The sequence below is a fragment of the Lepidochelys olivacea genome (assembly GCF_965140295.1).
Source record: "Lepidochelys olivacea isolate rLepOli2 genome assembly, chromosome: 14".
In the NCBI taxonomy this organism is placed as follows: domain Eukaryota; kingdom Metazoa; phylum Chordata; order Testudines; family Cheloniidae; genus Lepidochelys; species Lepidochelys olivacea.
Genome location: NC_140424.1, coordinates 44,164,722 through 44,232,389, shown reverse-complemented (window position 1 = coordinate 44,232,389; position 67,668 = coordinate 44,164,722). Strand labels below are relative to the sequence as shown.

General features: G+C 61.0%; 4 protein-coding genes and 1 long non-coding RNA gene across 6 annotated transcripts; 2 read left to right on the top strand and 3 right to left on the bottom strand.

Moving 5' to 3' along the window:
• Positions 1-7,718: 7,718 nt before the first annotated feature.
• MDC1 (mediator of DNA damage checkpoint 1) lies at positions 7,719-21,985 on the bottom strand. The gene is made up of 16 exons (XM_084647093.1): positions 21,411-21,985; positions 20,420-20,549; positions 19,625-20,077; positions 18,396-18,474; positions 15,682-17,480; positions 14,882-14,977; positions 14,550-14,618; positions 14,235-14,279; positions 13,385-13,852; positions 13,113-13,213; positions 12,315-12,953; positions 11,831-11,944; positions 10,161-10,343; positions 9,882-10,007; positions 8,437-8,547; positions 7,719-8,048 (listed from the first exon to the last, which is right to left on the bottom strand). The coding sequence occupies exons 1-16, from the start codon at positions 21,537-21,539 to the stop codon at positions 7,794-7,796; spliced, it is 4,797 nt and encodes a 1,598-aa protein (XP_084503219.1). The 5' UTR covers positions 21,540-21,985; the 3' UTR covers positions 7,719-7,793.
• A 135-nt stretch (positions 21,986-22,120) lies between these two features.
• LOC311530460 lies at positions 22,121-27,407 on the top strand. Its single transcript, XR_014713995.1, has 2 exons — positions 22,121-22,207; positions 25,257-27,407. It is a non-coding gene; the product is annotated as an uncharacterized lncRNA (long non-coding RNA).
• A 3,903-nt stretch (positions 27,408-31,310) lies between these two features.
• TUBB (tubulin beta class I) lies at positions 31,311-41,224 on the top strand. Its single transcript, XM_084647094.1, has 4 exons — positions 31,311-31,511; positions 36,581-36,689; positions 37,226-37,336; positions 37,962-41,224. Exons 1-4 carry the CDS (start codon positions 31,455-31,457, stop codon positions 39,017-39,019), a joined length of 1,335 nt encoding a protein of 444 aa, XP_084503220.1. The 5' UTR covers positions 31,311-31,454; the 3' UTR covers positions 39,020-41,224.
• Positions 41,225-42,259: 1,035 nt separating this feature from the next.
• Positions 42,260-52,985, bottom strand: FLOT1 (flotillin 1). Of its 2 annotated transcripts, none has more exons than XM_084648238.1 (13): positions 52,916-52,985; positions 50,803-50,852; positions 49,239-49,314; positions 48,885-48,975; positions 48,145-48,288; positions 47,894-48,013; positions 47,600-47,695; positions 47,226-47,378; positions 46,091-46,272; positions 45,643-45,688; positions 44,933-45,070; positions 44,366-44,530; positions 42,260-44,055 (listed from the first exon to the last, which is right to left on the bottom strand). In XM_084648238.1, the coding sequence occupies exons 2-13, from the start codon at positions 50,843-50,845 to the stop codon at positions 44,035-44,037; spliced, it is 1,275 nt and encodes a 424-aa protein (XP_084504364.1). In that variant the 5' UTR covers positions 50,846-50,852; positions 52,916-52,985; the 3' UTR covers positions 42,260-44,034. The 2 variants fall into 2 exon arrangements, with proteins under 2 accessions (XP_084504364.1, XP_084504363.1); XM_084648237.1 differs by having other exon boundaries at positions 42,260-43,957.
• Positions 52,986-57,251: 4,266 nt separating this feature from the next.
• Positions 57,252-59,771, bottom strand: IER3 (immediate early response 3). The gene is made up of 2 exons (XM_084648549.1): positions 59,528-59,771; positions 57,252-58,674 (listed from the first exon to the last, which is right to left on the bottom strand). The coding sequence occupies exons 1-2, from the start codon at positions 59,729-59,731 to the stop codon at positions 58,366-58,368; spliced, it is 513 nt and encodes a 170-aa protein (XP_084504675.1). The 5' UTR covers positions 59,732-59,771; the 3' UTR covers positions 57,252-58,365.
• Positions 59,772-67,668: the final 7,897 nt, after the last annotated feature.

The following is a 67,668-nucleotide window of genomic DNA, read 5'->3' as shown; positions in this document are numbered from 1 at the left end:
GGAGTGGGACGGTAGGATCCCCTGCATTAGTAAGTTATCAAGGCACAGAAGGGATGGCAGTCGCAGCTAAACCTTCCTCCGTTCCTTTAAGAAAGGAGCGAAACAGACATTGTCCAGAAACATAACACAATCTCTTCTCTTACCAGCCTTCCAGTGACAGCTTAAAGGGCTAATTGACTATGTGGATATATGATTATCCACCAGAGGACAGTCAACATGCAGGTGATTGACTTTAGCAGTGTAGACTGTGTCCAGTTTTTTCACATACTTTCTGTATTTGTATTTCTAAGCCTCTGCTTTATTTTGCCTTCCACTATCAAATGCATGAAACTTTTTAACAACTTATTGAGCATCCTGATTTACACGGATAACGTACTATTTTGTAAACTTAATATTTTTTTGTGACTGCAAGCAAACATTTTAGCATGATTCTACAGGTAACTTCATAAGTATTTATTACTCTGATTTTAACCTGGAAACAGTTGTTGCTTTGACTATTTTTTTGGGGTGATTGGAAAAATATTATGGCAAATTCTAACTTTAAAAAAAACAAAACAAAATGTTGTTTATAATGGTCACTGTATATTACTACGTCAGTGAAAGATTACAGTAAATACTTCAGCCAGTTAGGAACTATAAGCCCAGTAAGCTTGGTTCTCTGTCTTCCTTTTGGCATTCTAATAAAGCCTCATCTTTGGTTGCTTTTCTTGATGGTTTGTATTTAATAAGTTCTACAATTTTCTATAAATAAAAGTAAATGTTAATAGCCTATCTGTGTATTTTCTTGAAAGACCTAAATTAATATTCTCTGCTAGATCCCTGGTCCTTGGCTAGCATCCCTACTGTTTACAAACAGAGCCTACCATGAACATTAACAACAGGATTCACGCTGGTGTTCAAGTGAAGTTGCGCTTTGCATCAGAGATCTCTTCACTTGAACACCAGCGTGAATCCTGTTGTTAATGTATATATTTAAATAGCTCCTGTGCTCTGCTTAGTGTATTCCCATGTTCCTTGAAGTCTTTAAATCATGATTTGAGGACTTCAATAGCTCAGACAGAGGTGAGAAGTTTATTGCAGGGGTGGGTGGGTGAGATTCTGTGGCCTGCGTTGTGCAGGAGGCCAGACTAGATGATCATAATGGTCCCTTCTGACCTTAAAGTCTATGAATCTATGAAACGGGGCCCTGATCTCAGCTGGGGCAGGGACTGTCTCTCGCTGTGTGTCTGGGCAGCGCCTGGCACAAGGGGGCCCTGATCCCCGTTGGGGCCCATAGGTGCTCCTGTAATACAAACAGTTAATAATACTAAGGAATGAATGTGCTGAATGCAGGAGGCAGAAAGGGCTGCACTGAGAACTTGTCCGACTGGATCAGCTCTGGGAATATCATCTGCGTAGCGTCCGGTCTCCTCTCTCTGACAGAGGCCACCGTCACCTGCTTCAGAGGAAGGTGTAAGAACTAGGCAGTAGGAGACGCTGGATAATCTCCCTGCAGGGAACGTTCCCTCCTGACCTGCAGGAGCTGACGGTTGGTTTTCACGCTGAAGCAGGAAGGTTAGAGCCTCGCCAAATCCTGAGGGTTTGTTTCTTAATCCTCACTATTCGAATTCGTGGCTGGACTCCATTGCAAGTGTCCGAGCCTTCTTTTGAATCTTCTGGAGCGGTTGGGCTCTAGCTTGTCTTGTGGCAGGGAGTTCCACCGGACAAGTGTGCCTTGTGTGATCAGTCCATCTGTTGCTGTTCAGTTTTGAATGTACATTTTATGCACTTACCCTCAAGTACACTTGCCTTCTTTTTTCCTTTCTATTTTTTAAACTATTTAGCTTGGTGCTACAGAATCAGTCTTGACATCCCAGGAGTCGTTTTCTCCAGAGACTGATCCACCCCAAGTTTATGATCGGACCAGGACAGGTCCTTCTCCTCACCACACATCATTTACCGCCCTCCACACACACACCAACGCCTGTGTCCTGAGTGTAACCGGTGCAGCGACGCTGCCTAAGTCTGCAGAAAGCCTGAGCCGATGGCTCTGCGAAGGAAGAGCTGCCCCACGCACGTCAATGGGGCGATGACCCCTAAGCCCAAGGTAGAAACCATGATGTATTTCACTGCCCAGTAAAGCCCCGAGACAAGGGGGCCCCAGACTATGACAATCACCACATCTCATTTTGTCAGGACAAGTGGTGGCATCTGGGGGTACCACTGCTCACTGGTCTTATCTCCGTGGGCAGAAGATAATTCGTCCATCCACCTAGTACTGGCTACACGGGGACTTTCGGCGTCACTGCACCGGTGGGGAGGTGGATGTTTTTAGCCCAGACCAGCCCCGGCTCGGTGGTGCTGGAGTCACGGAGCTCCCTGCTACTCTCCATTAAGGAGCAGTTTGGGCCGGGACGCGGGAGAAGCTGGACTACGAAGTGCCCTGCTGGGATCCGGAGAGAGCCGGGTTATTCACCGCCCCGCTGGTCCCGATCCCCGACTGATTTGCCGGGTGAAAATTTCGTTAGGCCAGGGCTTTCTTTGTTTCTTTATAAAAAAAACAACCAACCTCCCCCTCCCCTTCAACCTGCCCACGGGGGCAGAGAAAAGCCTTACCACGAACTGCCTAGCTGCGCCCGCTTGCTTCCTCCTGCCAGAGATGCTGGAACCCAGAGCCCGGCGCTGAGTGTAGACAGCAGTGACTGCGCCAGGCAGCTCCCCGGAGGGTCAATCAGCTCCGGGGAACCTGAGGTTTGTGTGGGATGGGTGAGATATTGCCTTTTAAGGGGCTGGGGAAGTGCAGGGACTGGACCCACTGGCTTTCAGACTCTCATCTCTCCCCGCAGGTTACACTAGCAGGGGGCAGGACGTTACAGCTGCTGAACTCACCGCATCCGCCAGGGCTCCTGGACCCCTCCATGCCCCCCACAACCTCCCTGGGTTCCCCCCATCCCGTACCTTCAGGGAACCCACTCCCCCCATGACAGGGGCTCTGTGCCCCCCACTGTCCCCTCCCTCCCATCAGAATCTCTTGTGCCCCACACTGCCTTTTCCCCCCATGCCGTTTTGCCCTGTCAGGAGCTCTGTACGCCCCCCATCCCATGGCCTGCCCCCTAACCCCCTCTGGTTTCGTTTCTGGCTCTGGCTCAGAGCTCAGTCACTGAGGGCGTCCACACGTTAAACCCAATTGGGATGATGAGCAAACAGCAAGCCCGGCTCTGCTCACCCTGTGAGGTGGCAATTAGGCCATCGACCCATCCTTCGCTCTACAGACCAGAGGGCTCTGCCCCCCCCCCACGCTTCCCCCTTCAGATTGCCCCCCCAAAACCACTAGGCTTCTGCCCAGAGACGCCTCAAATGTTCCCTGAGAGCCTGGAGCCGATGGGCTGTGGTGTTTAAACGTAGCACGGCCAGAGAGAGAATGCTGGTGCTTCCCTAGCCCAGCCAAAACGGGGCAGAGCGGGGCTAGACTGAAGCTCCTTTGGGAAGCACCCTCCTGTATTCGATGATGTGTGGGGCAGCTGGTGCTGCTTAAGATTGGACTGCTAAAATTGTTTGCTTTAAATGCAATGGGGGGTTTCCTGCTCCTGCTGGCAGCCAAGGGGGATCTGTCAGGAAGCCTGAAATCTGAGACAGTCCCCCAAGAGCCAGCCGAGAATCAGGGGAGTTGAGCTGGCCCTTGCCGGCCTGGGGAGCAGTCTGTTTTCTCTCTCCTGGTTTTGCTTCTTGTGTGTTATCGTGCTCGAGTCTAAGCGCTGAAGCCAGGACACATTGCGACCTTCCAGGAAGAGTCTCGATGGGTTTAACCTCACTTGTGTGTGTGCGCACACGCACCAAGAAACATAACACCTCATAAAGAAACTTCTCCCGTGTTTCTCCACTGCATGACAGAGGCTCTCGCCCCCTGGAAATGGGAAAGCTGGGCTTTTTTCAGCTTTGTTTTTAAACCAGCAAGCCCCGAGGAAAGGTTATTTTAAGGGCAGAAGTTTCTGGGGAGTATCACGGATGTGAAAACCACACAGCAGCTAAAGCGTGTGAGTGTGATGAGCAAAGCCTCAAGTCATTTAGCAGAAATTACTTACCACTTATCACCATTCTCAGCACAGTCCTACTCCCTAATCACATTGTCTGGCGCTCATAGGAATGGAAAGTATGATGAAGTTCTTCTTATGATCTGACTATTACATTCATGTTCAGAAACGTCAATACAGAAAATAAAACAAAGCCACCAACCACATCCCACCCCAGGCAGGACCCCATCTGGGGTATCACCAAACAGATACACCGCACAGTCAATGGGGACCCCCATCTTGAAAGAAATCTTCCGCGAACCCCCTCTTCTGGCCTTCAAACAACCCCCAGCCTCACCAAGCTGGTCATCAAAACAAATTCCCCACAGACCAGGACCCACCAGTCCAAAGTGGCCCTGGAACAGATGCAAAACCTACATGGATGGAGAGGGAGTGTACGGGGATGGATGGATGGAGAGAGGTAGGGATGGGGGTGTGTATGGGAAGTGAATGGATGGAGAGCGGGGTGTGAGGGATGGATGGAGGGAGAGAGGGGTGTGGGGGGGATGGATGGAGAGGGATGTATGCAATATATCGAGGAAGGGAGAGGGGGATATGGGAGGATGGATGGATGGGGGTGTATGGGAATTGATGAATGGATGTAAAGAGGTGTGGTGTGGATGGAGGGAGGGATGTGTGTGGGGCTAGATGGATGGATGCAGTGAAGGGTGTGTGGGAATGGAGGGAGGCGTATGGATATAGATGGATGCATGGATTGAGGGGGGGTGTATGAGGATGGATGGAGAGGGGATGAATGAGGATGGAGGGCGGAAGAGGGATGTGTGTGGGGCGATCGATGGATGGAGAGGGGTGTGTGGGAATGGAGGGAGGGATGGGGGTGTGTATGGGAATTGAATGGATGGAGAGGGGGGTGTAATGGAGAGAGGGGAGTGTGGGGATGGATGGAGAGGTTCCATGAATAGAAATGTCCCATGACCACACATTCACCGCATACTTAAAAACCACGTGAATTTAAATAATTTCTTACCATGTTGGCAGCAAAGTAAAATCTTGGGCCTTGTTTAATCCTAACCATCCCTGGCTCTTATCTAGCTCTTTCCCGCTGCAGAGCTCAAAGCGCTTCACAGAGGAGGGGGGTGTCATTATCCATGTTGTACAGATGGGGAAACTGAGGCACAGAGGGGTGCAGTGACTGACCCAAAGTGACCCAGGAGGGACCTGGTAGAGCTGGGAATAGATCCGAGTTCTCTCAGGTCTCAGCCCATTTATTCCTGTTTAGCCCGTCAGTGCCTTGGCCTGGCGGTTAGACAAACACCAGCGCAAAAGTGCCTCGATCCCGTCTGGGGTCTGCGTGTGCCCCCACCCCACACACAGAGCAGAGCAGCTGCCCAGGCCCCCTGCTTGGGGGAGCACACAGGAGCCTCCCCACAGGGCTCTGGCTGGATACCTGGCCATGCTGCTCCCTCCCCTGGGGTGGGGAAGGGGCTGCGTGGGTCACTGGAGAGGGAACAGACGCAAAACCTGCAGCCGTAGCTCCACTGCTACAATGATCAACGCTCCCCCAATGCACCTTCCACGATCCACGGGTCCTACCCCTGCCTCTCACGGCGTAGGTACCTCGCCCAGGGCGCTAAATGCCCCAACGAGCACTAGGCGCTCTCAAATGAACTCACATGGGACAACGATAAAAGACAAAAAACACCTGCTCCCCTGTGGGTGACCCCATCGCATGGCGATCACTCCATATCTGACCTCTCCATACTCGTCCTCCAAGGAAACCAGCACAACGCTTTCCAAAGACGAGCCCAGGAGCTTACATCCCTCACTGCTGGACGCAAACTCCCGGCCCGAACAGAGACGCTGGTTTGCGGTCTCCTTACAACAATCTGGAGCCCGCTACCCCGTTGCCCTAGGGCGGCAGATGGTTGAATTGCCCACTTCATCTTGCAAGGTGTGTTAACTCCTTACGCTAAACGATCTGCTCCCCCTTGGATTTAGCTGTGACGCCCTTTCCCAGCCCCGCAGAGGAGCTTGGTGCAGGTCGAAAGCTTGGCTCGCTCTCCAGCAGCAGTTGGTCCAATAAAAGAGAGATTACTGACATTCTCCACGACACGGATCTGACCCTCGTCTTTCAACCCCGCTCATGCCTGCGCTGTTCCCACGCAAACACCCCTGCGGGAATGTGACCTCACCGCTGGGGCGTCTCCCCGTGGCCAGGCATGGCATGGCAGCACTCTCCTCTCTGGCGCCCCCTCCTGGCCCCCTATGGCATGGTGACTTCCCTCTCTGGCGCCCCCTCCTGGCTAGGCAAGACATAGTGGTTGTCCCCTTTCTGGCGCCCCCTCCTGGCCCCCTGTGGCATGGTGACTTCCCTCTCTGGTGCCCCCTGCTGACAATCACTTTAGTCTCTTCTTGCGACTCAGCCCTGCACCCAGGTCAGGCTTTAGTCCCTCCACAAAACCCAGCGTCTTTCAAGCTGGCCGTCGCCCCATGGTCCTTCCCCCCCCTTGCAGGGCTTTGAACCATCCTTATCCTCCTCTGTCCAGGGGAGCCTCACACCCCCTTCCCGGGTGGCTGGGGGACCCAGGCCCATCCTCTGCCCCAGGCTCCACGGCCTTGGTGTAGTAACGGGGCCGACCCATTTACCCTTCTTGCGAGCTCAGCTGTGAAATGTGAGTGAAAGTCACGAAAACATCCCCAGCCCCCGGCAACTCTGACGGGAAGCAGAGGAAAGGGAAACAGAAAAACGAAAGGAGTCCAAAACGAGCGCGCCTCCAGCCAGAACGCACGGGCCGGGCAGGGATCACGCCTGGCAGCCAAGAGAAACTGAGGACCGAAAATTAATAAACCAAACTTGGCGCGTGGGAAATTAGCCCGAACTGGGAGACTGAGGGAATGAGCTGCTCCGCCCCCCACTCCCTCTTGGGGTCCTTAAAGAAAACGGCTGAGGGGGAAAAACCGGTTTCTGGAGCAAGCGCCACCATGGGGGCTGCTCCCCCCCCACCTCCTGGGACCCTGGGGCCTTCGGCCTCCTGATCCACTTGAGTCATAACTGAGGCCTACAGGGCCAGCGGGGGGCGTGACTGGGCAGGACAGAAGGGGGGGGGGGCGTTAAATCTAGTGCCAGCCTGATTCCCCCCCGCCCGAGACACCCGGGCACCACCCACCACTGGCAGTGCAAGGGGCTGGATGGAACAATCAGTCACAACTGCACCCTGCTTCTGAACACCCGCGGGTGACGTCAATGCAACAGCAGGGGACGGGCCCCTGCCCCATTCCCCGCCCCCCGGAGCCAGCCAGTCCCCACCCTGGGGCCAGATGGGAGCCAGCGCCCTCTAGAGGGGACAGGCCCCGTGCCCCATTCCCCGCCCCCCTGAGCCAGCCAGTCCCCACCCTGGGGCCAGATGGGAGCCGGCACCCCCCCAGAGAGGACGGGCCCCTTGCCCCATTCCCCACCCCCCTGAGCCAGCCAGTCCCCGCCCTGGGCCAGATGGGAGCCAGCACCCCCCAGAGAGGACGGGCCTCTGCCCCATTCCCCGCCCCCCTGAGCCAGCCAGTCCCCGCCCCGGGGCCAGATGGGAGCCGGTGCCCCCTAGAGGGGACAGGCCCCGTGCCCCATTCCCCGCCCCCCTGAGCCAGCCAGTCCCCGCCCTGGGACCGGGTGGGAGCTGACGCCCCCTAGAGGAAAAAGGCCCCATATTAGCCACATTATTTCAAAATGACTTTATTGAGCTAGAAAAGCGGGGTATTTACAGGGTTAAGGCTCATAGGTCCAAGGACCCCTCAGCGCCGCCTCTTGGCAGACCTGGGCGGGGCGGGGGCAGGACCCGCTGCCCCCTTCCTCTTGCTCCCCCGGGTGGCAGGGGTAGCGGCACTGGGCGGGGCAGGCGTGCCGTCCAGGCGGTAGGAGGCCAGGTCGACAGCCTGCTGGAGGATGCCCGTCAGGAGGAACTCGGTGCTGGCGACGGGCAGCCGGGCGCTCAGGGCGGGTCGGCAGCGGGGAAGGTCTTCGGGGCAGGAGATGATGACGCGCTTGTCCTGAAAGGGTTAAATCCTGCTCACTCCCGACCCGCAGCCCCCCCCTTCTGTGCCCCTCAGTCCCGACCCGCAGCCCCCCTCCTCCTGTGCCCCTCACTCCCTCCCCTCCTCCCTGCTGCCCTTCAGCCCCCCTCCCCGTGTCCCCCCCAACCTCCCCTGCCTGTCACTGCCAACCCGCAGCCCCCTCCGTGCCCCTCAGTCCCGACCCACAGCCCGCACTTTCTTCCGTCACTCCTGCCCCACAGCTCCCCTCCTCCTGTGCCCCTAACTCCCTTCCCTCCTCCCTGCACCCCTCATTGCTGCCCTGCAGCTCCCCTCCCCTTCACTTCCCCCCCCCAACCTCCCCTGCCCCTCACTGCCAACCCGCAGCCCCTCACTCCCCCCTCACCTTGTACGTCCGGGGCATATGGGGCAGGAAGACCCCCCCGCTGCACTGGATGATGTCCTTCATGTGCTCGGGCTCCGGCTTGACGTTGGGGGTGACGTGAATCTCGTAGCCCTGCGGGAGGGGGACGCGGCTGTGACTGACCCACCCCCTGCTCCCATGAGGGAAGGGGCGGAGCCTGTGGAAGGGGCGGAGCCAGCGAGGGGCAGGGCCCATGGACCATGTGTCCACAGCTGAGACCTCGAGGGTGAGGAGCTTGTGACAGGGCCAGTTGCAGGCGGCATCCTGCCCAGATGGGTCCACCAGGGTGCTTAGGGCATGAGTGGGGGGGGCCCACAACTGCAGCTCTCCCCCCCCCATGTGGTGTACGGTGGGGAGCAGACTGGGGGGGGGGTGAGCGGGTTCAGAGGGTCTCACCTGCAAGAGGCTAGTGGGGGGTGGATGTTGGGGGGAGCCAGTTGGGTTTAACATGCAGACGGGCCCCCCGAAGTGGGCAGTGTGGGGGGGGAAGGGGTCTCAACGGCAAGGGCCCAGGATGGTGCAGGGGGTGTCAATGGGGTCGGGGGGGGCTCACCTGCAGCAGGGCCCCCCCGCGTGGTGCAGGGGGTGTCAATGGGGTCGGGGGGGGCTCACCTGCAGCAGGGCCCCCCCGCGTGGTGCAGGGGGTGTCAATGGGGTCGGGGGGGGCTCACGTGCAGCAGGGCCCCCCCGCGTGGTGCAGGGGGTGTCAATGGGGTCGGGGGGGCTCACCTGCAGCAGGGCCCCCCCGCGTGGTGCAGGGGGTGTCAATGGGGTCGGGGGGGCTCACCTGCAGCAGGGCCCCCCCGCGTGGTGCAGGGGGTGTCAATGGGGTCGGGGGGGCTCACCTGCAGCAGGGCCCCCCCGCGTGGTGCAGGGGGTGTCAATGGGGTCGGGGGGGCTCACCTGCAGCAGGGCCCCCCCGCGTGGTGCAGGGGGTGTCAATGGGGTCGGGGGGGCTCACCTGCAGCAGGGCCCCCCCGCGTGGTGCAGGGGGTGTCAATGGGGTCGGGGGGGGCTCACCTGCAGCAGGGCCCCCCGCGTGCTGCAGGGGGTGTCAATGGGGACTGGGGGGGCTCACCTGCAGCAGGCCCCCCCGCGTGGTGCAGGGGGTGTCAATGGGGTCGGGGGGGCTCACCTGCAGCAGGGCCCCCCGCGTGGTGCAGGGGGTGTCAATGGGGTCGGGGGGGCTCACCTGCAGCAGGGCCCCCCCGCGTGGTGCAGGGGGTGTCAATGGGGTCGGGGGGGGCTCACCTGCAGCAGGGCCCCCCCGCGTGGTGCAGGGGGTGTCAATGGGGTCGGGGGGGGCTCACCTGCAGCAGGGCCCCCCGCGTGGTGCAGGGGGTGTCAATGGGGACGGGGGGGGCTCACCTGCAGCAGGCCCCCCCGCGTGGTGCAGGGGGTGTCAATGGGGTCGGGGGGGGGCTCACCTGCAGCAGGGCCCCCCCGCGCGCTCGCTGCAGCGACTGGGCCAGGCTGAAGTGGAAGTTTCGCTCTTGCTCGGGGTCCCGCACCAGGAAGCCGCTGGGCGACAGGAAGCAGGTGCTGCGTCCGCTCTGGGGGAGGGGAAGGGGGGCAGGGTCACCTGGGGCAGCCCCCCAATGTTGCTTCCTCTCCCGCCCTCCGGTCCCCAGCCTCGCCCCAATCGTTCCCTCCACCCTGCCCCTCCCCCACAGGGTCCCCCCTCCCACCCTGCCCCCCCGGGGTACCTTGGCCAGCCAGTCCAGCGTGACGATGGGCACCCCCCGGGCCAGGGCGCACAGGAACTTGACGGTGCGGCGCACCCGGTCCGTCACCAGGTGGGTGCAGTCGAAGACCGACTGGGCCAGCGTCCCGCCCAGCGCCGAGACCACCCCCTCGCCCGCCTCGTCAATCACCCCCGTGAACAGCACCTGGGGGCGGGGAGCCCAGTCAGCACGGACCAGCCCGTCCCCCAGACTGCCCCCCTCCCCGCCCCTCGCAAGCGGGGCGGCTTGGTACAGTCCCTTCCCCACCACCCCCAGGGGCAGAGTAACTTGCTAAATCCCCCTCCCCACCACCCAGGGGGCAGGGCTGTTTGGTATGGTCCCCTCACACCCTCCCCCCCCCGGGCAGGGTAACTTGGTACGTCCCCTCCCACCCCAAGGAGGGGGAGCTGTTTGCTACCAGCTCCTCATCCCCTCCCCACAGCAAGGCACCATGGTAAATTCCTCTCCTACCCCACCCTTACGGCTTGGTACGTTCCCATTAGGTCCGTTAAAGGTAGGGGTACAGCCCCCCCCCAACTTGGTACAGCCTGACCACCCACTTCCACTCCAGTGCAGGCCTGCTGGAGCCTGGATTCCAGCCCCCCCCACCCCCCCTCCCGCCTTGCACCCGTGCCAGGGCCCGACGGGCCGTGTCCCGCCCCACACCGGCCCCAGCAGGTCAGCAGGTCTCTGAACAAATGGCCCAACGGAAACCCCGAGTGTGTCTGTGTGGGGGGGGAGAGTGGGGGGGGGGCGGGACTAAAAGTAACGCACGAGGGGAACTGCTGGCCACAGGAACCGCCAACCACCAGGGCGTCATGGCAGCGAACTGACGCAGGAAACAGGTACGCGAGCCGCAGCCAGCGCATCACCGCCATGCGTTAACCTCCTCAGGCCTTCTCACGACATTTCTGGTGGCCTGAGAGCGCGGCCACCAACTCCTGCTGGTGGCCGCTCTGCCAGTTTTCCCTAAAACGCTTCATTAATTTGAGGAAACACAAATAAATGTGCACCTCGACACGTCCCAATCATGGGCATCGATTTACGTAGGAGGGTCTTTTCCTGACTCAGTCGTAGAAGTAACGCAGAGCCGTCTCTGTTCTTTACTGGACCGACAGCACAGAAACACAAATAGGGTGCTTTGCACGTTCCCGTCTCTTTTCGGAGGGGGACGGTTTGGTTGGTTAGCTAGTGGTCTACTGCTGCGAGACGTGACACTTGTCTGTTAACATCGCTTTTCACCGTCTCCCAGCTGGCTGCTAAGTCTGCTGCGAGAAGCGATATGAACAACCGACAGATATCACCTTTCCCAGCCGATTTACTGTGACAAATTAAGCCGTGGAGGCCATGGGAGGGGGGTGGTGAGCTGGGGGGACGGAGCCCAAAGCCCCAGGGCTGAAGTCCGACCCCACCGCCTCTGGGAAGGTGAAGAACTCAGTGTGTGTCTCCCCAGAGGCGGGCAGATTATGTATCATCTACAGATCAGTCTACACAGTCCCTGTCGTCCCCCCCCACTCCCTCCTCTGAGCCAGGATAGAACCCAGAGCTGGGAGATACGTGGGGCGGGGTGGGAGTTGGCACCCCCTAGAGGGGAAGGGCCCCCGTGTCCCAGCCTACTGGCCTCCCTGCCCCGCAGTCCTGGGCTTTCTTACCCTGGGGGAGGTCGTGCCACCGGCTGCCCCCTGGGATCGGCGAGGGGCCCTGAGTCGCAGCCCCTCCACCTTGTTCTCTGTGCTCTGACGGCGCAATGTGGGGACCGGCGCCTCCTGCAGGGGGAATGAGGGGAGTGAGACTCACTCACAGCCCCCCCACCCTGCCCCTTCGGAGTTCTCCCTAGCCACTTAGACCACACCCCCATAGCCCCACCCCCTCGCAGGACAGGCCCTGCACCTCGAGTCCACCCCAGCAATGGATTCCCCCACCACACCGTATCAGGCTCCGCCCCCAGAAAATTATACCCCGTCCATTTTGCAAACAACCGGAGTCAGTCTGTCCACACGATAAATTACACCCTGCTCCCTGGTGCTTAGGCCCCGCCTCCCAGTGGCCAGGCCCTGTCCATAGCAAGTTAGGGGTGGGGCCCGACACCTGCGGTGGGGACTTTCTCCCAGCCCTGCCAGTCCACCTGTTACCCACCTGCCTCTTTCTGGCATTGCTCCCAGCATCCTCTTGGGCCATGGTACTGCCCACTTGTCCCTTGCCCTGCACCTGAGGCGGATCCGGGGTGGCCACCCCTCTCCGCTTGCCTCGGGCCTCCCTGGCTGGCTCTGCAGCACCCCTCCTCCTGGGGGCTGGCTCCAGGGCGGGGACTCTCTGGGACCGCCGGGCTCGGCCCTGCGACGCCTCCGGCTCTGGTCCCCCTGAACCCCTCCTGGGCTTGTTGGCTGGGGCTGGTTCCGTGCCTGCAGCCCCCCGAGATCTCCGGGCCCGGCCTGGAGCCCCCTGGCTCGAGGCCTCTGGCTGCGTGGGGGGGTCCTGGGTCCGCACAGCCCTCCTGGGCCTCTTCACAGGGCCGGGCTGGTCCACCTCCTCGACGCTCCCCGGCTCTGGCGCCTCCATGTACACGGCCGGGCTGCAGAGCTGACGCCGCCCCCTACGCTGGGGGGCGGCCGGGGTGGGCTGGCTGGGGTCTCCAGACCCCACTGGCTTCTCCGCCCCACCCCGCCGGCTCCGCCTCTCTGGAGCAGGGGCTGGTGGTGGGGGAGCGGGAACCGGAGCGGATCGCAGGCTCCGGCGCCTCACGGGTGTGGAAGGACTGGGATGAACCTCTGGGACCTGTGGGGGGGGGGGGGGGGGGAAGAGAGAAAGATTGTGGGGCTGGGATCCAGGACTCCTGGGTTCTGTCCCCAGCTCTGGGAGAACGTGGTGCAGGAGCTCCCCAGTCAGTGTGTGCAGTCTCCATTCCTCCAGGAGAGGGCGCCAGCCCCTGCTCACCTTCCCAGCATCCTCAGGCCGTGCCCCCGGCGGGTGGGCCCCAGCCCCCGTGGCCCCGACAGCCGCTGGGGTCTCCCATCTCTCCGCAGCCTCCGGGCCACCTGGAGAAGAGGATGAATTAATTCCAATCAGCAACTGCAGTTCCCTTCATTGCCACTAGATGTCGCTGCCTGCCAAGGCACATCATGTGACTGCCAGCAACACCCCTGCTCCTTGCACAGGGTGTCTCACACCCCCCCCCACCCCCCATCACTCACCCCCCCATCACTCACCCTGCCGTCTCAGGCGCTGCCCGGAGCGGCTGCCTCCGGGCTCCGCTCCTGCCCACCCACCCTCACCCGGCAGTGCCAGGGCTGGTCTGCGGGGGGCGCTCAGCACGAGGCGCACGGGCTGGGATTCCTCCTCTTCCGGCAGCTCCCCCCCAGCGCCCCCTGCTGGCAGTGCCCGGCCAGGGGGCTCTGACTCCTCCTTGGGGCCGAGGCGAGCAGCAGCAGGGGCCTGGGTGCCGAGGGGCAGCAGCCCCCCAGAGGCCGGGCCGGGTACTGCGGGCTGCGCCGGCTCCTGAGACAGGGCTCCCCCTGGTGGCGGATGGCGGAGCAGCAGCTGGGTGTCCTCCTCAGGGGTGAAGGGCTGGGTGGGCTGGTCCGAGTGGAGCCCGGGGTCCTCACAGAACGACTGAGTCGCCCCCACAACATACAGATCCTCGTCCGAGTCCTCCTCCTTCTCTGAAGAGGCGCAGACTGAGGGTGGGGGGAGGAGGAGGGGGGAAAAGAAGATGAGGATAGAACCCAGGCGTCCTGGCTCCCATCCCACCCCGCTCTAACCACTAGCCCCCACTCCCCTCCCAGAGCTGGGGAGAGAACCCAGGCGTCCTGGCTCCAAGCTCCCTGCTCCAATCACTCCAGTCAGCACTGGGTGGCTCGGCCCAGCCTGGCACAGAGGCGGGGAGACCAGTCAGGGCAGGTCTGTCACAGCAGCAGCTCTCGCGCTTCCCAGAATCCTTAGCAACCTCCTCCTCCTCCTCCCCACCATGAAATCCAAGATGGCGGCTCCAGACGGGTTTCCTCTCTGCCCCCCCCTTACCCTGAGCGCCTTAACCCAGCGTGGGGCCGTTGTGCTCACCTGGAGCGTGCAGGGCTGGGCCAGCAGGGGGCGACATCACGGACCCTGCAAAGGGATGAGAGTGGCAGCAGGAATTGGTGGGGGAGGGGTGACTGCCTGAGGCCCCGCCCCTGGGGTCACTAACTCCACCCCCTGCCTGCGGCCCCGCCCCCAGGGGCATCACTAACTCCGCCCCTCTGGTGACATTGGTGAGTTCTCAGCCCAGCAGGGCCATGGAGACTGAGCTGCCCTGTCTGGCCACCAGATGGAGCCACCCCGGGAGGAGACGCTGATGGGGGCTGGGATCATGGGGGGCTGGATTCCCCCCCAACCCACCTTTTGCAGGTGGGGGCGATCTGAAGACAAACGTCTGGGTGGCTTCCTCCTCTAGGCTGCTCCCAGAATCTGTGGAGAGAGGAATTACCCAGGGTCCTTCACAGCTTTCCCACCACCGATCTCTTCGCTCACGGCCCCACAACCCCACAGATCGCCTGCTCAGAGGGAGGGACGAACGCTAGGTCATGGGGGGAAACTGAGGCACAGAAAGGGGAAGGGACATGCCAGAGGTCACACAGATACAGAACCCAGGAGTCCTGGCTCCGCCCTCCCCCATTAACCACAGATCCCACTCCCCTCCCAGAGCCAGGGATGGAACTCAGGTGTCCCACCTGCCGCCGCGGGGGCTCTGGCGGCCTCGGCCCCCGCGGACGGGGTCTCCTCAGCCAGGTAGCACTGCGTGGCCTGCAGGGCAAAATCAGCGTCGTCTGGGAAGGGGAAGAAGAGCGGAGACTCCAGGTGAAACTGATGCGCCTGATCCCCGCCCAGCATGCAGGGCAGGGCCCTCACCCCTCGGGAGCCGCAGACCGGGGCAGGGAACGGGACCCAGGCGTCCGGGACGGCAGGGCAGGGCCCTCACCCCTCGGGAGCCGCAGACCGGGGCAGGGAACGGGACCCAGGCGTCCGGGACGGCAGGGCAGGGCCCTCACCCCTCGGGAGCCGCAGACCGGGGCAGGGAACGGGACCCAGGCGTCCGGGACGGCAGGGCAGGGCCCTCACCCCTCGGGAGCCGCAGACCGGGGCAGGGAACGGGACCCAGGCGTCCGGGATGGCAGGGGCAGGGCCCTCACCCCTCGGGAGCCGGAGACCGGGGCAGGGAACGGGACCCAGGCGTCTGGGACGGCAGGGGCAGGGCCTCGGGAGCCGGAGACCGGGGCAGGGAACGGGACCCAGGCGTCCGGGACTGCAGGGGCAGGGCCTCGGGAGCCGGAGACCGGGGCAGGGAACGGGACCCAGGCGTCCGGGACGGCAGGGCAGGGCCTCGGGAGCCGGAGACCGGGGCAGGGAACGGGACCCAGGCGACCAGGACGGCAGGGGCAGGGCCTCGGGAGCAGGAGACCGGGGCAGGGAATGGGACCCAGGTGACCGGGACGGCAGGGCAGGGCCTGTGTCTCCCAGCCCCCATATTTACCCTCCACATCTGTCTCGCTGTCGTCTCCGGGCTGGGCTGGGCCCCACGCTGGCTCTTTGTTCCCCTCGGTGTCCATCACCTTGGCCTCTGGGCTGACATGGGACTGGGGGGCCGGTAGCTCCTCCCCACCTGCCTGGGCTGGGCCCCCCACCAGACCTGGTGCCTGGTCGAACTCTGCCCCGGGAGCCCCCTCCACATCTGTGTCGCTGTCTCCACTGGCTGTAGGCTGGTGGAGCGTCTGTTGGCCAACATCTGGATTCTCCTCCACATCTGTATCGCTGTCCTCAGCGGCGACAGGCGGGGGGTCCTTTTGTCTTCCAACATCTGGTTTCCCCTCAGCCTCCTCCACATCTGTATCGCTGTCCTCAGCGGCGACAGGCGGGGGGTCCTTTTGTCTTCCAATATCTGGTTTCCCCTCAGCCTCCTCCACATCTGTATCGTCGCCTGCCTCCACAGTGGGCTGATGGCTCCTCTGTACAACATCTGGATTCCCCACAGACTCCTCCACATCTGTATCACTGCCCACATCAATAGCGGGTAGATGGCTCTTTGCAGTGACATCTGGATTTCCCACAAACTCCTCCACATCTGTATCGCTGTCCTCATTTCCTGCAGGCCGATGGCCCTTAGGATGCACATCTGATTTCCCCACTGTCCCCGTCACATCTGTATCTCTGTCTCCAGGGAGAGCAAGTTGATGGCTCTTTGTTACAACATCTGGATTCTTTGCCTCCTCTTCCTCCACATCTGTATCACTGCCCACATCAACAGCGGGTAGATGGCTCTTTGCAGTGACATCTGGATTTCCCATAAACTCCTCCACATCTGTATCGCTGTCCTCATTTCCTGCAGGCTGATGGCCCTTAGGATGCACATCTGGTTTTCCCACCGCCCGCGCCACATCTGCATCTCCACCCCCTGGGGAAACAAGTTGATGGTTGTTCGGTACAACCACTGGAGTCTCTGCCTTCTCCTCCTCCACATCTGTATCACTGCCCACCTCAACAGCGGGCTGATGGCTCTTCTGTACATCTGGATTCTCTGCAACCTCCTCCACATCTGTATCGCTCTCCCCATCTTTGGCAGAGTGATGGCTCTCGGGATGCGTATCATCTGGATTCTCCACTCCCCCCTCCACATGTGTGTCTCTGCCCCCAGGGAGAGTATGTCGATGGTTCTGCTGCACATCTGGATTCTTCACCGCCGCCTCCTCCACATCTGTATCGCTGTCCACCTCAACTCTGGGCTGATGGCTCTTTGGACCTACAACATCTGGATTCACACCAGCCCCCTCCACATCTGTATCGCTGTCCCCATTTCCGGCAAGCTGATGGCCCTTTGGATGCACATCTGCATTCTCTGCCTCCTCCTCCACATCTGTATCACCACCCAGCTCAACGGCAGGCGGGTGGCTCTTTGGATCCACAACATCTAGATTCTCCACATCTGTATCGCTCTCCCCCAGGACAACAGGTCCATGGCTCTTCTGCACAACATCTGGATGCCATACCTCCTCCTCCACATCTGTAACGCTGCCCACCTCAGCGAGGCAACCGTTCCCCAGGCCCCCGACAGCTGGTGCCTGGCCCGTGCCGACGCCCCTGTGGCCAGGCCCCTTGACCAAGCGGCAGGTGGCCAGCGCAGGCTCTCGGGCCGTCCCAACAACCCCCATGGCCCTGGGCTGCTCGGCACCCAGGGCAGCGACTCCGTTCTCCGGCGGGCCGGGGGGCCTCTCGCCGCCGTAGCTCAGGCGCAGGGAGGGGCAGGGGGCGTCAGGGGTCTCGCCACCTTCCTCATCGCTGGGGGGCAGAGAACAGCAGATCAGAACCCACCGTAACCTACAGAGTCAGCACTACCGAACCGCCCACCCCACAGCACAGCGCCCCCACCGAGCTCCCTCCCGAGCCCCCCGCAGCGCCCTCCACTGAACCCCCGCCCCACAGCACAGCACTCCCTACTGAGCCCCACTGCGCTCCCTCCCGAGCTCCCCACCCCTCAGGACAGCACCCCCCACTGAACCCCCTGCCCCACAGCCCAGCGCCCCCACTGAGCTCCCCACCCCTCAGGACAGCACCCCCCACTGAACCCCCTGCCCCACAGCCCAGCGCCCCCACTGAGCTCCCTCCCGAGCCCCCCGCAGCTCCCTCCACTGAACCCCCACCCCACAGCACAGTGCCCCCTATCAAGCCCCGCTGCGCTCCCTACCAAGCCCCCGCCCCTCAGCATAGCACCCCCCCGAACGTGCCTGTGCTCCCTCCCGAGCCCCCTGCCGCGCAGCACAGCTCCCCCCACTGAACCCCCCAACCCCAGTACCCCCTACTGAGCCCTACAGCAGCCCCCTGCCCCACAGCACAATGCCCCCTACCAAGCCCACCCTGCGGCATGGCTCCCACTACTAAGCCCCCCCAGCAGCCTCTATCAAGCCCGCTCCACGACACAGCTCCCGCTACCAAGTCTCCCACAGCACCCTCTACTGAGCTCCCTGCCCCATAGCACAGCGCCCCCTACTGAGCCCACCCCATGGGGCAGCTCCTGCTACCAAGCCCCCGCAGCACAGTGCCGCACTGGGATCTTGGGGTCAGCACTTACTGCTGGAGGAGAGCGCCCCCTGCTGAGCCCCCTGCCTCGCTCCCTGCAGCAAATCCCCCCCTCGCTCTAACCACTAGACCCCGCTCCCCACCCAGAGCCAGGACAGAACCTATGTCCGTCTCTACCTTTCCGGCACCACAGTTGCGCACGGGGAGGAGAACGCTGCATCGGAACGGACTCCGGTGTCAGAGGAGGAGTCGGAGCCTGGTGGAGAAGACAGACACAGGGTGTCAGCAGGGAATCCGGGGGCCTGTGCGTCTCCCACCTGCAGAAGGTTTGTTACCATAATATCGTAGGATGCCTGAGCGCTGGCGCTGTCAGTAACCAGAGGGGAAGTCCAGACATGGAATTCCCGACCCTCATCCCTCCCACCCCCAATTTGTTATCGTAGGGTCTACTGTAATAGAGAGGGGTACAAACAAAGCCAGGAGTCCCGACTCCCAGCCCCCTCCCCTGCTCCAGTGACTAGCCCTTACGCCACGGGAACAGAACCCAGGAATGCTTGCCCATTAACACTGGTTTGTTATTGTAGGGTCTACAGTAATATCATAAGGTCCCTGTGCATAGGCGGGGTGGGGGCTCAACAGAACCTCCCACTACCCTACTCATGCCCTCACCTAGCTACTTTGTTATTGTAGGGTCTATAGTAATATCACAGGGTACCCTAGTGCCACAATTGTGTGTAACCTTGCAGGAAGAGGGAGTCCATACAGACTCAACCCCCACCCCCCACACTTCTGAATCCCACACTCATGCCATGCCTGGTTTGTTGTTGTAGAGCCTATCATAATATCATACGGAGGGGGTTGCCCTAATGCCAGGACTGTGCCTAATCTGTGTGGAAGTGGGAACCCAGATACAGACTCGCTCTCAGCCCCCCTGCGTGCAGACCGTGGCTAGTTCATTATCGTAGGGCCTACCATAATATTATAGAGTTGCCCAAGTGCGAGGACTGTGTAATCTGTGTGGAAGAGGGAGGAGCCCAGACATAGAATCATGCCCAGTCCCCCACACTCATGCCCTGGCTAGTTTGTTATTGAAGAGTTTATCACAATACCATAGGGTCCCTTCACTCCAGGGCTCTTTATAAACTTGAGGGCAGGAGCCCAGACACAGAATCATTGGCAGTCCTGCCGCACCCCAGCCCGACTTGTGCCACGCCTGGTTTGTTATTGTAGGGCCTACCATAATATCACGGGGTTGCCCTAATAATGCAATAGCTAGATGTAATTTAAGTGGAAGCGGGAGCCCAAACAGAAAAACAAACCAGCAATGGTATGAGCGTGGGGTTGCTGGTTTGTTATTTTAGGGTCTGCAATAACATTACAGACCCATCCCCACAATCCCAACTCACCATTGCTCCCCGGTAGTTGCAGGAGCCTTCCTCCGCCCTGCGACTCCTCCTCATCCTCAGAGTCCCTGGCCAGCAGGGCCCCGTAGCCCATCCTCTTGCTGGGCGCAGGGGTTTCCTCGATGGCCAGGGTGTTGGGGACCCGGGGCTGGGTGGGCGGCACCTCCAGAGAGTCTTCAGGGTCGGCGCCCACCAGGGGCAGCAGGAAGTACTGGCAGCCCAAGTCCCCGAACATGAGGGTGTCGCCATCCCCCAGGCTGTAGCGGACATGGGGCAGCAGCACGGCACGCTGGCGCCGGGTCCGGTTCAGGCTGCCCCGATCATAGAGCAAGTGGGGTCCATCCGGCACCGGGACCTCGATCACCGCATGGGCCTTGGAGACAGAGGGGGCCGGCAGGCAGACCTGGCAGCTCGGCAGCCGCCCCACCACATTCTCCCCGGGGTAGATCCAGAAATCTGGGGGGGAGAAAGAGAACCCCGGAGTCCTGACACCCAGGGTGAGCCAGTAGACCCCATTCCCCTCCCGGAGTAGGGGAGAGAACCCAGGAGTCCTGGCTCCCAGCCCCCCGCCGCTCTAACCACTAGCCCCCACTCCCCTCCCAGAGCTCAGGAGAGAACCCAGGAGTCCTGGCGCCAGGATGCCATCATCAAGGGTCATCAGAGCACCGGTGCCCGCCCACTTCCGGGATCCCAATAGGATCCCCCAAGTGAGCAGGTGAAATCTCCAAGGGGCGGGTGGCTCTGATGGGCGGGGCCGGCCCCAGCCCCCTCCCCCCATCCCCACCCAGCACCACTGACCTTGCTCTGGCCCGTATTTGCTGCTGAGCAGGTGCAGCCGCCCCACGGGCCGGGGGGCTTCCCCGTCGGCCTCTCCCCCAGAGGGGTCCCCGTCCTCCCCCCACTCCAGCAGCTGGGTCTGATCCATGGCCTGCAGGGCAACAGTCACAGGGTGAGTGACGGGCACCCCCCCAGTGCTCCCCTCCCCCCAGTGCCCCCTATCAGCCCCGCCCCCCGTGTCCCTCTCTGCCTCCCCACCCCCCTGGCAGCACCAGCACCCCCCGGTGCCCCTCACTGCCCCCGCCCCCTGTCGGCCCCCCCGCCCCCTTCCCGTGCCCCTCACTGCCCCCCCGCCCCCTGGCAGCCCCAGCACCCCCCCACATACGCCTCACTGCCCCCTCCCAGCCGCCAGTGCCCCCCTCCCGTGCCCCTCACTGCCCCCCCACCCCCGGCACCCCCCGTGCCCCTCACTGCCCCCCCACCCCCTGGCAGCCCCAGCACCCCCCCACATACGCCTCACTGCCCCCTCCCAGCCGCCAGTGCCCCCCTCCCGTGCCCCTCACTGCCCCCCCACCCCCGGCACCCCCCGTGCCCCTCACTGCCCCCCCACCCCCGGCACCCCCCGTGCCCCTCACTGCCCCCCAGTGCCCCCTCTCTGCCCCCCGCCCCCTGGCAGCACCAGCATCCCCCCACATACGCCTCACTGCCCCCTCCCCGCCCCCAGTGCCCCCCTCCCGTGCCCCTCACTGCCCCCCCACCCCCGGCACCCCCCGTGCCCCCTTCCTGCCCCCCCAGTGCCCCCTCTCTGCCCCCCGCCCCCTGGCAGCCCCGGCACCCCGCCCCGCATGCCCCTCCCCGCCCGTGTCAGGCCCCCCCCCGAGCCCCACACTGTCCCGCGCCCCGTCAGCCTCCCCGCCCCCCCAGTGCCCCCCCGTGCCCCTCACTCCCCCCAGTGCCCCCTGTCAGCCCCGCCCCTCTTTGCCCCCCCAGCTCTGCCAGGCCCCCCCCTCACCTCCTGTTCCAACTGCGGCCCCCCAGGTCCCTCTCCGCGCTTCCCAGCGGGGAGGCCCCTGATTGGCCAGCCGGGGCCTTCCGGCATAGCCTTCTCTTGTTCTGATTGGTCAGTGTGGGTGCCCGTCATTGGGATGGGCGGGTCCTACCGCCCTTGTTCCCGCCCCGCTGCTCCCTGGGGCCTCGTCTGGAGGTTGGAGCATCGAGAGGAGGCGGATGTGCGTGTAGAGTGTCGACCCGGAACCATAGAGCAGCACTGGGTTCCTGGCTAGATTGTTCACTACGAGTCCGTCACCCCGCCCTTTTGGCGCCAACGAGCACCATAGAGAGGCCAATGTTCGGGTAGATATTACCCTGGAGACCATAGAGTGATACCGTGCCCTAGGCTAGAGTGTACACGACGGGTCCGCCACAACATGGAGGCGCTGTCACTCCTCCCGACGAGCGCCACCTGGGATCATAGAGAGGAAACGCGTTGCCTAGACGTTACCACTGGACCATCGAGCCGTGGGGGCTTTTGCAGGCTGGACTGGGCAGGCTGGGTCCTCCAAGGCATGGCGGCTGCGGTCCGTGGACAATCTCACCGGAACCATAGAGGGGGGGGCGTGCCCGTAAGAGTAGCTAGAGCGTACGCGCCGAGGTCCTCCCCCACCGCGGGCCCCGCCCTCTTCTCCCCATGACGTCACCTGCGACCATGGAGGTGAATACGCTTGTGCGGAGAACACCGCGCAACCATAGAGCCTTGGTGTGGGAGGCTAGAGCGTACACACCAGTCCTCCAGAAGATCCGGGGCCTGGGGTGATTTGCAGGGAATGGCCGGAGGGGGTGCATGGGGCTGGGTGGCCGGAGAGGGTGCATGGGGCTGGGTGGCTGGAGGGGGTGCATGGGGCTGGATGGATGGACAGATGGCATGTAGAGGGCTGGGTGGCCGGAGGGGGTGCATGGGGCTGGATGGCCGGAGGGGGTGCATGGGGCTGGATGGCCGGAGGGGGTGCATGGGGCTGGATGGCCGGAGGGGGTGCATGGGGCTGGGTGGCCGGAGGGGGTGCATGGGGCTGGATGGATGGACAGATGGCATGTAGAGGGCTGGGTGGCCGGAGGGGGTGCATGGGGCTGGATGGCCGGAGGGGGTGCATGGGGCTGGATGGCCGGAGGGGGTGCATGGGGCTGGATGGCCGGAGGGGGTGCATGGGGCTGGATGGCCGGAGGGGGTGCATGGGGCTGGATGGATGGACAGATGGCATGTAGAGGGCTGGGTGGCTGGAGGGGGTGCATGGGGCTGGATGGCTGGAGGGGGTGCATGGGGCTGGATGGCTGGAGGGGATGCATGGGGCTGGATGGCTGGAGGGGGTGCATGGGGCTGGATGGATGGACAGATGGCATGTAGAGGGCTGGATGGCCGGAGGGGATGCATGGGGCTGGATGGCCGGAGGGGATGCATGGGGCTGGATGGCCGGAGGGGGTGCATGGGGCTGGATGGCCGGAGGGGGTGCATGGGGCTGGATGGCCGGAGGGGGTGCATGGGGCTGGATGGCCGGAGGGGGTGCATGGGGCTGGATGGCCGGAGGGGGTGCATGGGGCTGGATGGATGGCTGGAAGGGCTCGATGGGGCTGGATGGCCGGAGGGGGTGCATGGGGCTGGGTGGCCGGAGGGGGTGCATGGGGCTGGGTGGCCGGAGGGGGTGCATGGGGCTGGGTGGCCGGAGGGGGTGCATGGGGCTGGGTGGCCGGAGGGGGTGCATGGGGCTGGGTGGCCGGAGGGGGTGCATGGGGCTGGGTGGCTGGAGGGGGTGCATGGGGCTGGATGGATGGACAGATGGCATGTAGAGGGCTGGGTGGCCGGAGGGGGTGCATGGGGCTGGATGGCCGGAGGGGGTGCATGGGGCTGGATGGCCGGAGGGGGTGCATGGGGCTGGATGGATGGACAGATGGCATGTAGAGGGCTGGGTGGCTGGAGGGGGTGCATGGGGCTGGATGGCTGGAGGGGGTGCATGGGGCTGGATGGCTGGAGGGGATGCATGGGGCTGGATGGCTGGAGGGGATGCATGGGGCTGGATGGCTGGAGGGGGTGCATGGGGCTGGATGGATGGACAGATGGCATGTAGAGGGCTGGATGGCCGGAGGGGATGCATGGGGCTGGATGGCCGGAGGGGATGCATGGGGCTGGATGGCCGGAGGGGGTGCATGGGGCTGGATGGCCGGAGGGGGTGCATGGGGCTGGATGGCCGGAGGGGGTGCATGGGGCTGGATGGCCGGAGGGGGTGCATGGGGCTGGATGGCCGGAGGGGGTGCATGGGGCTGGATGGATGGCTGGAAGGGCTCGATGGGGCTGGATGGCTGGAGGGGGTGCATGGGGCTGGATGGATGGACAGATGGCATGTAGAGGGCTGGATGGCCGGAGGGGGTGCATGGGGCTGGATGGCTAAAGGGGGTGCATGGGGCTGGATGGATGGACAGATGGTATGTGGATGGCTGGATGGCTGGAAGGGCTCGATGGGGCTGGATGGCCGGAGGGGGTGCATGGGGCTGGATGGCCGGAGGGGGTGCATGGGGCTGGATGGATGGACAGATGGCATGTAGAGGGCTGGATGGCTGGAAGGGGTGGATGGGGATGGCTGGCTGGTGGGGGTGGATGGGGATAGATGGCTAGAGGGGATGCATGGGGCTGGATGGACGGACAGATGGCATGTGGATGGCTGGAAGGGGTGGATGGGGATGGATGGCTAGAGGGGATGCATGGGGCTGGATGGACGGACAGATAGAAGGTGTGTGGATGGCTGGAGTGGGTGTATGGGTGGGGGGAGGGAGGGATAGCAGGTATGTATATGGGTGGATGGAGAGAGGGGATGCATGGGGGTGGATGGATGGGTGGACAGACAGAAGGTACATAAGAATGGCCACACTGGGTCAGACCAAAGGTCCATTTAGCCTAGTATCCAACAGTGGCCAATGCCAGCTGCCCTAGAGGGAATGAACAGAACAGGGAATCATCGAGTGATCCATCCCCTGTCGCCCATTCCCAGCTCCTGGCAAACAGAGGCTAGGGATGCCATCCCTGCCCAACCTGCCTAATAGACCTATCCTCCATGAATTTATCTAAGTCGGTTTTGAACCCTGTTATGGCCTTGGGCTTCACAACATCCTCTGGCAAGGAGTTTCACAGGTTGACTGTGCGTTGTGTGAAGAAATACTTCCTTTTGTTTCAGAGTAACAGCCGTGTTAGTCTGTATTTGCAAAAAGAAAAGGAGGACTTGTGGCACCTTAGAGACTAACCAATTTATTAGAGCATAAGCTTTCGTGAGCTACAGCTCACAGTCTTAAACCTGCTGCCTGTTAATTTCACTGGGTGATCCCTAGTTCTTGTGTTATGAGAAGGAGTAAATAACACTTCATTATTTACTTTCCCCACACCAGTCAGGATTTTATAGACCTCTATCATATCCCCCCTTAGTCATCTCTTTTCCAAGCTGAAAAGTCCCAGTCTTATTAATCTGTCCTGATATGGAAGCTGTTCCATACCCCTACTCACTTTTGTTGCCCTTTTCTGAACCTTTTCCAGTTCTAATATATCTTTTTTGAGATGGGGCGACCACATCTGCACACAGTATTCAAGATGTGGGCATACCATGGATTTCTATAAGTATGTATATGGATGGAGGGGGTGTATGGGGATGGATGGATGGATAGATGGACAGATAGAGAGTGTGTATAGGGATGGATGGATAGAGAGGGTGTATGGGGATGGGTGGATGGATGGATAGAGAGGGTGTATGGGGATGGGTGGAGGGATGGATAGAGGAACCCAGGTGTCCTGATGTTTCCATGCCTGTCGTTACGGCGTTTCCAGCCAGTCGCAGCATCTCCAGGGTGGGAACCCGTTCTGGAAAAACACCCAACACTGTCCCTGCCAAGACGGAAAGGCGCAGACAGGTTGCAGTCCCGCCACCTCACCACTAGATGTCAGGCCCAACCCTGTCTCAGCTGACGCCTGATGCCTGCTCTGAGCTGGATCCAAGCCTGTGCGCAAGCCGATTGCTTCAAGGGATGGGACACGGGACCTTTCCCGTCTAGGGGGCGTTGGTTCTGATCCAGTCCCAGGGCAGGCGATTGGCTGGCTCTGGGGTGACCCGACTCCTGTGACATGCAGAGAGGCCTGTGGGATGCCTAGCTGGGAGCAAGACACACCAGCCAGGCAGTGAGAGAGAGAATTCTTGGGGCCGGCTCAGAGCGCTGGGTCACACCATCCAGTGTCCCGTCTCCAGCCGTGGCTGATCGCTGACGCTTGGGACAGGCCTCGTGGTCTCACCACGTTCAGTGGTGCAGTGAGACGCAGAGGAGGAAGAAAACTCCAAAGAGGATACATCTGGCCAGCTGAGCAACAGGGGAAAACCTATTCCTTCCTGACCCCAAGTGGCGGAAGCCACGAAGCATGAGATTGGATTTTACATGTTGTCTTCATGCAGAGCTGCAAGGGCCAGGCCCATGCTGCGCACAGTACTGGTGATTCTCTTCTCCCCGAGGCCCCTGAAGGATGGGGACAGACAAGGAGATTTGTAGATTCACACCTGCTAGGACCAGAAGGGCCTGCCACAACCATCCTGCTCACTTGCATGCACGCAGGCCAGCGAATTTCTCCCAGCAGCTGTATCTCGGGCAGAGATCTAACCACGTCAGAATGACTCCCAGCCATGGGGCACGCACCACCACCCCGGCACGCTGGTCCAATGTTGCATCGCCCTTCAGAGTTAGGAAAACACCTCTGATTTCAAGGTTGAATTTGTCCAGCCTAAACTTCCAGCTGTCGGATCTTGTGAGGCCTTGGTCAGCGAGGTTGAAAATCTCCCGTCTAGGATCCAGCCGCCTTTGAACTTTATCTTCGTTCAGCTGAATAGACCGAGCTCCTTAAAGCTTCTTACCCTGCCCCTGGCTCATTTCTGGGGCCGTCCTAGGAGCTCGCGCTGGTATTTCCACCTCTCCTTGAACGCTGGACGTCGGAGCAGGACACAGTGTTCTAGCAGCAGTCGCACCAATGCTGTGTAAAGAGTTTCCCATCGGTGGAGCCTGGGCTGCCCCTGGGCCAGTGACTCGGGCAGCTTCTGCCAATCCACACACAGGCCCTGTTCAGTGGGTTAAGATCCTATCACTGCATGTGGTTAGGGGGTGGGGGTGGGGGGAGTCTGGGAGCCAGGACTCCTGGGTTCTCTCCAAAAACAACGAGGAGTCCTTGTGGCACCTTAGAGACTAACACATTTATTTGGGCATAAGCTTTCGTGGGCTAGAACCCACTTCATCAGATGCATGGAGTGGAAAATACAGGAGCAGGTATAAATACATGAAAGGATGGGAGTTGCCAAGTGTGAGGTCAGTCTAAGGAGACCATTCAATTAACAGCAGGATCCCAAGGGAGGGAGAATAACTTTTGAAGTGGTAATGAGAGTGGCCCATTTCAGACAGGTTTCAGAGTAACAGCCGTGTTAGTCTGTATTCGCAAAAAGAAAAGGAGTACTTGTGGCACCTTAGAGACTAACCAATTTATCTGAGCATGAGCTTTCGTGAGCTACAGCTCACTTCATTGGCTGCATACTGTGGAAAGTGTAGAAGATCTTTTTATACACACAAAGCATGAAAAAATACCCCCCCCCACCCCACTCTCCTGCTCTAATAGCTTATCTAAAGTGATCACTCTCCTTACAATGTGTATGATAATCAAGTTGGGCCATTTCCAGTCGACAAGAAGGTGTGAGTAACAGTAGGGGGAAATTAGTATGGGGGAAATTGGGTTTAGGTTTTGTAATGACCCAACCACTCCCAGTCTTTATTCAGGCCTAATCTGATGGTGTCCAGTTTGCAAATTAATCCCAGTTCGGCAGTTTCACGTTGGAGTCTCTTTTTGAAGTTTTTTTGTTGAAGAATTGCCACTTTTAGGTCTGTTATTGAGTGACCAGGGAGATTGAAGTGTTCTCCGACTGGTTTTTGAATGTTATGATTCCTGATGTCAGATTTGTGTCCATTTATTCTTTTGCATAGAGACTGTCCAGTTTGACCAATGTACATGGCAGAGGGGCATTGCTGGCACATGATGGCATATATCACATTGGTAGATGTGCAGGGGAACCAGCCCCTGATGGTGTGGCTGATGTGGTTAGGTCCTGTGATGGTGTCCCTTGAATAGATATGTGGACAGAGTTGGCACCGGGGTTTGTTGCAGAGTTTGGTTCCTGGGTTGGTGTTTTTGCTGTGTGGTGTGTGGTTGCTGGTGAGTATTTGCTTCAGGTTGGGGGGCTGTCTGTAGGCAAGGACTGGCCTGTCTCCCAAGGTCTGTGAGAGTGAGGGATCGTCCTTCAGGGTAGGTTGTAGATCCTTGATGACGCGTTGGAGAGGTTTGAGTTGGGGGCTGTAGTGGGGTTCTGTTACTGAGGACCCTCGCTAGACTGCGTGTCTACGTAGCGCAGATTCGCATTTAGCGCCGTCGCGGCCATGGATCCCAAATTTAACTACTTGAATTGCATTCATTTTAACGCGGTCCCCACTATAACGTGGTTCCCGTGTTAACGCAGTGCCACGCACGGATCCCAAATCCCGCGTTCTAGCGGGGGGTCCGGTGTACTTTCTTTGTTGGGCCTGTCTTGTAGTAGGTGACTTCTGGGTACCCTTCTGGCTCTGTCAATCCGTTTCTTCATTTCCCCAGGTGGGTACTGTAGTTATAAGAACGCTTGATAGAGATCCTGGGTGTTTGTCTCTGTCTGAGGGACTGGAGTAAATGCAGTTGTATCTTAGGGCTTGGCTGCAGACAATGGATCGTGTGGTGTGGTCTGGATGAAAACTGGAGGCATGTAGGTAGGCATAGTGGTGAGTAGGTTTCCGGTATAGGGTGGTGTTTATGTGACCATCGCTTATGAGCACCGTAGTGTCCAGGAAGTGGATCTCTTGTGTGGACTGGTCCAGGCTGAGGTTGGTGGTGGGATGGAAATTGTTGAAATCATGGTGGAATTCCTCAAGGGCTTCTTTTCCATGGGTCCAGATGATGAAGATGTCAGCAGTGTGGCGCAAGTAGAGTAGGGGCGTTAGGGGACGAGAGCTGAGGAAGCGTTGTTCTAAATCAGCCATAAAAATGTTGGCATCCTGTGGGGCCATGCGGGTACCCATAGCAGTGCCGCTGATCTGAAGGTATACATTGTCCCCAAATGTGAAATAGTTCTGGGTAAGGACAAAGTCACAAAGTTCAGCCACCAGGTTTGCCGTGACATTATCGGGGATACTGTTCCTGACGAGAGCCAGGACTCCTGGGTTCTATCCCTGGCTCGGGGAGGGAAGTTGGTGTCTCCTCCATTTCTTTCTCCTCCACTCCCTGCAGCTCCCAGATTCCCAGGGTTTGAACTCTGAGGTCATAGGCCAGTGGGCTGCCCGCTCCCCATGGCCAGGTCCTCCCCTGCGCTTCCCGGCCAGGTAATCCCAGCAGGGATCCTGGCTGGAGCAGAGGTGCCCAGCTGTAGGTGAGGATTTTCTCAGCCCTTCGTCACGGGTTTGGGGCAGGGGGTGAAGAGGGGGAAGAAAGTAGCAGCTCAGCACACTGCTGAGGGAGGGGGCAACGCAGCCACTGCTGGGGGCCTCCGTGTCCTGCTGGGAGCTGGGGCAGGTACACCCTTGACAAGGTTACTGCAGCATTAGGCAGGGTGTTGCCTCTAGGGGGCGCCAGCTCCAGGACAGGGCCTGGCTGGCTCAGGAAATGGGACCTTTCTCCTTTAGGGGGTGCCACTCCTCTCTGGACCCCAGTCCCCTCCCCGAGCTGGGGACAGACCCCAGGAGTCCTGGTTCCCAGCCCCCTGCTCTAACCACTAGCCCGCCCTCCCCTCCCAGAGCTGGGGACAGAACCCAGGAGTCCTGGTTCCCAGCCCCCTGCTCTAACCACTAGCCCGCCCTCCCCTCCCCGAGCTGGGGACAGACCCCAGGAGTCCTGGTTCCCAGCCCCCTGCTCTAACCACTAGCCCGCCCTCCCCTCCCCGAGCTGGGGACAGACCCCAGGAGTCCTGGTTCCCAGCCCCCTGCTCTAACCACTAGCCCGCCCTCCCCTCCCAGAGCTGGGGACAGACCCCAGGAGCAGCCCTGGATTCACCACCCTGCATTCGATGCATTTGCACAGGGCCAGTGTCTCAACGCCACATCAAGGCTGGGGGCATGGGGCGGCCGGTACCCGCCTCCCACTGTACCTGCCGCAGGCTGCTACTCGCTCAAAGCCCCATCCTCGCTCGGCAGGGCTGTGCCCGGAGCAGCCCGCAGCTTTGCCCCAGCTGCGTGGTCGCAGCACCACCCACATCGGGCCCGGCCGCCCCTCTGCCCAGGCAGCATGCAGCAAGTGGTCCCTGGCAGCGCATCTCGGATCTGCCCTGGCCCCCCTCCCGTCTGGACCTGCTGCAAGGGGACCTTGTCCCTGAGTGCGGGGGAGTCCACCAAGAACTTGCCTCCGGGCGACCCCCGCATGAGCTCTGGGTGTGGGAGGGAGAGGGACTGAGGGAGACCCTGGGTCCAGGGAGGGACAAGCAGGGACTGGAAGAGGGTGCCTGCCAGGTGGGGGGCAGGGACTGGAATTTGTCCCTCTGTCCCCGTCCCCTCCCAAGAATTGGTGCAAATGGGGCTGCGTCCTCACCTGAAATGGTGCTGGGGAGCGGGGTGGACCCATCGTCACACAAGGAGGCTGGCCAGCCGGGCAGGGTAAGGTAAGGAGTGGGGTGGGGGAGACGGGATAATAGGGGGCTTGGGGCTCCCGCAAGGGCAGAGGATCCTGGGAAGGGGAGGGGGTAATGGGCTGGGGCGGGGGGGTTGGCAGTGGCACGGGGGGTGTGTGTGTGTCAATTTCCATAGCGCACAGGGCCCAAGAACTGGCCCAGCCCCCCTCCGCTCTAACCACCAGACCCCGCTTCCCTCCCAGAGCTGGGCAGAGAACCCAGGAGTCCTGGCTCCCAGCCCCCCCCCCCACACTACCCCACTAGAGAGGCAAGAACGGTGGTTCCAAGCCCCCCGCCAGGGGATGCGCCCTCAAGGCTGCTCCATGGGGCAGGCAGGATGAGACCAGACGGGCGCCTGCCCAGGACCCTGGCTAAGGCAGCCATGGCCTCCAGCCAGCGAGGAGACAAGGGTGGGCCCCGGGCGGCCGGCTCAGCCAGTCTGTCCCTTTTCCTCCTCCCGCCCCATTCGCTCTCCTCGCGCTCTCCTCTTCATTGTCCTTTTTTTGTCCTCTTTTTTCTTTGCTCAGTCTTTCTTTCTTTCTTTCTTTCTTTCTTTTTGCTTGGTTTTCCCTCCTCTCGTTTTACATTCATTCATTCTTTCCCCCTTTCTTTTTCATCTTTCCGTGTGCTCTCTTTTTCATTCATTCTTTTCCCCCTTTATCTTTCTTTCTTTCTTTCTTTCTTTCTTTCTTTCTTTCTTTCTTTCTTTCTTTCTTTCTTTCTTTCTTTCTTTCTTTCTTATGCATTCAGTCCTTTCCCTTCCTCTCTCTCTTTCCTTCCTTCTTCCCTTTTGCTCCCATTCCTTCTTTCCTTGACCTTTCCCTCTGGTCTCCCCGCCCTCCCTCCCTGTGCGTGCTTTCTCGGGCTTTGCGGGGTACCCCATGCCGTGTAGACGTGGGCGGCGGTGGGGGGAAGACAGCATTAGGCCTGCCTCCCAGCCTGGTTCTCCCTCTTCCCCCGTCACACCCAGTTTAGCCGCAATCCCACTTAAAAACCTGTACAACAAAAGGAGACTACAACTCCCAGCGCCCCTTGCGCCCGGGACGACACCCTGCGGCCCCCCTCCCCCCCACCGCCTCTACGTGTCCGCGGCTCCGCTGTCCAATAGGCTCCGCGCGCGTGATCCCAGCGGGCCAATCAGCGGGCTGGCCGCCCTCCAGCTTATAAAAGCTTTGTCTATATCAGCCCCAGCCCCTCTCGCTCTCGCTTTTTCGGCCGCTTGGAACGTTCGCTCCCGGCGCGTTCGGCGGAGAGAACCTTGAGCTCCCCAGCGTTCTATTCTTCCAAGGGCGCCGGATCAGGCTAGACCAAAGGGAGGCAAGATGAGGGAAATCGTCCACATCCAGGCTGGCCAGTGCGGCAACCAGATCGGTGCCAAGGTGAGTGAGGAGCCTCGTGTGCTTCCAAACGAATGGAGCGTCACGAGCAAAGGGGGGGACGGGACGATCCCAGCATATTGTGTGGGGGGTGTTAAGGAGGAAAAGGGTTTAAAATCCTGGATCTCCTGAAGGAGGAAACAGTGCCTCCACCCCGGATTTTTTGGGGCGGCGGTGGGAGGGGCAGCAGCTATTGCTCTTGCAGGGCGAGTTTGGGGGAGGCGGCTCGATTTTGGCAATTGAAATCGAGGCGGGGTGGTGTGAGCATTTTCGGGGGGGGGGAAGAGGATCGGAGTCGTTTATAAACCGGTCTCGATTTTTTTCCATCCGATTTTTTTTTAATCCGGATTTAAAACCGTTGCGCCGTTTTGAATTTACCCCTCCCCTCCGATTTTTATTTTTTTTTTTTAAACCCGGGACTTTAGACTCCGGATTCCAGCCAGTCCCGGCATTAGAAAGGGGATTTGCAGTTAACGGGATTAGCCGGCGCAGCAGATGACTCAGACCCAGGGGAGCTGGGGGGGGGGGGTTGCAGAGGGGAATGGGGGGGCAGGCAGGAAACTTCCCCCGCCCGCTACGCGCTTTCCAGCGGTTTTAGCGCCAAACCCTACCCGCCTGCTGCTGGGGGGGGGGCGTGTCCGGCGCTGCAAGGATTTGGCTTTGGTCTCGCTCGGGAGCGGGGCCGGATTCCCCTGGCAGAGCCCCCCCCCACCCCGGGTCTGGCTGCGGATTAATCTAGTGTCTCTCCCCCCGCCCGCCTGTCTGCTGCTGGTTAATTTCACGTCCTCTTTCTCTGCTGGTTAGTTTCAACCCCGCCCTTTGATCTCCATTGTCTGCCGCCAGGGGCGAGAGATAGGGAGGGAAATGGCCCCTCTCACCCCAACTGCTATGTTGGGGGGGGGAATATGAACGCCCCCTCCAGCTCTTGAGATAGCGGCAAAATCACCCCCCCCCCCATTTCTCTTCCGTTAATCAGTGGAAGGGGGTATTGTTCTCCGGTGTTAGGGGCGTTGCCTTATATAGGCAATATCTCTCCCCCCCCCCAATTCTTCTCACTTGCTCTCTGGGGTCACCCTACCCTGCCCAGTGTGTAATAACCCCCCGCCCTTGCCCCCCTGCTTGCTAGATCCGGAGTGAGGCCACTTTCCTCTCCTGGACCCCCTTGGAAACCTTCCGTTACAGTGTTGCAGTGGGGGGGGGGGGAGTTACCTTAAAATGTTGCAATGTGTGTGTGTGTGGGGGGGGGAATCTTGTTTCAGTTGCAAATAAAGAATGTTACTTCTGGCGCCAAACCGCCCCTCCCCCCCTCCTTCTCCTCCTTTCCCCTCCCCACCCACCATCTTCCCCACCTCTTTGTCTGCCGGCCCCACATGGCTGACTGCAAGGCTGGCTTGATCCCCCCCCCCCCCCCACCTCCTGGACTAGAGCTGTCCCTGCCCAGGGGTGCCTGATCCCTTCCCGTCGGCCCCCCGCCCCCCCCGGAGGCCAGTGGGATCTCCAGTTTAAGCTGAGACACACGCCACATCCTTTGTGCCCCGTAATGGCCGCCCTTGCACAGCTGGGGGGAGGGAAGGCGGGGGGGGGCGGTTTCCAGGCGGCTGCTAGACACTGAGGGACTTTCTGTGCCTAAAGAAGGGCCTGTTTGCAGTTGGATGGCTGCAAAATCCCCCCCCCCCCCCCGCCCCCAAGCAGTTGGCTGGCTCTGGCCCTGGGTTTCTCCACCTGGTGGGGTGGACAAAGAGACTTTCTTTGAGCCAGTGCAGAACCAGGAGCATCCCTGCTCAATGGACCCACCAGGCCCTGAGTTTTTATTTTTACGGCGGGGGATGTTAACCCCCCTGCATCACGCACCTCATCCGCCGCCCCCCCCCAGCCTCACCTCTGCCTGACCGGGTTTGCCAGGCGGGCTTAATTCTGCGCTAGGCGTGGCTGGCAAATGAGGGGTGCTGACCCCACAGCCAGGCGATATCGCAGGGGTGCGCTGTGGGAGGGCTGCCGATCGATCCCTCTCTGCCTGGATCCCCATAACGGAGATCCAGTCCGTCCCCCCCCCTCGCGCACGCTTTAAAACTGGCCTCTCTGCCAGGCCAGGGTGGGTGCGGCTCTAATAAGAAAGACCCAGCCCAGCAAATTCTTGCAGCGAGACCCAGACCTGGCTGCAAATGGCTGCTCTGTCAGAAGATCATGACCCCCCTCCCAAAAATCTGTGGAGGCCCTGCCGGGCCAGGAATGTTTGGGGGAAATCTAAAGCAGGTTTTTCTGCCCCCCCCCCCCCAAAGAGCCTTCCTGGCTCCTGTTAGAGCCGTTCAGGTTATCCATCTGGAATCACTCTGCATTTGCACCAGGGTCCCTGAAATCAGAATCCAGCCCTGAATCCGCTGACTCAGGGTCTGGCTACACTGATCGTTAAAGCCGGCCTCTGCCGCAGGGCCCAAGCCCCCCTGCTGTCCACACGCAAATCAGCCTGACCCGCGTCAGCAAGCGCTCACAGCCTGGGTCCTAGGACCCCGCTGGGGGCAGCTCAGAGCCCCCGTCCTGCTGTGGCTCTGGTCCAGGTCATGTCTTTTTGCTGTGTGGACGCAGTCCAAGCCACAACCCCGGGTCAGGTTTGTGCAGTGTGGACGCGTTAGCACGCCTATGAGCCCCCAGCCATGGAAAGCCCAGGTTTCCCATGCAGTGAGGTTGCTGAAGCACAACCGAGTCCACAAGCCTGGGGTCCCACAGCCCTGGGTTTACAATGCAGTGTAGACGCAACCTCAGTGACCCTGGTGTAAATCCAGATCCACTCCAGATTGACACCAGAGTTGCTGCGATCAGTGCAATTGGCTGCCACCTTCCTCACTGATCCGGGCTGGGGCTGGGGGTGGATTTCCTGGTGCAGTGACCCGTGCTGCCAGAAATGCCAGGGATGTTGAAGGGGTCGGCTGGGCTGCCCTTGTGTTGGGGGGGGGGGGTGTCCTGGTGGTGGGGGCTGGGGTGGAAACCAGAGATGTGTTCTCCGTGACAGATGCCCTGACACTGCTTTGTCCCAGGCAGGCTTGGAGGTGGGAGCAGGCTTGACTGGGGACAGCAGACAGTGACCCCCCCCCCCCCCACCCCAGTGGATTGATTTCACTGGTAGCCTGTTCAAACAGTCCCTGTCCTTGAGCCCAGGGGGCTGGGTCGGCCCACACCCTGCTGGGGCTGAACACGGCTGGGATGATCTGTTAATGGCCAGCCAGGCCCCACACCCTGGTTTGCAATGTCCAAAGGCTCCTTTCAAAGCAGCCGGCTAAGAGGTGACTTAACTGACCAGCCGGCCTGGCTCCCAGCGCCCCCCCCGGCCCCCACTCCCCTCCCAGAGCCGGGGAGAGAACCCAGGAGTCCTGGCTCCCAGCCCCCGGCGCTCTAACCCGCTAGCCCCCACTCCCCTGTCAGAGCCGGGGAGAGAACCCAGGAGTCCTGGCTCCCAGCGCCCCCGCTGTAACCGGCTAGCCCCCACTCCCCTGTCAGAGCCGGGGAGAGAACCCAGGAGTCCTGGCTCCCAGCCCCCCCGCTGTAACCGGCTAGCCCCCACTCCCCTGTCAGAGCCGGGGAGAGAACCCAGGAGTCCTGGCTCCCAGCCCCCCTGCTGTAACCGGCTAGCCCCCACTCGCCTGTCAGAGCCGGGGATAGAACCCAGGCGTCCTGGCTCTCAGCCCCCCCCTGCTCTAACCTGCTAGCCCCCACTCCCCTCCCAGAGATGGGGAGAGAACCCAGGAGTCCTGGCTCCCAGCCCCCCTGCTGTAACTGGCTAGCCCCGCTCCCCGAGCCAGCGGCTGAGAAGTGGCTGATCAGCTCTGAAGGTGCCAGCCCGCAGCAAGCGGGGGCGGGGAATCGGCTCGCAGGCGGGCGCCATCTGCTCTTTGCTCGGCTCAGAAGCGGGAAGCTGGATTTGCATCAGGGCTGGGGGAGGGGCGTGCAATGGGGCACAGCTCAGTGGGGGGGGGTGGCGCTCGGGTGGGGGGGCACCACCAATCCCAGTGCTCCCACCAGCGCTCTGCCGTCCCTGCCCTGGCTGATTGCCGCAGGGCTCCGGGGCAGGCCCACGGCCAGGGAGCGCTTCGGGCTGCAGAGGAAATCTGAAACAGCAGCAATGGTTCCCTGCCGGGCTGGGTTTGGCCATCGCATCCCGGCGGGGCAGGGCTGTGGCCGCTGGTGCTTAGCCCAGGGCTCGGGGGGGGGGGGCACGTTGGCTCAGGCGTCACTTCCCTGGAGCTGGGCCTGAGGGGGTGAGTGCCCGGCCCACCCTCCCTGGCAAGGCAGAGCAGAGCCCCGCGGGAGCCCGAGACCACAGCCAAGTGTGGGGAGGGACAGGGATGCCCCGATGGGGGTGGGGCGAGAGGGCTCTGTCCTGGGGGGGTGGGGGGAAGGGTGATGCACTCCAGTGGGCTGGAGATGTGATGCCAGAGGGGCCTCCTCTCTCGCCCCCCGCCCCCCACCTTCCGTGTCCCAGCCTCCCCAGCGCTGGGGACGTCTGAGCCCCAGAGATCTGTCTGGGGCAGGATTAGCTTTGCAGGGGGCGGACTTACCCTGATCCCCGCTCCCATGCTCGACCATCACTTCTCACCCCAACCTAGGGATGGGCATGGAGGGGGGAGGGGACCTCATAACACCCCTGCCAGGGGGTCCGAGCAGCACCTCAAACTTCCATGGGGTCCCTCTGCCACTAGGGGGCAGTCTTGCCGGTGTGGTGTGTTGCTGCCCCCACACAGCCGGCAGGGGGTGGGGGGGCGATGTGCAGTCCTAGGGGAAGCCCCTCTTTCTGGACCAGGCTGTGATCACCTGTTGGGGGCACTGCTGGCTCTGGCTGGCTGCGCATGGTGGGCGTGGCACCATCATGTGCCCTTTGTATGCCGGGGGAGGGGGAGAGCTAATGGGGACATGCCGGGGGGGCTCAGATGTGGGGTAACCTCCCTTGGGCTGGCAGCTGCAGGACTAGCTGAGATCCCCCCCCAGAGAAGAGCGGTGTCCCCTCGCGGGAGGGGTGGCTGGTACAGGGATGGGGGGGAGGCAGCTGTCCCAATGACCCCCCTCCCTGCTGTCTCCCCTAGTTCTGGGAGGTGATCAGTGACGAGCACGGCATCGACCCCACCGGCACCTACCACGGGGACAGCGACCTGCAGCTCGACCGCATCAGCGTCTATTACAACGAGGCCACAGGTACTGCTGGGGGGGTGGGAGTCCCCTCCACAAACACCCATGGTTTGGTATGTGGAGATTGGGGTGGTCTGAGATTGTTCCCCCCCATATATATATATATATATATATACACACACACACACACACATGGTTTGGCCTGGTTTCCCCCCCCCCCCACATGTTCCCATGGTTTGAGCCAGTCCCCCTCCCCTATATGCAGGGAATGGGAGGGTCCAGGGATCCTTCCCCGTAAATACTCGTGGTTTGGTCCTGGTCCAGTCTGTTCCACTCCCCATGCCATGTGTGGGTTGGTCTGATCCTGGGCACCCCCATTCCGCATGCCCCAAAGGCTAGGCCCCCCCTTTCTTCCCACATGGCTGGGACCAAACCCTTTCAGTGCATTAGTGTCTCATGGCTGCGGGGATCCCTCTGCACCCATGGGTTTCAATCAACCCCAAACTCCTCTTCCTGGGTAACCCAGACCCCCTAAGACCATCCTGCTGCCTCTTGGTTTGGTTGACCCATCCCTGCCGAGACTCTTCTCGCTCCCCCTCTAGGTGGTAAATATGTCCCTCGCGCCATCTTGGTCGATTTGGAACCGGGCACCATGGACTCCGTCCGCTCCGGTCCCTTCGGCCAGATCTTCCGACCAGACAACTTCGTCTTCGGTAAGATTCCCATCGTCCCTCCGTGCGGTGTCTCTGCTGGGGCCCTGGGGTTGGCTGTGGGTGACTGAGAATTACCCAGTGGTTGACCCCCCTGATCTTGGCCCTCGTGTAGCAACAAGGGTGGGGTCGCTTCTCTGGTTCAAACTCGAGTTTCTAGGCTTCGTCTTCTCAACTGAGTCCAGATTGGGCCTAGTAGCAGCCTGCAGACAGTCCCCCTAAATTTTGGAGTCAACAATGTGTTATGGCTTTGAGATGGGCCTTGTCTGATCTGGTGGGCATGGGGCATGCATGGGGAGGGACCCAGCTGACTTCAGTTCACTGTCTGGAGCTAGGGGTGCGTCCCTCAGCCATGCCACGTTCCCAGAGCGGTGGCTTGCATTAGGTTCCCCTGGTCTAACAATTGGAGGCCACTTAGATGCCATGGTAACCAGGCATCTTCCCCCATCTGTGAGCCTAACCCAACTGAGGACCTGATGCTTCTCTTAGACCATTGGGGGAATTGGCACATGTCCCCCAGGGACTCCATTGGAGGTAATTCGGGGGCATGACTGGTCAAGGAGCGGCTGGTTCCCCAGTGCCTTTGCCCAATGCTTGTGGCTTCTTCCCCTCCACCCCACCCCTACAGGCCAGAGCGGAGCTGGTAACAACTGGGCCAAGGGGCACTACACGGAGGGGGCCGAGCTGGTGGACTCAGTGCTGGACGTGGTGAGGAAGGAGGCGGAGAGCTGCGACTGCCTGCAGGGCTTCCAGCTGACCCACTCGCTGGGCGGCGGCACCGGCTCGGGCATGGGCACGCTGCTGATCAGCAAGATCCGGGAGGAGTACCCCGACCGCATCATGAACACCTTCAGCGTGGTGCCGTCACCCAAGGTCTCGGACACGGTGGTGGAGCCCTACAACGCCACCCTGTCCGTCCACCAGCTGGTGGAGAACACGGACGAGACCTACTGCATCGACAACGAGGCCCTGTACGACATCTGCTTCCGCACCCTCAAGCTCACCACCCCCACCTACGGCGACCTCAACCACCTGGTCTCGGCCACCATGAGCGGCGTCACCACCTGCCTCCGTTTCCCCGGGCAGCTCAACGCCGACCTCCGCAAACTGGCCGTCAACATGGTGCCCTTCCCTCGCCTCCACTTCTTCATGCCTGGCTTTGCCCCCTTGACCAGCCGCGGCAGCCAGCAGTACCGGGCCTTGACCGTGCCGGAGCTGACCCAGCAGGTCTTCGACGCTAAGAACATGATGGCGGCCTGTGACCCCCGCCACGGGCGCTACCTGACGGTGGCGGCCGTCTTCCGCGGCCGCATGTCCATGAAGGAGGTGGACGAGCAGATGCTGAACGTGCAGAACAAGAACAGCAGCTACTTCGTGGAGTGGATCCCCAACAACGTCAAGACGGCCGTGTGCGACATCCCGCCCCGCGGGCTCAAGATGGCCGTCACTTTCATCGGCAACAGCACGGCCATCCAGGAGCTCTTCAAGCGCATCTCGGAGCAGTTCACCGCCATGTTCCGCCGCAAGGCTTTCCTCCACTGGTACACGGGCGAGGGCATGGACGAGATGGAGTTCACCGAGGCGGAGAGCAACATGAACGACTTGGTGTCCGAGTACCAGCAGTACCAGGATGCCACGGCCGAGGAGGAAGAGGACTTCGGGGAAGAGGCTGAAGAAGAAGCTTGAAGCTTCACCCGCCACCGTGATCGCGCCCGCACAAATTAATTCTTTTTAAAACAAAACCCCACATCGCATCATGTTCCAGTTTTCTTTCTCTCTCCCTTCTCAACTGTCTTCTCCATCCAGGTTCCTCCAGGGCTGAGCTTACTCTGGTTCCCTGATCTCCCATGTAAACATCACCTTGGGCATCAGAGCGAGAGATGCCACTTCTGCTGTCACTCTCCACCCCTCAGCTGTCTTCTCTTCTTCCCCAGCACTGATTTATTGTGAGGTTCTGTCTCCAATAAAAGTCAGATCCCCTTTCTCTGTAACTGTCTACATCCAATGGCATCTCCCCTCTGCTCTCTCAAAGAGGGAGTTTAAATTTTGGTGATTCTTCTCAGCCCATGCTCGTCTCACTGAGGGGTTCTTCAGGGATGGGAGAAGATGGAGCATGGGGATAACGGAGGGCTTGGTTGGGTTGTCTTAAGACCTGAAATGTAACCCAAGCAATGTGCAAAATTAAAGGTCCCAAAGCAGGGTTGATAGATTGTCCCTTCTTTGGCCCAGTGGCCTAGCAACCTGGAGCCAGGTCGTGAGAGAGACCTCTTTGCTGACTTCTTCCTGCTCTGGTCTTTATTGAAGGAGCTTCTCGCGTGTAGCTGCCATCCTGTAGGTAGTGTCAGGCAGGTGCCAAACTCTTCTAGCAAAACCAGTGGAGGTGGGAGCTGTGAAGTTGATTAGCAGGAACAAGATGGATCGGTTTGTGGGAGCCCACCACTGGAGAAGGTGGGGGATGTGAGGCTGGTCTGGACCCAAGGAAGTCTAGTTGGTTGCTTGTTAGACTGAGCAGAAGGTAGGAAGAGGTGGCCCTGAACTGGTTAGACCTTGTAGGCAACTAAATAATACCAGAAGCAGAGCAGACCTAGCAGAAACATCTGGCCCTACTTTGGGGAAGGAGATTCAGTTTGCTTTTGCCGTTAGCAAGTTTCCCTGCTGCACCTTCCTCCTCGGGGACAATGAGCTCGTGGCTGAATGCAGTGGGACTTGGGGGAGGAGAGTCTACTGGAGGGGAGAAGGGATAGAACCCAGGAGTCCTGCCCTCCTGCTGTGGGAGGAGGACTCCAGGACCCCTGGGTTAGATTTATGGGTCTGCTACTGTGGTGAGAGCTGCTTGATCAAGGAACTCCTTCTCCCTCCTGGCTGGACGTGAGCATGTTTGCAAAGCTGTAGGAAATGCTGGAGCCCTGGCACAAACACCCCCCCCACCCCCCCTCCCCCCAAAAAACCTGTCTCTGTACCACCCCGCTCAACGTGTCCCCACATTTCTGTGAAGGTCCCATCCACCAGCTGCGTGGATCTAAGTTCTGGAGCTGCCTGGCCCGCCCACACCCTCAAAGGGTGCATCCCTGGCTTCCCCTAGTCAATATGCTTTCTGTTGGGGGATCAGCCCCCTGCTTTTCCAGGCAGGGGCCTCCCTCCCCTTTTCATTTCCGTTCCTGCCCCTATGCTGAGGATTTGACCCACAGATTTTTTTGGGGGGAGGTGGTTCTCTTCCTTGTATCAATTTGGCTCCAGATCAGCGGACACCCCCCATACCCTCTACCTCCCCGGTGCCCTAGATAAGTCAACTGAGCCAGGCTCTCCAGGGATGAAAGGGCACAAGCTGCATGGGTCACGGAGCTGGTCTCTGCCATCTCAGCAGCCTTTGGGAAAAGGGTCAGGGCAGGCCACAGCCAGGGTGTTTCTTCCCCCCCAGGGTAGTTTCTCCCAGCAGAAAGGAAAATCTCCGCCCACGGGGCTCTCATTTCTTCTCCAGGTTGGGGGATGGTCCTGCTGGAGGCAAAGCTGGGGGGGCTGTAAACGTAGATTGTCTCCATGTTCTGTGGGGCTCAGTTGGCCCCCAAGGTCCTGCCGCCAGGGATCAGCCCACAGCTCCTTCGAGACAACTCAGCCCTGGAGGAATTAAAGGGGAAGAGGGTTGGGGAGGGGGGACCCCCCCACTGCTGTGGGCTCCAGCTGGTAGGTGACTGCAGCTGGAGGTCCCACCCAGTGGGGCCCCCTCCACTCGGGCTCGCGCGGGCCTGTCTGGTTCTCATCAGCTCAGTCTCTTTTCTTTTTTTGCCCTCTCGCTCGCTCCATCTTTCTCTCGTTTTTTTTTTTAAACTGCTTTTTTCATATTGAAAAGACGACGTTCTGCGAAAGAATAAACCAATTTTTTTTTAAAATTTCCTGACTGTCTCCTGGCTCTGTGTGTGTGTCTGGGGGGGGGGACATGACAGCAGTCTGAGTAGCCCCTGCCCCCCCCACCCCCCAGCATGGTGGCTTCGGCTGTCAGCAAAACTTCCCCAAAGCGCAGCCCCTGCTCGATTCCTGATCCCACCACCCCCAGCTCCCCTGGGGTCCTTCCCTCCCCACAACGCCTGAGGTCTGCTGGTGCCCCCCACTCCCGACCTGCAGCCCCCCACTAGCCCAGCCCTGAGCTCTCCCCCCCCCAAGCCCTGCCGGTGCCCCTCGCTCCCACCATGCAGCCCCCCCCCTCCCCGCTAGCCCGGCCCTGAGCTCTCCTTCCCCCCCCAGCCCTGAGCTCTCCTTCCCCCAGCTCTGCCGCAGGGCGTGGGGCAGGGAAGTGCTGGAGGGGACGTGGCCAGGGGATGAGCTCATTGCCTGGGGGGGGGGGGGGGTGATGTCAGCTGTGCCACGTGGCACGGAAGGGGAAATACACTGGCCCCCCCCGTTTCCTTTCCCTGTGCTTCCTCCACCACGCTGCCCCCCCCCCACATTAAACGCAAGGGGGCTGCAGGGTGGGAGTGAGGGGCGCTGGCGGGGGCCCGGGGCTGCAGGTTGGGACTGGGGGGGGGTGGAGGCTGGGGTCGACATTCCCCGTCGCCACCCCCCCCAATTAATTCAGCCGGGTTTCTTTGAGCTTAAACAGCAGCTGGATTGTGCCCCCTCCTGGCAGACCACACTGCCCCCCCCCCTTGAGCTGCAGGGGGGGGGCAGGCAGGGGTGTTGATCTGGATAACCCATAACCAGCTTTCACCCAGGCACCAGTGACTATTCGTGGAGTTGGGGCAGGGGAAAGGGGCTCAGGAAGGCCCCCCCCCCCCATCAGTGCTGGCCCTGATGCCCCAGTGCAGCGCTGGGGGGGCGCTCCCCCCGGCAGTCTGGGGCTCAGCGGGGGGCGCTGTGCTTTGCCCCATTGACGCTCCAGCTGTCCCCCCCCGGACCCCCCCCAGGAGAATGAGGCGCCAGGAGACGGGGCCGTTCACACGCCAGGGTGTTTAATGGGCTGGGGGGACAGGTATCGGCGACATATACACAGGCTCACTTACACAGGGGGGCAGAGAAGGCACCTTCATGCGCCCCACACATTCGGGGCACCAGCACACACAGAGGGTCGGAGGGGGGAGCATGGGCCTTGGCCCAGGTTCTGGGACCCCCACCCTGGCACAGCCCCAGGGCAGGGCAAGGAGAGATGGGTGGGGGCTGTGTACAGACGGGGGGCTTTTCCCCTCGAGGGGGCACCAGCCCCAGGGCAGGGCAAGGAGGGATTAGGCCCCCTGCGGCCCTGAACCCTGGGAACGTCTGGGGGGTGGGGGAGGGGGGCGCACATTGCAGGAGGGGGAAACATGAGGGAGGGGGAACCCCTGGTGGTGGAGGGGGGGTATAGCAGCTGGGGGCTGTGTACAGATATGGGGCTTTTCCCCTCGAGGGGGCACCAGCCCCAGGGCAGGGGACTGATGGGGTCAATGAAAAGGACACAGGGCCCTTCCCCTCTACAGGTTGCCGGCTGGCTCAGGGGGATGGAGAATGGGGCACGGGACCTTTCCCCTCCGGGGGGGCGGGGGGGTGCAGAAGAGTTTACTTTGGCCACACAGAGGGAGTGAAAAACCAGCTGGAGAGGCGAAAGGGGGCAGTTGGAGAGGCGAAAGGGGGAAATCCTCCCCCACTCCCCTCCATCCTGCGCCCCGTAATGGCGATGAGATCCCCACATCCAGAGGCGCTGGGACGACTGGATCCTGGGTGCTCTGCCCCATCCCCGCCCCAAAAAGGGGTTGGCTCCCGTCTCTTCCTGACCCACGGCCGGGACTGGTGTTACGGAAGAGCATCTCGCGCGTTTACAGCCCCGGGTGGCCGTGAAATACCAAACCCCACAGCTCCAGCCCGGTGCCAAACGAACGCTCTGCCTTTGACATCAGTCCGATTACCTTCTTGCCTCGCTTCTCCCACCCGGCTTCAGCAGGCAGACCCGTGTGGCAGGCGTCGTTCCGAAGCTGGGGCTGTTGGCTTTCGGCCGGCATCGGCCTTTTACTTGGGGTTTTGGCCACTCGAGAGAGATGAGCCGTTAAATCGGGGCTGGTGCAAGGGAAAAGGAAGCCAGAGGCTTCTGAAAACGATGGGGCTTTAAGGTGAGATATCTCAGGCCGCATTAGGAGTAGAAATAAGAGGTTGGTGGCATTGAAAAGAAAAATCCCGAGCTTTCCTGTAGTGTAAAGGGGGTGTTTCTCACTCTGTGGTGCTTGAGAAATCAGACTGGAAAGTGGCACCCCCCGAATGACAAAGCCACGGCGCCCCCCATTCCAGAGCTGGAGGGGACGGAGCTTCTCCCTCGGGATGATCTTGGATGTGAAGAGAAGACGGCTGGGGGGCTGATCCCCCAGGAATACAAGGCCCAGGCGAGGTTAGGGTGGTGTGAGGAGCAAACGCCCCCCCAGCTCTTTGGGGAGGGGGAGAAGTTGGGGGGCTGGCGAGGGTACACGGGAGATGGCATTGACCCATGGGGCTTGGTGGCTGGTGCCCCGCACACAGCCCCCTCAGGGGGGCAGCCAGCGTGAGGGGGGGCCCGAGATGCAGACACAGCAAGGAGAAGTGTGGGGGGGGGCTCAGGGACATGCGCAGCTCAGGGTAGAGCCCCCCAACTTCCAGCAACTAGGACATTCGCCCCGGCTTCTTCTGACTCATCTGTGGGCAGGAGGCAAAACCAACAGGGGGAGCAGGGTCAGCACGTCGCTCCCAGGAACCCTGATCGCAGAACACAGTCACGGACGCCTCTGGACCCCCTAGCAATGGGGGAAGGGAGTCAGGGAGAGAACCCAGGAGTCCTGGCTCCCAGCCCCTCCCCAGACCCCACTCCCCTCCCAGAGCTGGGGATAGAACCCAGGAGTCCTAGTTCCCAGCCCTCCCCTCCCTTCCCCTAGAACCCAGGAGTCCTGGCTCCCAGCCCCACCCTGCTCTAGCCCCCAGACCCCACTCCTTTCCCAGAGCCGGGGAGAGAACCCAGGAGTCCTGGCTCCCAGCCTCGACCCCGCTCTAACCACTAGCCCCCACTCCCCTCCCCTGGGAAAGAACCCAGGCGTCCTGCGCCGGTACCTGGGAGATGCTGATGCCGGTGAGTTTCTCCACAGTCTCGGGGAGTTTGCTCATGATGTCCAGCACCTCCCCTGTCACCTTGGCAGCGCCCATGCCCTGGCTGCCGCTCGACACCATGGTGATCTTCTTCACCGCGCTCAGCGGCTTGCTGATCTCCTCCGCCACCTGCGGGAGGGACACCACGCCGCTCCGTTATTGTAGGGTCTCCCTTAAGTGCTGGGGGCTGAGCGGGGTTATCAGCACAGGGCCCCCCATATGGGCTGGGGCTCACTGATTTGTTATTGTAGAGCTGGGGGCCAAGCAGGCTGGGGCTTGCGATCGTAGGGTCCCCCGTAAGGGCTGGGGCTTGCGATCGTAGGGTCCCCCGTAAGGGCTGGGGCTTGCGATCGTAGGGTCCCCCGTAAGGGCTGGCCGTGAGCCACGTTGCTAAGGCTTTCCATGAGGGCTGGGTTGGGGGGTGGGGATGTTGTTTTGGCAGGGACTCTCGGGAGGGCTTGCGCTAGGCTGCTTTGTTATTGTAGGGTCTCCCCAGGAGCCGATCCGGCCCTCCCCCCGGCCAGGCCTCACCTGGGGCAGCTTCTCCAGCAGCATGTCGACCATGGCGGCGTCCTGATACTGCTGGAACGCCTCCGCCTTCTTGGACATCTGCTCGGCGTCCGCCCGCGCCTTGGCCTCAATGGCGAAGGCCTGCGCCTCCCCCTTCACCTGCAGGAGGGGGGGCATGGGTCAGCGCCGGGGGCGGATAGCATCCCCACCCACCACTGTCGGCCCGGACGCCTGGGTCCCATCCCGGCCTCCAGCCCCCCCTAGGGGTGAGAGCCCCGCGCTGCCGGCCTGGATGCCTCAGTCCCATCCCGGCCTCCAGCCCCCCCAGGGGTGAGAGCCCCACGCTGCCGTCCCGGACGCCTGGGTCCCATCCCAGCCTGCAACCCCCCTAGGGGTAAGAGCCCCACGCTCTCGTCCCGGACGCCTGGGTCCCATCTTGGCCTCCAGCCCCCCCTAGGGGTGAAAGCCCCACGCTGCCGTCCCGGATGCCTGGGTCCCATCCCGGCCTGCAGCCCCCCTAGGGGTGAGAGCCCCGCGCTGCTGTCCTGGACGCCTGGGTCCCATCCTTCCCTCCAGCCCCCCTAGGGGTAAGAGCCCCACGCTGCCGGCCTGGACGCCTAGGTCCCATCCCGGCCTGCAGCCCCCCTAGGGGTGAGAGCCCCGCGCTGCCGTCCCGGACTCCTGGGTCCCATCCCCATTGCAAGGCTGGCAGGGGCGAGCGGCAGACTCACCCTCAGGGACTCTGCTTCAGCCTCCGCCTGCATGATGAGCTGGCACCTGGGGAGGGGAGAAGGGAGGGGGAGCGTCAGTGACTCCCGAGCGGCGGGGTAGGGGGGGAATGCTGGGCGGAGAGGTGGGGAGCTTGCAGCAGGGGTGTTGGGGGCAGGGAGCAGGTAAGGAGGGTGCCGAGGGGTGAGCAGGGCGCTCGGGGAAGGAGCGGTGGATGAGGCTTGCTGTGTGGGGCACTGGATGGGGGCGGAGGGGGGGGATTAGAGGCGGGGCACCGTGCGCGGGGAGGCAGGCTGAGGCTGGCAGGGAGCCCCGGGGCGTAGCTGCGGCCCCGGCTGGGAAGGGATCGCGGGGCGGTGCCCAGGCCAGAGGCGCTCGGCCCAGCTGCGTCTCGGGGGTGGCTGGAGGGCGGTGTGGGGAGAGGGGAGCTGGGGGGGGGCGTCCCGCTACCTCTGGGCCTCTGCCAGCTTCTCCAGCCGGTAGCGCTCGGCCTCGGCCGGCTTCTTGACCATGGCCTCCAGCTCGTGCTCCTTGCGGATGATTTCCTGCTCCTGCAGCTGGATCTGCTGGGTCCGCTCCACCACCAGGACCTGCATCTTCTGCTCCTCAATCTTCTGCTTGGTCTTGGCCACCTGCACGGGGAGGGGTCCGGGGTCACCACCGGGGGGGCCAGCAGGAGCTGATACCATGGCGCGAGGGGTCAAACGTCGGCTGCGCTGATGGGCATCGCCACCGCGGACACCCGGGGTTCGTGCCAAACCGACGCCCCCCAGGGAGGTCATGGGTCAATGTCGAGGGGGGTCATGGGTCAACCCCGCTGGCATTCGTAGGTCAAGATTTGACCCCCGTTGAGAGGATTCAAGGGGTGAATGGTCAAGACCCGGCAACACTGAGGGATGGAGGGACACCACCGTGGGGAGTCAAGGGCAGACCCCACTGAGGCGGGTCAAAGGTCAATGTTGGGGGCAGTCTGTGGTCAACACTGGGGGGTTGATAAGTCAAGAACTGACCCCAACGACGGATCAAAAGTCAACACCACGCAGAGGTAGGGACGGGGTCAACTTGGCCATGGGGGCGGAGGGTGTCAAGGGTCAACAGCTGACGTCAGCGAAGTGGGGGAGGGGTCAGCCTGGACAAAGGGGTCACAGGTCCAGAACCGGTGCCACTGGACGGATCGTGGTTGACGCCGCTGGGTGGCGAAGACGTGTGAGGCCAGAGATGCCCCGTGCTGCCGGCCTGGACGCCTCGGTCCCATCCCGGCCTCCAGCCCCCGCTCGGGGTGAGAGCCCCGTGCTGCTGTCCCGGACGCCTGGGTCCCATCCTGGCCTGCAGCCCCCCCCTAGGGGGGACGCCAAGAGCAGAGGGTGGAGTCATCGGGCAGGGAAGGAGGCCAAGAGGGTCAACCCACCAGGCTGTCCAGGGTCAAGTTGCAGGGGTCAAAGGTCAACAGCTGTGGGTTGGCCATCACAACAAGGTGCTTGCCCTGCCGGGCTACGGTGTCCCATGGTGCCCAGACACCTGGGCCGTGGGCTGGTATTGGGGGGGGCCCCGGATCCCCCTACCCCCATCCCCAGGGGCATCTCACCTGCAGCTGATAGGCCAGGTCGGACTCGGCCTTGCGGGTGTTCACCTCGATGTCGTAGGTGGCTTTCTTCAGCTCGTAGTCCCGCTGTGCCTTGGCCATCTCGATCTCGCTCAAGTACTGGGCAGAGAGCTTCTCCTGCTTCGCCTCGGCCTCCTGCAGGTGTGGGGGTCAGACCCATAGTAACCTGCCTCCTATCAGAGCCACGGGCCGGCTGGTGTCCCCTGCCCTGTCTGACCCAAGGGCTGGCTGGCCCATGCCCCCCACCCCCGGGTCGCAGCCGCGGGCTGGCCGGCCCGTGTCCCCCACCCCTAGATCGGACCCAGTCAGCCTGGAATCCCCCACCCCTGGATCAGACCCATGCACCCAGCGCTCACCTTGATGCCGGCATCCCTCTTGGCCTCGGCTTCCCCCATCCGGGCATCTTTCTGCACCTGGGCGGTCCTGGCTTTCCCCAGCGAGTGCAGATAATCCTGGGGCAACACCGGGGGCGGGGAAGGGGGGAGAACGGAGCAGAGACAGACACCTCAGTCCTGCCCCACAGCCTGGCTGGAGGCCATTCCCCTCTAGGGGGTGCCGGCTCCCATCCGCCCTGGGGCAGGGCGGGGGGCTGGCTGGCTCCGGGCTGGGAACGGGGCCTTTCCCCTGGAGGGGGCGCCGTTCTCCCTCACCTGGTCGTCGTGAATGTCCTTGAGCGTGTAGCTCACCACGCTGATGCCCATGTTGACCAGGTCTGAGGAGGCCACCTTGAAAACCTGCTCCGAGAACTTCTTCCGATCCTTATAGATTTCCTGCCCGGGGCGGGGAGACAAGGGGTGAGTTGGGGCGGGGGTGGAGCTGGGACATACACATGGGGGGTGGGGGGGCAGATCTGACCCCCAGCAGGGGGCTGCCCCCACCCCCCGAGCCGCCGGCCCCTCACCTCCACAGTCATGTGGGCCATGATGGCCCGCTGATGCCCCTCCAGCGTCTCCAGCGCGATGTGGGTGATCTCGCTCTCCGACTTGCCGAGGAACATCTGGCAGGCGGCCGCCAGCATCTCCTTGTTCTGGCCCTGGATCTTCACCTGCCGGAGCGAGGGGACAAGAGGAGGGAGGGATGGAGCCCCCGGCCCCCGCGACACCCCTCCCTGCGAACCCCAGGAATGCTCCGGGGGCGGGGCGCCTTCCCCTTTAAGAGAAGAGGCTATTGCTTGCACCCAGACAACCGTTGCCCGGAGACCGTATCCATGGTGGTCAAGGGCCCTGTGGTCCCAGGGCATCACTGGGCAGGTACCAATGGGGAAATGGGGGGGGGGGGAGAGAGGAGGGGTAACAAGTCAGCTTGGGCAAGTACCATGGGCCGGGGGGAGGGGAGCCAAGCTGGGCAGGTACCATTGGGAGAAATGGGGGGATGAGCCAGGCTGGGCAGGTACCATTAGGAGACATGGGGGAGTTGAGCCAGGCTGGGCAGGTACCATTAGGAGACATGGGGGAGATGAGCCAGGCTGGGCAGGTACCACTGGGGAAATACAGGGGTGAGTGCTGCCAGTGGCAGGTACCACTGGGGAGACCGGGGTAGCTGGCTGGTTTCCTAGGTGATCCAGACGCTGTTCCCTCCTCCCTGGGGTTTCCGTGGCGACCTCGGGTGAGGTCATGGTGACCTTCAGGGGGCGCCGGTTACCTGGGCGATGCCGGTGACGGAGATGGGGACCCCGTGCCGGGTATAAACCTTCTCGCTCTTCACGTTCAGGGTCAGCGTGTTCAAGGAGATCCTGCGGGGAGAGCAGGTGGGTCAGGGAGAGGGGACACCCCCCAAGCCCTTTGACGATACCCCCCACCCATGGACCCATCCAGCCCAGTATTCCCACCCCCACACACTGATCCCTTCCTGCCCCCTGCCCCAGCTCTGACCCCTCCCCTGTCCCCTGCCCCAGCGGGGTGACGGGGGGGTCCCCTACAGACTTGGGGAGCCCAGGGACGAGCCAGGGCGCCCTGACCTAGGGTTCTCTGTGGAGGGGGGGCTTTGGGGACTCACCTCTGGATCTGCTGGATGCAGGGGAGGACGAAGACCCGGCCCCCCGCCACCATCACTGGGGGGCTGCGGCAGAAGCCTAGGGGGAGGGGAGGAGAGCGTTAGCCGCCGCTGGGCACGGATATGCAGCCGCCTCTGGGGTGGGACAGCCGGGGAACTGCTGCGTGGAACAGCCACGGGGCACAGGACAGGCTGGCCCGCTGTTGAGATGCAGCCAGCTCTGGGGTGGGCGGCTGGGGAACATGCCGTGAATCCTGAACAATTTGAAACCACCGGGGAAATTTTAAGGAGGCAGGAAGTGAGCTCAGTTGGGACACCGGGGTCGCCACACGACTTCAGAGCGACAGACTGATTTTAAGTCTTGCCGGTAAAATTGTAGCAGAGGACAGCTGCCCCGGCCAAGCCCCCGCCCTGCTCCCACAGCATGGTGGCCCCTGCTGAGCCCCCCGCCCCCCCACTCCCCAGCGCCCCCTGCTGAGCCCCCCACCCCACTCCCCACACTCCCTGCTGAGCCCCCGCCCTGCTCCCCGCAGCCCAGCGCCCCCTGCTGAGCCCCCCCACTGAGCCCCCGCCCTGCTCCCCGCAGCCCAGCACCGCCTGCTGAGCCCCCCACCCCCGCCCCCCAGGGCCCCTGCTGAGCCCCCTGCCCCGCTCCCCACCGCTGAGCCCCCCGCCCTGCTCCCTGCGCCCCCTGCTGAGCCCCCGCAGCCCCCCCACTCCCCGCACCCCCTGCTGAGCCCCCGCCCTGCTCCCCGCAGCCCAGCACCCCCTGCTGAGCCCCCCACCCCCACCCCCCCAGGGCCCCTGCTGAGCCCCCCGCCTCGCCCCCCGTACCCCCTGCTGAGCCCCCTGCCCCACTCCCCACCGCCCACTGCTGAGCCCCCCCCCACAGCCCAGTGCCCCCTGCTGAGCCCCCGCCCTGCTCCCCGCAGCCCAGCACCCCCTGCTGAGCCCCCCACCCCCGCCCCCCCAGGGCCCCTGCTGAGCCCCCCGCCTCGCCCCCCGCCCCACTCCCCACCGCCCACTGCTGAGCCCCCCCCCACAGCCCAGTGCCCCCTGCTGAGCCCCCGCCCTGCTCCCCAGCGCCCCCTGCTCATCCCCCGCCCCCACCCTGCTCCTCCCCAGTGGTCATTAGTGATGCATTCGTTAACCATCAGATTAGCCCCGCTCCCCATCCCCTGGGAGCAGGTGATGTCACTCTGGCTCAGATCCCATCTCTTCACTGCTGGGTATTTCAGGCTGGCTCAGGGGGGCGGGGGACGGGGCACAGGGCCTTTCCCCGTGGGGCGGGTGAGTCCCATCAGTGGGGGGCTGCGTGTGGGGAGCTCTCCCGCTGTGCGGGGCTCCAACTCCAGTCCCTGGTTCGGGTTTCTCCTGGGGATCAGGCCCCTAACGAGCTCGTGGCATTAGGCCCAGGTCTCAGCCGGGCTGACCGGGCCGCCCCAGCAGCGCGGGGGTGGGGCTGGGGTGTTAGGGGTCCCTGGAGGGGGAGGGGACGGCATCAGGCTCCCACCCTGGGAGCGTCTCTGCCCACGTGAGACCAGCGGGGGGTGGGGGAGCCACTCACCCGAGACCACCATGGCCTCATTGGGGCCGCAAGTGAAGAACATCCTGATGCTGAAAGAGATGAGAGCAACTCAATCGAACCCAGGAGTCCTGGCTCCCAGCCCCCCTGCTCTAATCACTAGACCCCCCCCAGCCCCCTCCCAGAGCCAGGGAGAGAACCCAGGAGTCCTGGCTCCCAGCGCCCCCCCCTGCTCTAATCACTAGACCCCCCCACCCCCCTCCCAGAGCCAGGGAGGGAACCCAGGAGTCCTGACTCCCAGCACGCCCCCCCCCCGCTCTAATCACTAGACCCCAGCCCCCTCCCAGAGCCAGGGAGAGAACCCAGGAGTCCTGGCTCCCAGCGCCCCCCCCTCCCCCGCTCTAATGACTAGACCCCACCCCCCTCCCAGAGCCAGGGAGAGAACCCAGGAGTCCTGGGTATTTTCCCCTCTCCCTGCAGGCCATGGCTGATAATTACAGACCCGCCCCTGGCCAGACTCCAGCTGAGCCCCAGGGAGCTCCCCACCCGCCTGCCACCTGAGCCCCACAGAGCCGCTGCTGGTTGCCCCCACTCATAACCGATGCAGCCCCTGCACCCCAACCTCAGCCCCTGCTCCCCGCTGCCCATACGCCCCCTGCAGCCCGCCCTTGGGCTTCCCGATCCCCGGCCAGGAGCCCCACTTCATCCTGCCCCCCAAACAGCCCCTGCATTGGCAGCCGGCACCCCTGGCCCCACCCAGACACCCCCATCGCCACCCATGAACCCCGTCCACACTCTGCAGCCAATGCACCCCCCCACCCCCTTCTCGGCCCGTGCAGCCCCCCCCCTGATGCCCTTCTCGGCCCGGGCTCCCCCCGACCCCCCTCTCGGCCCGTGCAGCCCCCCCGACCCCCTTCTCGGCCCGGGCTCCCCCCCCCTTCTCGGCCCATGCAGCCCCCCCGACCCCCCTCTCGGCCCGGGCTCCCCCCCCTTCTCGGCCCGTGCAGCCCCCCCCCCGATGCCCTTCTCGGCCTGGGCTCCCCCCCACCCCCCTCTCGGCCCGTGCAGCCCCCCCGACCCCCCTCTCGGCCCGGGCTCCCCCCGACCCCCCTCTCCGCCCGGGCTCCCCCCGACCCCCCTCTCCGCCCGGGCTCCCCCCGACCCCCCTCTCGGCCCGTGCAGCCCCCCGATGCCCTTCTCGGCCCGGGCTCCCCCCGACCCCCCTCTCGGCCCGTGCAGCCCCCCCGACCCCCCTCTCGGCCCGGGCTCCCCCCCACCCCCTTCTCGGCCCGTGCAGCCCCCCCCCCCCGATGCCCTTCTCGGCCCGGGCTCCCCCCGACCCCCCTCTCGGCCCGTGCAGCCCCCCCGACCCCCTTCTCGGCCCGGGCTCCCCCCCCCTTCTCGGCCCATGCAGCCCCCCCGACCCCCCTCTCGGCCCGGGCTCCCCCCCCCTTCTCGGCCCGTGCAGCCCCCCCCCCGATGCCCTTCTCGGCCTGGGCTCCCCCCCACCCCCCTCTCGGCCCGTGCAGCCCCCCCGACCCCCCTCTCGGCCCGGGCTCCCCCCGACCCCCCTCTCGGCCCGTGCAGCCCCCCCGACCCCCCTCTCCGCCCGGGCTCCCCCCGACCCCCCTCTCGGCCCGTGCAGCCCCCCCGACCCCCCTCTCCGCCCGGGCTCCCCCCGACCCCCCTCTCGGCCCGTGCAGCCCCCCCGACCCCCTTCTCGGCCCGGGCTCCCCCCCCCCTTCTCGGCCCATGCAGCCCCCCCGACCCCCCTCTCGGCCCGGGCTCCCCCCCCCCTTCTCGGCCCATGCAGCCCCCCCGACCCCCCTCTCGGCCCGTGCAGCCCCCCCCCCGATGCCCTTCTCGGCCCGGGCTCCCCCCGACCCCCCTCTCGGCCCGTGCAGCCCCCCCCGACCCCCCTCTCCGCCCGGGCTCCCCCCGACCCCCCTCTCGGCCCGTGCAGCCCCCCCGACCCCCTTCTCGGCCCGGGCTCCCCCCCCCCTTCTCGGCCCATGCAGCCCCCCCGACCCCCCTCTCGGCCCGGGCTCCCCCCCCCCCTTCTCGGCCCATGCAGCCCCCCCGACCCCCCTCTCGGCCCGGGCTCCCCCCCCCCCTTCTCGGCCCGTGCAGCCCCCCCCGACCCCCCTTTGCTGACCGGGTCTCTGGCTCCGGCCACCCCCCGTCCGCCCTGCTGCAGACCCGCCCCACCCTCCTGGGACCGCCACGATCCCGTCAGCCCCCGCGGTTTCCCCAGCGCCCGGGCGGTGCTGCCACCTGCTGGCCGCGGGCGGGGCAGCAGCTTCCCTGGGACCCCCCCTGCCAGCCCCCCAGATCCATGCAGCCGCGGGGGGGCGGGGGCCAGGGCTGGACTGGCGGGGGGCTGCGGGTCGGGAGTGAGGGGCACCGGCAGGGCTTGGGGGGCAGAGCCGGGCTGGCGGGGGGCTGCGGGTCGGGAGTGAGGGGCACCGGCAGAGCTGGAGGGGCAGAGCCGGGCTGGCGGGGGGCTGCAGGTCGGGAGTGAGGGGCACCGGCTGGCTGGGGGGCAGAGCCGGGCTGGCAGGGGGCTGCGGGTCGGGAGTGAGGGGCACCGGCAGGGCTGTGGGGGGCAGAGCCGGGCTGGCAGGGGGCTGTGGGTCGGGAGTGAGGGGCACCCGGCAGGGCTGTGGGGGGCAGAGCCGGGCTGGGGGGGGGCTGCGGGTCGGGAGTGAGGGGCACCGGCAGGGCTGGGGGGGGACCAGGATTTCGTGAGTCGACCCTGCTGTGTTGGCCGAAGCCCCCATCCCGTTCTCCTGCCCTTCCAGGAGGACCCAGGGCGGCGTCTGCCTCACTTCCTGTCCCAAACTCGGGGGCGCGGCACCTGCGAACGGGCCGCCCTGTCCCCACCCAGAGGTGGCTGCATGGGAGCCCCTGGCTGGCTCCCCTGTTCCCTGCCACGCAGCGCCCAGGGCCGGCAGGTCACCGGGTGGCCACCAGGTGGCGCGCCTGGCCAGTCGTCCAGCGCCGGAGCGGGCGGGGCATCGTGTGAACATGGGGGAGAAAATGGGCTCCTTTCAGTGTGTGTGTGGGGGGGTGCCCAGCCCATAACGCCCCCCCAGGCCTCTGTGTCCCCCCCCAGAATAGGGGCAGAACATGCCGTGAGTGGCAGAGAGCCCCCCCCCCCCACGAGCCAGCCCTTTTCATGCCTGCACCGATGCCAGATAGGGGGCACTCGCTGTCGGTGGCATGTTTGACCCCCACCCACTCTGCCGGGGCTGCTGGCCAGGGGTCAGTTAATGCCTGGGGGCGTGGGGGGCAGGGGAGGGGGCACTGGTAATGTGGGCAGAGAGCCAGCAAACTCGTTACACACAGAGGTTCTCGGCTGGGAGGGAGCCGGACTCATTGGAATGATCAGAGCCGCTGCCCCCCAGCGGGGACAGGCCCCATGCCCCATTCCCTGCCCCCTTGAGCCGGCCAGCCCCCGCCCTGGGGCCAGATGGGAGCTGCTGCCCCCTAGAGAGGACAGGCCCTGTACTCCATTCCCTGTCCCCAAGTCAGACTTGGCCTAGTGAGTGTGTTAGGGGCAGGGGGGGTGTGTGTGTGAGGGGTGGGGGAAGAGTTGTGTATTTCTAGTGCTGGTATTTCTACTCCTCTGTCCCCCCGTGGCTCTTTATATTTAGGCCCTGGGCTCTCTGTGCCGGGTGGGGGGCGGATGTGGGCTCTGCCGCGTGTGGTTCTCACCTCTGGGGTATGAGGAAATGCAGCCGTGCAGATAGGCAGAGCCCGGAAGCCACGAGCTTGGGCAATTCCCGGCCTCAACCTGAGCCCAGGGCCCCTGGCAGTGCTTTCCGTCATGTGTTTTCTCAGCTGCAGAGCGGAGGGTTGTGTGTGTGACCCAGCATGTGTGCACAGACTCACACACCAGCCAGGCTGGACCATGAAAACACACACAGAGCTGCCCTTGCTCAGTCTAACCACTAGACCCCACCCCACCCCTCCCCAGAGCCAGGGAGAGAACCCAGGAGTCCTGGCTCTCAGCCCCCCTGCTCTAACCACTAGACCCCACTCCCCTCCCAGAGCCGAGGAGAGAACCCGGGAATCCTGGCTCCCAGCCCCCACCCCTGCTCTAACCACTAGACCTCACTCCCCTCCCAGAGCCGGGGAGAGAACCCAGGAGTCCTGGCTCCCAGCCCCCACCCCTGCTCTAACCACTAGACCCCACTCCCCTTCCAGAGCCGGGGAGAGAACCCAGGCGTCCTGCTGAGGCCACCCTGGGCTGAGTGTCCGTTGCCGCACACGCTATCTATACGTGGGTGCTCGCTATATATAACCCTCCCCTCGTGGCCCAGACAGGTACCAGCGGGAACCCGCAGTTCCTCTGCCCCCGCAGAGAGCCTGGAATAGCCCCTTATCAGTCATTGCCCCTGGGCTTATCCGTGTGGCCAAGGGCGCCGGGCGTGGCTCGCCCAGCCTCTCCGGCCCTCGCTGTCTGGGAGCTTGGTGCTAAAAATACCCCAGAGGAGAAAGAGATGGATAACAATCCGGCTGGGGGCGGGTGGATACGTACCTAGATTAGACAGACCGGATCTATGGATCCCTCAAGAGGGAGCGATTTGCTGGAGCTAAGGATGACGGGACGGGGCTGAGAAAGGCTGGTTGGCAGATACACACACCCCCCTGTCGAGTCCAGTGCAACAGAGTCCCTGATTCCCAGACCCTCTCGGAGACACGCCGGGACGGCTTAGAGTCCCGGGACACCAGGAAGTACCATTAAACTGGTGATTTGATTGATTTTTAAATCATGTCAAATCAGGGTTAATGATTAAAAACCCAGGAAGAATGAAAACCTCCAGAGAATTATATGTAAACTGTAGTTATATGGGTTATAGCAGCGTTGGACTGGAAGGGACCTCCAGAGGTTATCTAGTCCAGTCCCCTGCACTCAAGGCAGGATTAAGTATTATCTTGACCGTCCCTAAAAGGTGTTTCTCTGATCTGCTCTTAAAAATCTCCATCAACACATATTCCACAACCTCCCTGGGCAATTTGTTCCAGAGTTTAACCACCCTGACAGTTAGGAAGTTTTTCCTAATGTCCAACCTAAACCGCCCTTTCTGCAATTTGAGCCCATTGCTTCTTGTCCTAGCCTCAGAGGTTAAGGAGAACAATTTATCACCTTCCTCTTTACAACTTTTTACATACTTGAAAACTGTTCTCATGTCCCCCCTCGCTCTTCTCTTTTCCAGTCTAAACAAACCCCATTTTTTCAATCTTCCCTCCTAAGCCATGTTTTCTTAGACCTTTAATCGTTGATGCTGCTCTTCTCTGAACTCTCTCCAATTTGTCCACATCTTCCCTGAAATGTGGTGCCCAGAACAGGACACAATCCTCCCGTTGAGGCCTAATCAGTGCAGAGCAAAGCGGAAAAATTACTTCTAATTTCCTGCTTACAACACTTCTGCTAATATATTTGGCAACAGCGTTACACTATTGACTCATATTCAGCTTGTGGTCCACTCTGACCCCCAGATCCGTTTCCGCAGTTCTCCTTCGGCCGTCATTTCCCATTCTCTGTGTGTGTGCAACTGATTGTTCCTTCCTAAGTGGGTGCTTTGCATTTCTCCTTATTGAATTTCGTCCTGTTTACTTCAGACCGTTTCTCCAGATCATTTTGAATTTTCATCCTATCCTCCAAAGCACTTGCAACCCCTCCCAGCTTGGTATTGTCCGCAAACTTTATGTGTACTCTCTGTGCCGTGATCTAAATCGTTGATGGAAGATATTAAAGAAAACCGGGCCCAGAACGGATCTCTGGGGGGCCCCTCTCGCTATGTCCTTCCAGCTTGACTGCGACCCACCGATCGCTCCCAGAGAGGACTTGTTTTCGCACCCGCATTCAGCCAGGTTGCATTGCCCTAGTTTGTGTGTGAGGTGGCCACATGAGCGTCACAAGCTTTACTGAAATCAAGCTAAATCATGTCAACCACTTCCCCCCCTACCCGCAAGGCTTGTTACTCTGCCAAAGGTAACAAGCCTTGTGGATTGGGGGAGGAGAATAGATAACCCTACTATGCAGCTGAGGATGATAACCCAGGTGTCCTGACTCCCAGCACCCCCTGTTCTAATTCACTGGACCCCTCTTCCCTCCCAGGGCTGGGGCTGCACCCCACCTTTATGAGATGGGCTAGCCTCTCTGAAGAGTTCTCCCAAGGTCCTGCGCCCATGATCCACCATCAGCCAATGAGAATGTATCCAGCTGATGTAATGCAGAAAGTGGATGGGGCTTGGAAGATGAAGGCCACCCCCTGCTCCCCCCTTGGATGCTCCTGTAGTTGAATTGAGCTTTGCCCCCTCCCAGCACAATCTCCTCCTTCCTCCAGCGCCCTGACACCCTCGCGCTCCTCCAGGGGAGCTGAGTTTCGCCTTCAGCCCAGCCAGCCCCTAACGCCGACCCCCTCCCCCAAAGGATGTGGGATGCCCCTGCCCCCCAGAAATCAGACACACTCGCAGGAGTCAACATGTTTATTTTGTTCACAGAACATACACAGGTTGGACGACTTGTCCGGGAAAGAGTTTGGGGCAAAAACGCCTTGGAAACATCAGCCTGAAGTCAGGGCAGTTCGGGGCGAGTCTTGGCCTCCGAAGCATCCACAGGAGCTTACACAGTAAGCGTAGACAGCAAGCAGGACCCTGCTGGTCAGACACCCCAGGCGTAAACATAGCTGGGGGGGTCCGAGAGGGAAGGGCGGAGGGGTCCGCGCTCTCTTTAGTGCGGGCCGTTCTTCCCGTGACTTCTCTCCTCCTCCCAGGGTCAGGAAAATCCCTGTTTGATCCTGGTTTAAAGCACCCGAATCATTTTTCGGGCTCCAAACTTCTCCCTCCGCCCAATGCACCAGTGCTGTCTTCGTTCTGTGCCCCTATCAAGTAGCTACTTTATGGGAGACCCAAGGGTCAGAGGCTGTTTTGCCACAGAGCAACCCAGCCCGGCCTCCGCCTGGAGAACTGTAGCGTTGAATTCTAGCACATTTGGCCATCAAAGTTTTTTACCCCGCCCAGTAGCATTTCCAGCTTTATACCTCCCTGGGATTTGCAGCCAGCTATCCCTCCGGCTGCTTTGCTACCCATTAGAGCGGGGTTTCTCCTCCCGGGGTAACGGCACTAACAAACATCAATTAAAAGTCCCCGTAGAGAAACAAGAGCAAGATACATGTCCCTGTTTAAACGGATGAGGACATTTAACGGTTTTATTCCATCCTGGATGAAAGCAGCGTTTTCCTCGCCAGCATGTTCCGGCTTCGATCATTAAATAGCACACTATCTTTAAATTACAAATGTATAAATAATATAAATATTAGATATTAATAAGTTATGTCAGTAATACCCCTCCCCGCCACACAATGTCTCAGTCATGGCTGGAGCCAGGAATTCCCTGCTCACGGCTGCGGAGAGGTTTCACGTTGCTATTGACGTCAAGTGTCCGGCGGCGTCCAGATTCTTCACTGGCTTCGTTCAGAGACAGCAGCAGAAAGAGCTGGCCGAAGACCAGGCGGGGTTAACCCATGAGTGGCTGGAGCCCAGCCCAGTTGACCCCTTAGGTGTCTTGGCCTGAGAAACGCTGGGTGGGGAATCTCAGAAAGCAGCTGGATTCTGCTCCAGGAACTGGCTGATTTCCACGGTGGATTCAACAGCCGCATGGCCCCCGTGCAAACTGGTAGTGTTGGCCATCTCTGGGACCTCCAGGGGTGTCGGGAGCATTTCCGAGAGGGGGGTCTCCACACGGGAGCTCCCGCTCTCCGCAGAGCAGTCACGGACCCCCTGCTCAGGCCCCAGGGCCAGGTCTTCGTCAGCATTATAGACTTGGTAGAAGACGATGGTGAGGAGGATGAAAAGCAGACGCTTGGCCTGGCTGCGCTCTTTGGCTGGATAGTAGCGTTTCACCTGGTCAGGAGGAAGGAGACAGGACATTAGAGACCTGGCTGGCAGGGGGACCCATGTATTACCCACAATGCACCAGTCCTACTCCAAGTGCCCTGTGCCCAACAGATTACCCAGAATGCCCTGGCACTCAGCCCCAGGCCAATCCCACAACCCAGGAGGCCCCACACCCAGCCACCATGGCTAAGAGGACAGCCTGGTTACCCAGAATTCTCTGTTTCTACCCACAATGCCCTATTCCACCAAACCAACTTGAGATTCGGGCTCAGCAGCTGAGCCAGGCAACCTGAACCCCACTGCACTGAGCATGATCTAGATATCCCCCCCCCATGTGTCATATGGCCCATACTGCTCCCAGCTGGGGGCAGATTAGCAAGAGACTCACCCCTGGCTGTGAACAGCCGGGAGCCTGGGACACATGCAGCACCCCCATCAGCCAGGGATCTCTGGGGCAGAGAGACCTGTGCATGGGGCTTCCTGTCCAGGACACGCAGCAGCAGGTGTAATGGGGTGACTCATCCTGCACTGTCTGTATGCCCACAGCAAGGGGGGCCGGGCTACAGGTCTTAGCTCCCCCCCCCCTCCACTGGGGAGAGGCTACACCACCCTCACCCTCCCTCCAGCAGCAGGGACTGACCCAGAGAACCATCAGTAGCCTACTTCTACAGCGGGGGAAACTGAGGCACAGAGGGGGGCTGGATCAGAAGGTGGGCCCTCACTCCTCGATCCCCCTCCCCCCACTTTAACCCAAAAGACCCCTCCCCACATCGCAGAGAACCCAGGAGTCCCGACTCCCCCCTCACGCCCCCCAGAGAACCCAGGCGTCCCGGCTTCTACCCCACCCCCACAGACTCACCACGGGGGGGTAGAGCACTTTGCGCAGTCGTTTCCTGCCCCGGGCCGGATTCCTGCGGGAAGGGGTCTGGCTCACCGCGGGCAGGGGGTCGAAGGTGAAGTATTGGGGGCCGGTGCCCCTGCGGGGGGGCTCGGCTCTGGGCAGGGCGGCCATCCGGGGCTCGTAGGCTAAGCACATGCTCGTGGCACCGTACAGCGCGTTCATGAGACCGGGGCGCAGCGCGATTTTCAGAACTAGTCCTCGGCTGCGGCGCAGAACGATCAACTGCCCGCGCCCCGCCCGGCGCCGCTTTATGAATGGGGCGAGCCCCGCCCCTGGCGCCCCATTGGCTGCGCCCGGGGGTGACAGCTCAGCCTGCAATCACCGCGGGGAAATCCCGGGCCGCCGCGCGGTGCTTGCCCGGAGCCCGGGCGGGGATGACACGTAGCGGGCGGGGCTCGGGGGGGGGGGGCAGGACAAGAAATAAGGAATGCAGGAAATCTGCAAGTACACACGGGGTGTGCAACCCCACCGTTGTGCAACACACAAACACACACTGTGTATACACTCCCCCAGCTGTGCAACACACAAACACACACACACTGTGTGTATACACTCCCCCGGCTGTGCAACACACAAACACACACACACTGTGTATACACACACCCCAGCTGTGCAACACACAAACACACACACACACTGTGTATACACACCCCAGCTGTGCAACACACAAACACACACACACTGTGTATACACCCCACCTGTGTAACACACAAACACACACACACAGTGTATATACACACCCCAGCTGTACAACACACAAACACACACACACTGTGTATACACACACCCCAGCTGTGCAACACACAAACACACACTGTGTATACACTCCCCCAGCTGTGCAACACACAAACACACACACACAGTGTATACACCCCACCTGTGTAACACACAAACACACACACACAGTGTGTATACACTCCCCCGGCTGTGCAACACACAAACACACACACACAGTGTATACACCCCACCTGTGTAACACACAAACACACACACACAGTGTATACACACACCCTAGCTGTGCAACACACAAACACACACACACACTGTGTATACACTCCCCCGGCTGTGCAACACACAAACACACACACACTGTGTATATACACACCCCAGCTGTGCAACACACAAACACACACACACACTGTGTATACACTCCCCCGGCTGTGCAACACACAAACACACACACACTGTGTATACACTCCCCCGGCTGTGCAACACACAAACACACACACACTGTGTATACACACACCCCAGCTGTGCAACACACAAACACACACAGACAGTGTGTATACACACACCCCAGCTGTGCAACACACAAACACACACACACTGTGTATACACTCCCCCAGCTGTGCAACACACAAACACACACACACACTGTGTATACACTCCCCCAGCTGTGCAACACACAAACACACACACACTGTGTATACACACACCCCAGCTGTGCAACACACAAACACACACACACACTGTGTATACACTCCCCCGGCTGTGCAACACACAAACACACACACACACACACTGTGTATACACTCCCCCGGCTGTGCAACACACAAACACACACACACACTGTGTATACACTCCCCCGGCTGTGCAACACACAAACACACACACACACAGTGTATACACCCCACCTGTGTAACACACAAACACACACACACAGTGTATACACCCCACCTGTGTAACACACAAACACACACACACACTGTGTATACACTCCCCCGGCTGTGCAACACACAAACACACACACACAGTGTGTATACACCCCACCTGTGTAACACACAAACACACACACACTGTGTATACACACACCCCAGCTGTGCAACACACAAACACACACACACACTGTGTATACACTCCCCCAGCTGTGCAACACACAAACACACACACACACTGTGTATACACTCCCCCGGCTGTGCAACACACAAACACACACACACACTGTGTATACACTCCCCCGGCTGTGCAACACACAAACACACACACACACTGTGTATACACTCCCCCAGCTGTGCAACACACAAACACACACACACAGTGTATACACACACCCCAGCTGTGCAACACACACACACTGTGTATACACTCCACAGCTGTGCAGCACACACACAAACACAGTGTATATACACCCCCCATCTGTGCAATAGACACACACTAAGAATACACACACACACACTGTGTACACACCCCAGCTGTGCAATAGATATCTGTGTGTGTGTATTCTTAGTGTTACCCACACGGAATAGACACAGAGAGTACCCCCCCCCAGCTGTGCAATACAGACACAGAGAACACACACACACACACACACACAGGTTTCAGAGTGGTACCCGTGTTAGTCTGTATCGGCAAAAAAACCGAGACGTCCTTGTGGCACCCGACTAACACATTTATTTGGGCATAAGTGCTAATGCCCACTTCCTCGGATGCAGAGAACATGAAACAATGGGGGTTGCCATATCCACTGTAATGAGACTCATCAATTAAGGTGGGCTATTATCAGCAGGAGAAAAATAAACCTTTTGTGGTGATAATCAGGGTGGCCCATGTCAAACATTTGACAAGAAGTTGTGAGTAACAGCGGGGGAAAAAATTAGCAAGGGGGGAATAGTTTTTACTTTGTGTAATGACCCATCCACTCCAGTCTCTATTCGAGCCTAATTTAATGGTGTCCAGTTTGCAAATTAATTCCAGTTCTGCAGTTTCTTGTTGGAGTCTGTTTCTGAAGTTTTTTTGTTGAAGAATTGCCACTTTTAGGTCTGTAATCGAGTGACCAGGGAGGCTGAAGTGTTCACCGACTGGTTTTTGAATGTTATAATTCTTGACGTCTGATTTGTGTCCGTTTATTCTTTTGCATAGAGATTGTCCAGTTTGGCCAATGTACATGGCAGAGGGGCATTGCCTGCACATGATGGCGTATACCACATGGGTAGATGTGCAGGTGAACGAGCCTCTGATGGTGTGACAGATGTGATTAGGTCCTATGATGGCGTCCCTTGAATAGATATGTGGATAGACTTGACAACGGGCTTTGTTGCAGGGATTGGTTCCTGGGTTTGTGTATATACACCTTTCCAGGAGTGCAATAGACACACACAGAGAACACACACACTCTCTCTCACATGCACAGATTACATACACACACCCCTGAGCTGTGCAAGAGACACACAGAGAATATACACCTCCCCCCATATAGATACACACATACACGGAGCTGTGCAATAGACACACACAGAAAATACACACACACCATGAGTTGGGCAATAGACACACAGAATACACACACACACAGAAAAACAACGAGGAGTCCTTGTGGCACCTTAGAGACTAACAGATTTATTTGGGCCTAAGCTTTCATGGGCTAAAACCCACTTCCTGTATTTTAAAATACAGCTGGCTGTATTTTAAAGAATCCTGATTGAGGTTACAGGGACAAATCATCCTGATGTGTAGAAAGAATAGCAAATATGGCAGGCGACCAGCTTGGCTTAACAGTGAAATCCTTGCTGATATTAAACGCAAAAAAGCAGCTAACAAGAATCATAGAATCATAGAATATCAGGGTTGGAAGGGACCCCTGAAGGTCATCTAGTCCAACCCCCTGCTCGAAGCAGGACCAATTCCCAGTTAAATCATCCCAGCCAGGGCTTTGTCAAGCCTGACCTTAAAAACCTCTAAGGAAGGAGATTCTACCACCTCCCTAGGTAACGCATTCCAGTGTTTCACCACCCTCTTAGTGAAAAAGTTTTTCCTAATATCCAATCTAAACCTCCCCCACTGCAACTTGAAGTGGAAGATTGGACAAATGACCAGGGAGGAGTATAAAAATATTCCTCGGTCATGCAGGAGTGAAATCAGGAAGGCCAAATCACACCTGGAGTTGCAGCTAGCAAGGGATGTTAAGAGTAACAAGAAGGGTTTCTTCAGGTATGTTGGCAACAAGAAGAAAGTCAAGGAAAGTGTGGGCCCCTTACTGAATGAGGGAGGCAACCTAGTGACAGAGGATGTGGAAAAAGCTAATGTACTCAATGCTTTTTTTGCCTCTGTCTTCACAAACAAGGTCAGCTCCCAGACTACTGCACTGGGCAGCACAGCATGGGAAGGAGGTGACCAGCCCTCTGTGGAGAAAGCAGTGGTTCGGGACTATTTAGAAAAGCTGGACGTGCACAAGTCCATGGGGCCGGATGCGCTGCATCCGAGAGTGCTGAAGGAGTTGGCGGATGTGATTGCAGAGCCACTGGCCTTTATCTCGGATAAGTCATGGCCACCGGGGGAGGTCCCGGAGGACTGGAAAAAGGCTAACGTAGTGCCCATCTTTTGAAAAGGGAAGAAGGATCCGGGGAACTACAGGCCAGTCAGCCTCTCCTCAGTCCCTGGAAAAATCATGGAGCAGGTCCTCAAGGAATCATTTCTGAAGCACGCAGAGGAGAGGAAAGTGATCAGGAACAGTCAGCATGGATTCACCAAGGGCAAGTCATGCCTGACTAATCTAATCGCCTTCTGTGACGAGATAACTGGCTCTGTGGATGAGGGGAAAGCAGTGGACGTGTTGTTCCTTGACTTTAGCAAAGCTTTTGACACGGTCTCCCACAGTATTCTTGCCAGCAAGTTAAAGAAGTATGGGCTGGATGGATGGACTATAAGGTGGATAGAAAGTTGGCTAGATTGTCGGGCTCAACGGGTAGTGATCAATGGCTCCATGTCTAGTTGGCAGATGGTATCAAGTGGAGTGCCCCAAGGGTCGGTCCTGGGGCCGGTTTTGTTCAATATCTTCATAAATGATCTGGAGGATGGTGTGGATTGCACCCTCAGCAAGTTTGCAGATGACACTAAACTGGGAGGAGTGGTACATACGCTGGAGGGTAGGGATAGGATACAGAGGGACCTAGACAAATTGGAGGATTGGGCCAAAAGAAATCTGATGAGGTTCAATAAGGACAAGTGCAGAGTCCTGCACTTAGGACGGAAGAATCCCAGGCACCGCTACAGACTAGGGACCGACTGGCTCGGCAGCAGTTCTGCAGAAAAGGACCTAGGGGTTACAGTGGATGAGAAGCTGGATATGAGTCAACAGTGTGCCCTTGTTGCCAAGAAGGCTAACGGTATTTTGGGATGTATAAGTAGGGGCATTGCCAGCAGATCGAGGAACGTGATCATTCCCCTCTATTCGACATTGGTGAGGCCTCATCTGGAGTACTGTGTCCAGTTTTGGGCCCCACACTACAAGAAGGATGTGGATAAATTGGAGAGAGTCCAGCGGAGGGCAACAAAAATGATTAGGGGACTGGAACACATGAGTTATGAGGAGAGGCTGAGGGAGCTGGGATTGTTTAATCTCGGAAGAGAAGAATGAGGGGGGATTTGATAGCTGCTTTCAACTACCTGACAGGGGGTCCCAAAGAGGATGGCTCTAGACTGTTCTCAATGGTAGCAGATGACAGAACGAGGAGTAATGGTCTCAAGTTGCAGTGGGGGAGGTTTAGGTTGGATATTAGGAAAAACCTTTTCACTAGGAGGGTGGTGAAGCACTGGAATGTGTTACCTAGGGAAGTGGTGGAATCTCCTTCCTTAAAAAGAACAGGAGGACGTGTGGCACCTTAGAGACTAACCAATTTATTTGAGCATGAGCTTTCGTGAGCTACAGCTCACTTCATCGGATGCAAGTCATGAAAGCTGATGCTCAAATAAATTGGTTAGTCTCTAAGGTGCCACACGTCCTCCTGTTCTTTTTGCGGATACAGAGTAACCCGGCTGTTACTCTGAAACCTCTCCTCCCTTAGAGGTTTTTAAGGTCAGGCTTGACAAAGCCCTGGCTGGGATGATTTAGTTGTGAATTGGTCCTGCTTTGAGCAGGGGGTTGGACTAGACGACCTTCAGGGGTCCCTTCCACCTCCGATATTCTGTGATTCTGTGATCCCTCAGCTGCATGGAGTGGAAAACACAGTAGCAGGTATAAATATACAGCACAGGAAAAGATGGGGGGAGTTGCTACCACTACGAAACCTGCACACCACACATACCCTGAGCCGCGCATCACACCCCCCCGATCCCCACCTCCTGAGCGGTGCATCACACCCCCCCGATCCCCACCTCCTGAGCCGAGCATCACCCCCCCGATCCCCACCTCCTGAGCCGCGCATCACCCCCCCCGATCCCCACATCCTGAGCCGCGCATCACACCCCCCCGATCCCCACCTCCTGAGCCGCGCATCACCCCCCCCGATCCCCACCTCCTGAGCCGCGCATCACCCCCCCGATCCCCACCTCCTGAGCCATGCATCACACCCCCCCGATCCCCACCTCCTGAGCCGCGCATCACACCCCCCCGATCCCCACCTCCTGAGCCGTGCATCACCCCCCCCGATCCCCACCTCCTGAGCCGCGCATCACACCCCCCCGATCCCCACCTCATGAGCCGCGCATCACACCCCCCCGATCCCCACCTCCTGAGCCGTGCATCACCCCCCCGATCCCCACCTCCTGAGCCGCGCATCACCCCCCCCGATCCCCACCTCCTGAGCCGTGCATCACCCCCCCCGATCCCCACCTCCTGAGCCGCGCATCACACCCCCCCGATCCCCACCTCATGAGCCGCGCATCACACCCCCCCGATCCCCACCTCCTGAGCCGTGCATCACCCCCCCGATCCCCACCTCCTGAGCCGCGCATCACAGCCCCCCCTGATCCCCACCTCCTGAGCTGTGCATCACCCCCCCCCGATCCCCACCTCCTGAGCCGCGCATCACACCCCCCCGATCCCCACCTCCTGAGCGGCGCATCACCCCCCCGATCCCCACCTCCTGAGCCGCGCATCACACCCCCCCTGATCCCCACCTCCTGAGCCGTGCATCACACCCCCCCTGATCCCCACCTCCTGAGCCGTGCATCACACCCCCCCGATCCCCACCTCCTGAGCGGCGCATCACCCCCCCGATCCCCACCTCCTGAGCCGTGCATCACCCCCCCGATCCCCACCTCCTGAGCGGCGCATCACACCCCCCGATCCCCACCTCCTGAGCCGTGCATCACCCCCCCGATCCCCACCTCCTGAGCCGCGCATCACACCCCCGATCCCCACATCCTGAGCCGTGCATCACACCCCCCCGATCCCCACCTCCTGAGCGGAGCATCACACCCCCCCGATCCCCACATCCTGAGCCGTGCATCACACCCCCCGATCCCCACCTCCTGAGCCGTGCATCACACCCCCCTGATCCCCACATCCTGAGCCGCGCATCACACCCCCCCTGATCCCCACATCCTGAGCCGTGCATCACCCCCCCGATCCCCACCTCCTGAGCCGCGCATCACAGCCCCCCCTGATCCCCACCTCCTGAGCCGCGCATCACACACCCCCTGATCCCCACATCCTGAGCCGCGCATCACACCCCCCCCGATCCCCACCTCCTGAGCCGCGCATCACAGCCCCCCTGATCCCCACATCCTGAGCCGTGCATCACACACACACAGAACACCCCCCCCCACGCACACACACAGAGAATAACCACCTTAATAGAAAATAAGCTCTCTCTGACCTCTACACACAGAAACACTATCGAATAAATACACACAGAGACCCACACTCCCTGAGCTGTGCGATAGACATCCCCACACAAAATACACACGCAACCCACATGTATTGACCACCCACATCTGGTCTGTGCGATGCACCAACACACAGAATAAACACTCTCACAGAATGTAAATTCTCCCTGACTTACACTTCCGGATGTGTAATAAACAAACACACACACGTCTGACTGTCCACACGCGCTGACTTGCACTTCCTGCCCTGGGTAATAGATGCAGACACCCCCCAAAGATGCCTGTAAAATACAGTCACGGTGTTTGCATATATTGACCCCTACAGCCTGCAACAAACACACAGTCAACGCACTCACAAAATACACACACTGCTCACACCTGGCCTGACCCACGCAATAGACGTAGACTCACACGATCAACACAAACACGCTGCCAGAACATGGACACGCACTGACCCACACCTCCTGATCTGTGCAATAAATACACACAGCGACACACACACACAATTACACAAACACGCTGCCAGAATCGTCGGACGCACAGACCCACACCTC

What these genes read in the sequence shown, in the direction of transcription:
- TUBB (XM_084647094.1), top strand. Translation starts at nt 31,455, where the DNA reads ATGAGGGAAATCGTCCACATCCAGGCTGGCCAGTGCGGCAACCAGATC. An exon ending in GCAACCAGATCGGTGCCAAG is followed by an intron (nt 31,512 to 36,580) that starts GTGAGTGAGGAG and finishes TGTCTCCCCTAG; the next exon opens with TTCTGGGAGGTGATCAGTGA. An exon ending in CTATTACAACGAGGCCACAG is followed by an intron (nt 36,690 to 37,225) that starts GTACTGCTGGGG and finishes CTCCCCCTCTAG; the next exon opens with GTGGTAAATATGTCCCTCGC.
- FLOT1 (XM_084648237.1), bottom strand. Translation starts at nt 50,845, where the DNA reads ATGTTCTTCACTTGCGGCCCCAATGAGGCCATGGTGGTCTCGG. An exon ending in TGAGGCCATGGTGGTCTCGG is followed by an intron (nt 49,315 to 50,802) that starts GTGAGTGGCTCC and finishes CCCTCCCCCTAG; the next exon opens with GCTTCTGCCGCAGCCCCCCA. An exon ending in CCGGCATCAGCATCTCCCAG is followed by an intron (nt 43,958 to 44,365) that starts GTACCGGCGCAG and finishes TCCTGCCCACAG; the next exon opens with ATGAGTCAGAAGAAGCCGGG.
- MDC1 (XM_084647093.1), bottom strand. Translation starts at nt 21,539, where the DNA reads ATGACGGGCACCCACACTGACCAATCAGAACAAGAGAAGGCTATGCCG. An exon ending in GCAGCGCCTGAGACGGCAGG is followed by an intron (nt 13,214 to 13,384) that starts GTGAGTGATGGG and finishes CCTCTTCTCCAG; the next exon opens with GTGGCCCGGAGGCTGCGGAG. An exon ending in GCAATGCCAGAAAGAGGCAG is followed by an intron (nt 11,945 to 12,314) that starts GTGGGTAACAGG and finishes TTCCCCCTGCAG; the next exon opens with GAGGCGCCGGTCCCCACATT.
- IER3 (XM_084648549.1), bottom strand. Translation starts at nt 59,731, where the DNA reads ATGAACGCGCTGTACGGTGCCACGAGCATGTGCTTAGCCTACGAGCCC. An exon ending in AAGTGCTCTACCCCCCCGTG is followed by an intron (nt 58,675 to 59,527) that starts GTGAGTCTGTGG and finishes CCTCCTGACCAG; the next exon opens with GTGAAACGCTACTATCCAGC.